Source organism: Rhincodon typus, chromosome 1, assembly GCF_021869965.1.
Source record: "Rhincodon typus isolate 14 chromosome 1, sRhiTyp1.1, whole genome shotgun sequence".
NCBI classification, from domain to species: Eukaryota; Metazoa; Chordata; class Chondrichthyes; order Orectolobiformes; family Rhincodontidae; genus Rhincodon; species Rhincodon typus.
The window spans coordinates 106,054,589-106,119,281 of NC_063332.1; the positions used below are offsets into that span (position 1 = coordinate 106,054,589).

The 64,693-nt window shown below is 40.6% G+C and overlaps 1 protein-coding gene across 2 annotated transcripts; it reads left to right on the forward strand.

Moving 5' to 3' along the window:
* Positions 1-8,347: 8,347 nt before the first annotated feature.
* Positions 8,348-57,197, forward strand: sdad1 (SDA1 domain containing 1). 2 transcript variants are annotated; one of them, XM_048601723.1, is made up of 21 exons: positions 8,348-8,528; positions 14,095-14,199; positions 15,334-15,432; positions 18,717-18,899; positions 21,095-21,195; positions 23,508-23,565; positions 28,722-28,796; positions 29,736-29,837; positions 30,633-30,702; positions 31,667-31,770; positions 37,632-37,689; positions 37,772-37,830; positions 41,386-41,462; positions 42,149-42,246; positions 43,496-43,572; positions 45,531-45,645; positions 47,819-47,934; positions 51,778-51,965; positions 53,598-53,688; positions 56,266-56,427; positions 56,970-57,197. In XM_048601723.1, exons 1-21 carry the CDS (start codon positions 8,439-8,441, stop codon positions 57,015-57,017), a joined length of 2,076 nt encoding a protein of 691 aa, XP_048457680.1. In that variant the 5' UTR covers positions 8,348-8,438; the 3' UTR covers positions 57,018-57,197. The 2 variants fall into 2 exon arrangements, with proteins under 2 accessions (XP_048457680.1, XP_048457686.1); XM_048601729.1 differs by having other exon boundaries at positions 8,350-8,528; positions 47,828-47,934.
* Positions 57,198-64,693: the final 7,496 nt, after the last annotated feature.

Sequence of the window (64,693 nt, forward strand, 5' to 3'; positions counted from 1 at the left end):
GGTCTGGGAGAGGGAGGCTCTGAGCTGGGGTAGGCTTGATTGTAGTGCCTGCAGATGCCGGCGCATTGCCGCAAGTGTGTGTTTCAGGAGTCGCAGGGAGAAACGCTTCTGAAGGATCTCAATGTTCTGAATGTAGATATTGTCACGGTTGGGGCCAAATTGGGAAGACTTGAATGTGGATTGTAGTCCATTGGGGATGATCTGGTTCCGTAGGCAGGTACTAAGAAAGGTGATGTGGCTGTAGTACCTGGTTTGCTTCAGGACACGTTCGAGCAGTTTCAGGGCCGAAGAGATTACGAGAGAGTTGCAGTGGGAGAGAGATCCCCTGAGGTTTGTCCGGAGGGAGGAGGGTAACTTCTTCAGGCTAGGCATCCTTAGAAGAGGCCAAGCAGTGGGGTTAAAATTGAATCAGAGGTCGCAGTGGGGTTAAAACCGTCCCCGCCTCCCTAACCTGTTCTTCCTCCCACCTATCCCCTCCTCCCACCTCAAGCCGCACCCCCATCTCCTACCAGTAACCTCATCCCGCCCCCTTGACCTGTCCATCCTGCCTGGACTGACCTATCCCCTCCCTAACTCCCCACCTACACTCACCTTTACTGGCTCCATCCCCGCCTCTTCGACCTGTCTGTTTCCTCTCCACCTATCCTCTCCTCTATCCATCTTCTATCCGCCTCCCCCTCTCTCCCTATTTATTTCAGAACCCCCTTCCCCTCCCCCATTTCTGATGAAGGGTCTAGGCCCGAAACGTCAGCCTTTCTGTTCCTATGTGCCAGGTATGATTTTAACTGGTGGACAGTTTACTCCCTGATTTCCAGTGATTTCAGTTTTTCTAGGGGTCCTTGATACCATACGCAGTAAAATGCAGCCTTGGTGTCACGTCTGTCACTCTCACAACAGTGTAGGAACTTGGCACTTTTGTTTATGTTTGAACCAGGTTTATAATGAGGTCAGGAACTGAGAGGCCCCGCCAGAACCCAAACTGGGTGACAGTGGGCAGGTTATTGCTAAGCATGTGCTGTTTGAAAGCACAGTCAACAATCTCTTCCATCACTTTACTGAAAATCGAGAGCATACTGATAGGGCAGTAACTGGCCGGGTTGGATTTTGTCTTGCTTTGTCTTGTAATTTTCCACATTGTTGGATAGATGCAGTGTTGTAGCTGTACTGGAACCGTCTGGTTAGGGGAGCAGCATGTCTTCAGTACTATTGGCAGAATGTCACCCCATTTCTTTTGCAGTATCCAATGCCTCCAACTGTTTGTTGACTATTGCATTGATCAGCTAGGCTCCCCCATTATTCAGGATGGAGTTATTTGTGGAGCCTCTTCCACCTCTAGTGTATTGTTTCATTATCCACCAGCATTTAGAACTGGATGTGGCAGTACTTAGTTCTGATCCTTTGGTTGTGGAATTATTTAGTTTTGTCTACCACTTGCTGCTTATGCTGTTTGACATGCAAGTTGTCCTGTTTTGTAGCTTTGCCATGCTGACACCTCATTTTTATATATAACTAATGTTGTTTTTGGCATGCCTTCCTGCATTCTTTGTTGAACCAGGGCTGGTCCCTAGGCATGATGATAATGGTAGTGTGGGGGATATTCTGGACCATGAAGTTACCAGTTGTGTTGGATTACGATTCCGCTGCTGTTAATGACCCACACATCTCATGCTCAGTCTTGAGTTGCTAGATCTGTTCAAAGTCTATCCCATTTAGCACAGTAATAATGTGACACAACACGATTTAAGGTATTCTCAATGCGAAGATGGACTGTGACTCCACAAGGAATATGCACTGATTACTCTCACCAATACTGTCATGAACAGATGCAGGCAGATGAATGGGAACGAAGTCAACCAATTTTTTTTCCAGACAACAAGGTGCAGGGCTGGATGAATACAGCAGGCCAAGCAGCATCATAGGAGCAGAGAGGCTGACGTTTCGGGCCTAGACCCTTCATCAGAATTTTCCATCTTGTTTGTTCCATTGCCACCTACTACAGACCCAGAAGAGTAGGTCTGTCCTTTAGGATTCAATGAGCTTGATCAGTAATAGTGCTGCCTAGGCCACTCCTGCTTTTGCACTTTGATGTCCCCCACCCAGAGTATGTTCTGCACCCTTGCCACCCTCAGTGCTACCTCCAAGTCTTGTTCAATATGGAGGGGTACTGATTCATCTGACAAGGGAGGACAGTATGTGCTAAATAAAAAAAATCAGCAGGAAGTTTCCTTTCCCATTTTTGACCTGACAATGAAACTTCAGGGTATCCAATGTCAATTTTGAGGACCCCCGGGGAGCCCCTTCATGGCTGTTTATCATAGTGCCACCTCCTCTGCTGGGTCTCTGCTGCCAGTGGGATAGGATATATCCTGAGGATGGTGGTGATGTTGTATGAGACATTGTTTGTAAATTATGATTCCATGAGTATGACTATTGTTTCACTGGTCTCGTGAATCACTTTGAATACTAGCCCCCAGATGTTAGTAAGGAGGGCTGTGTTTACCGTTGTCATTTCTGGTGCTTTATTCATGCTAGATGGTCTGTCCAATTTCACTTTTTTTGAGACTTCATAGCAAATTTTTACAACTGAGTAGCTTGTGAGACCATTTCAGAGGGCAGTTAAGAGAAAATCACATAGCTGTGGGTCCAGAGTCACATGTAGGCCAGATCAGATAAGGATGCTGATTTAGAGATAGTAGGAACTGCAGATGCTGGAGAATCCGAGACAACAAGGTGCAGGGCTGGATGAACACAGCAGGCCAAGCAGCATCCTTTCCCCTAAGGGCTTGGTTAACCAGATTTTCTTTTTCCCTGACAATTGACACTGGTTTCAAGGCTGTGGTTAGACTTTTAATTTCAGATTTTTGTTGAATTCAAGTTCCATTATCTGCCATGGTGGGATTCAAACCTGGGTCCCCAGAACATTACCTTAGTCTCTGGATTACTAATTCACCGATGATAATATTGCCTCTTTGTCTTCTGTCAAAGACTTTTTGTCGGTATCTTTGTTCACATAGAATTAGTACTTTAGACTAATACCAACATGAAGAATTGGTGGCAGTGATCCACCCAAAGTATCCCATATGGTTTGGGTGTGCACAGCCATAACAGTATAAGATGTTGAATGATGGTGCAGGTTTTGACCAGATTCTGAAGAAATCAATCATACACATTTGTAAACCTGACAAAGGGACAGGAAGAGTCATCCTTATTAAGTGTAACTACATTAACAAAACACAGATTATTTTTAGTGACAGGTCCAAAGTAGTATCCATTGGACCTGCTGAACAGCATACCCAGAAATCAAGCCAAGAAACTGCTTACTGGATTTGTTTAAAAGCAATGAACTGTCGAATGACATAGTGCACTTCCTTGTTGGCATACTGTCATCATCATCCCTTCTCTAAAACTCAGACTTGACCCCTCTCTCCTTGACACATACTGTCTCAATTCTCTATTTCCTCAGCTGTTACAACCAGATGAGGTGTGATTGATTCCTCTCACCTCACCACAAATATTTTATCTTTTTAGCATACAGCTGTGAAAATTCAAGTAAAACTTGGTTAACTAGAACAAAATGAAAGAGCTAATTAATTTCAAGGATTTCTTGAGTGAAACAGCGTAGAGTTTTTCTTACTTATTAAACCAAGGGAAAATTAAGGAAACACGACATCAAACACATACACATAAATACAGATAATGAAGTTTACAAAGGGAGGAAGGGCACCTAGTACAGACAGTAAAGTGTAGGTAACTGCAATATAAATTTTATCGAATCCTTCAGTTGTGACAGTGAAACCTGAGTTTTAAGTTTTTAAAATTCATTCACAGGAGGTAAGCATTGCTGGCTAGGCTGGCATTTATTGTCCATCCTTGATTGCAAAGAGGACAGTTAAGAATCAACCACATTGGATGTGGTTGAATGTGGAGTCATGTGTCACCCAGATCATCTAAGAATAGCATGTTCCTTCTCTGAATGAACCAGGTGTTTTTTTTTCTCCCTGACAAAAGCGATGATTTCAAGGTCTTTATTAAACTTTTAATTCCAAATTTTCATTGAATTCAATTTCTACCATCTGCCATGGTGTGATTTGAACCAAGGTTTGCATAATATTACCTGAGTCTCTGGATTAATAGGTTAGTGATAATAGCACTAAGCAACCCCCTCTCAAAGCTATTATGGTTGCCATGTCTCCTCAGAGTTGCAATGCTTGCAGATAATCTATTTCTCAGTGAATGATGATTATTCCGAAATTGATTTTTACCATTCCTTTCTGGGCTTGAGAGAGATTACAAGAGATAGGGAGAGATGAAATTTTAACATTCTTTCTGTTATTAGCCACATTGCTTTCTCCCTTTTTTGATGTTTGGAGACTTGTAAATAAACTGCTCCTTTGTGGATTCTGGTATCTGTCATTGTTTTGTTTCAAGCTGATTAGTTGCAGACATCTTTCAATGTGTCCATTTACCATGCAATTTTCTCATTCAAGTGGTGTGGCTTTTATGATGCCTCACTAAATTTCAGTGCATTTTTATTAAAATGCAGTGTCCTATTTGTACCCATTTTAGTCCATGTTAAAGTCAAATTATGAAAGTTGGATAATGATAGTTCAATTTTACGATAATAGTAACACTGCAAAGACCTTATGCATGGTCTCACTTTCCCAATTGATATCTGTCTGTTCTGAAGCAATATGTTTGAATGACTCCAAGTAGGTTTCTGCCTGCCTACAGCATTGAAACAACCCTGACCAAAGTTATAAATGATGTGGAGGTGCTGGTGTTGGACTGGGTTGGACAAAGTCAAAAGTCACACGACACCAGGTTATAGTCCAACAGTTTATTTGAAAACACGAGCTTTCGGACCATTGCCCCTTTGTCAGGTGAAGTGAAGAGAGCACCTAGGCACGGAATTTATAATCAGTGAGATCAAAAGATCATACAAATGGTGTGAGTGGAGTGTTGACAGTCTGAATAATAAGTCTCTGCAGGTGATCAAAAGTGTCAGAGGGTGTGAGTGAAGTGTCAACAGCTGAACAACAAGCGCAGGATGATCTATAATTTGATCAATTAAGACAGAGAAATAATTACAAAAAAAGAAAAGTAAGTGGTGCTGGAAACAAACCAAATGACTACAATAACATGCAAGGAATCTACCCAGCCTTCAGGACAACGTCAACCACAACACCACACAACTCTGCCACAGAAACCTTGGTGAAACATGCCAGATCATCGACACGGATACTACCATCACATGTGGGAACACCAGACACCGCTTACCGGCAGATACTCATGTGACTTGGCCAATTTTATCTACCTCATACGCTGCAGGCAAGGATGCCCCGAGGCATGGTATATCAGCGGGATCACGCAGATGCTAAGACAACGGATGAATGGACACCGCTCAACAATCACCAGATGGAAATGTTTCCTCCCAGTCAGGGAACACTTCAGCAGTCAAGGACATTCAGCCTCTGATCTTTGGGTAAGCATCTTCCAAGGTGGTTTTCAAGATACACAACAACGCAGAATCGCCGAGCAGAAACTGATAGCCAAGTCCCGTACCCGTGAAGACGGCCTCAACCATGATCTTGGGTTCATGCCACGCTACATGCAATCCCACCATCCTGTTCGGTATCTATAAAATCTTCCTTACTGTCCTGTTTTGCCACCATTACCTTGCTATCTCGTTATGATCTCTCTATCTTAATTAGTTTGTACAGTTTTGGATTACTTGTTACTTTGGTTAGCCCCTCGGCATGAAAGTCTTACACTTAGCTGTTATTTCAGCCATTTAGTTCTTCTCCAGTGCCGCCTTATTTTTAATTTTTTGTAATTATCTCTCTGTCTCAATCAATCAGATTGTAGGGCATCCTTTCACTTGTGAGTCAGCTGTTGACACTTCACTCACACCATCTGACACTCTTGATCATCTGCAGAGACCTATTATTGGTCTATGGTCACTCCACTCACACCATTTGTATGATCTTTTGATCTCACTGATTATAAAGTCAGTGCCTGGGTGCTTTCTTCACTTCACCTGATGAAGAGGCAGCGCTGCAAAAGCTTGTGATTTCAAATAAACCTGGTGTAATGTGACTTTTAACAAAATTACACACAATCCTCTGAGGCAGCTAATTCACACTGTATAATGCTCTTTGCTTTCCTCAAACTTGATGTAACTTTAACACCTAAACTCCTTCAATGGCTCTTCACTGTTCTTTTCAGTAGGATTGACCTGGTGTGCTGCTCCTCTCACCTCCTTTGATTGGAACTACAGTATCTCCAGTAATGATGTTTATTCCCATCATCACACAGTTAACTCTGGAGTCCCAAATCTATCTTCTATCGCCTGGCTTTCCTCACACGTGCTATTCCTTAGCCACGTTGCTTGTCGACATGGATCAGTTTCCACATACACAGTGAAAATCACATGACACCAGGTTATACCTTCTCTCTCATACAATGCCTGAGGAAGGAGCTGAGGTCTGAAAGTTTGCATTCTCAAATAAACCTACTGGACTATAATCTGGTGTTGTGTGATTTTTGACCTTGTCCACCCAGTCCAACACCGGCATCTCCACATCATATACATTGAAAGCACTTATGTCTGTCTAGTACATCTCTCCATCATTTACCCCCTCCCCACCCACCACCATCCACATTATACTTACCTAGCATTTACCCACACCCTGCTGATCTGACACACTGGACCCCCTAGGGGTGCTGGACTAACTACCACCCCACACTCCAGCTTCTTCAGATTTGATAACCTTGTCAGATCCAATACTCCTGGCCTGATTCTCGTGACCTGACACAGAACTGCCTCCCCGTGGGCCAGATTCCACCCCACACACCATTTGAAGCACTCCACAAATTACCAAGCACTCTAACATCCTACCATCCTAACCCTGCATCACCTCACATACTTAACTGTTCACAGGAGCTGTTAAAGTGTTCAGCTGGGCTGCTGGACGTTTAAATTTCACAACAAGATACATGGGACTTGCGAAAAGAAAGGATCCTGGTTTCTTTGGGGATCCTCTGGGCTGCTGGATCCATGGATACCTGGACAGGTTCGTAATGGGAAGTCCCTGTCCAGGAATCATCAGTACTGTGGACAGCTGAGTGAGTAAAGTTTAAATTCAACCAAGGATGGAATTAGGGTTTCTGACCTGAATGGATTATTTGGCATCGTGTTCTAGTGTGGTGCAAAGTCAAATTGACTCATCAACTACAGCTCCACCTTCAACACTATAATCCCGACCAATCTCAAAACTCTGAGACCTAGGTCTCAGCTCCACCCTCTGCAACTGGATCCTAAGCTTCCTGACCCACAGCTGCAATCAGTGAAGATAGACTACAGCACCTCCTCCATGATAATCTTCAACACAAGGATGCGTACTCAGTGCTCTGTTGTTCTTCTTTTACACCCACAACTGTGCCAAATTTTGAACATCATCCACAAGTTTGCTGATGATATCACCATTGTAAGCCGGATATCAAACAAGGATGAGTCAGAATACAGGAAGAAGATAGAGTGCTTGGTGTCGTGGTGCAATGATAATAATCTCTCTCTCTCAATGTCAGCAAAACAAAAGAACTGCCCAGCGACTTCAGGAAGAAAGGAGCAGGACACATCCCTATATACATCAACAAAGCTGAGGTTGAGAGGGTTGAGAGCGTCAAGTTCCCAGGAGTGATAATAACCGACAACCTGTCCTGGACTTCCTACATAGATGTGATGGCCAAGAAGGCACAACAATGCGTTTTTTCCAACAGGAGGCTTAAGAAATTTGGCATGTCCATAAAGACCATCATCAACTTTTACAGTTGCACCATAGAAAGCATTCTATCTGGGTGCATAACAGACTGGTATGGCAACTGCTCTGCCCAGATCTGTAAGAAAGTAGTGTGCACAGCCCAGACCATCACGGAAGCTAACCTCCCATCCACTGACTCCACTTACACTTCTCATTGCCGCTGAAAGGCTGCGAACATCATCAAAGACCCCTCCCAACCCAGTAATGCTCTCTTCCAACCTCTTCTCTCAGGCAGAAGATACAGAAGCTTAAATACACTGGCCGACAGGTTCAAGAACAGAGATAGTAGGAACTGCAGATGCTGGAGAATCCGAGACAACAAGGTGCAGGGCTGGATGAACACAGCAGGCCAAGCAGCATCATAGGAGCAGAGAGGCTGACGTTTCGGGCACCTGAAATAAGACAAAATGCAGGAGGGACTCAGCGGGTCTGTTCGAAGAGAGAACCGAGTGAACATTTCGAGCTCCTCTGAACTCATTTCGAAATGTTCGCTTTCGGAACGGTAGTTTCTGATCTTCGGCGGTGCCCGTGGCTGGGGTTTGGAACGCTGGGAAGGTTAGGGTTCCGGGGAGAAGCCACGTGGGTTAAAAATCGAACGTCCCGGTTGCCGGTGGAATCATGTCCGCAAGGAACAACAATAGGTTGCCTAGTAACTTACCGCAGCTACAGAACCTGATTAAGAGGGACCCGAGTTCGTACACAGAGGAGGTGAGTGAGTGATTTCCTCTCGCTAGGGCTCCTCTCCATCAGAACACAAGTGCATTGCAAAATCTGCCCTTTCCACACATCCAGATAACAGACCCCTTCTCAATCCACAACTGAACAAATTTACAGACGCTTGGCCCTCCGTCCACGTCGATCAAACCGCTCTTCAAAGTTACTTTTTTTTGTCAGAGCATGTTAGCACTCAATGTTATAATTTCCCAAGAAGTTACATTCTCTCTTTCCCTCTCCCCGATGCAGACCGATCTCACTCGGTGTCACCCGAGGCTGCGTTAGCAGCAGCTTCGTGCAACAAGGGCTCGGAATTGAAGCCCCACTTCAGCATTTGAGCGCGCATCAAATAAGTACAAGGCTGATGCTGCCAGTGGGGGATGTGTTTCACAGTCCCCGCAGCCCAGATGTTAAGCTGACTTAGAGATAGTAGGAACTGCAGATGCTGGAGAATCCGAGACAACCAAGGTGCAGGGCTGGATGAACACAACAGGCCAAGCAGCATCATAGGAGCAGAAAGGCTGACGTTTCGGGCCCAGACCCTATGATGCTGCTGGGCCTGCTGTGTTCATCCAGCCCTGCATCTTGTTAAGCTGACTTCCCGTCTGCCTGCTAGGCCGTATGTGATAGATCCTGTGGCACTATTTTGAGTAAAAGTAGCGAAAATCTTGCCGGTGTCCTGGACAGTATGTACCTCTCAGTGGGCATCATAAAATAGATTATCTAGCATACTGTTTGTGGGAGTTCACTGCGTGCTGATAGCTGCTGTATTTATCCTCTCGTGGGACATGGGCATTGCAGGCTGGTCAGCGTTTATTGCCCATCCCTAGTTGCCCCTGAGAATGTGGTGATAAGCTGCCGACTACATGTTGTAGGTGACCCACAATGTCATTAGGGAGGTAATTCCAACAATTTTGAGCGAGTGAAAGAATTTCGAAGTCAGGATGCTGAGTGACTTGGACGGTAATTTGCAGCTGGTAATGGCACCATGTATCTGGTGCCCCTGTCCTTCTAGATGAAAGTGGTTGTGGACTTGGAGGTTGCTGCGTAAGGATTTTTGGTGAATTTCAACAGTTATAGATGGAGGAGGCCAAGATGGACAGTCCACTTGGAACCTTTGAAGATTGCTGTGAATGCTTCAGCCTTAAGTTTTACATTGATATGTTGGGCTCTTCCAACATTAAGGGTGGGAATGTTTGTGGATCCGCCTCCTCCAGTGAGTTATTTAATTGTCCACTATTCATGACTGGATGTGGTAGAAATGTAGAGCTTAGATTTTATCCATTGGTTGTGGGATTATTTAGTTCTGTCTATCACTTGCTGCATATGATGTTTTGGCATGCAAGTGGTCCTGTTTGGTAGCTTCACCACGTTGACACGTCATTTTTAGGTATGGCTGGTGTTGCTGCTGGGAAGCAGTCCAGAACTCTCCACTAAACCAGGGTTGATCCCCTGATTTGATGGTGGTGGTTGAGTAGGGGATATACATGCGTGGGTTTCCGCTGGATGCTTCGGTTTTCTCCCACAGTCCAAAGATGTGCAAGTTAGGTTGTTTGCCATGCTAACTTGCCCATAGTGTTCAGGGATATGTAGGTTAGATGCATTAGCCATGGGAAATGCAGGGTTACAGGGAAAGGATAGGTTGATAGGTCTGAGTGGGATGCTCTCCGGAGGGTCGGTGTAGACTTGTTGGGCCGAATGGCCTGTTTCCACACTGTATGGATTCTATTCTATTCCGTACTTTACAACAGTGACTACCCTTCAACAAGTAATTGATTGGCTGTAAATCACTTTCAGATATTCGACAATCATGGGTAATGCAATGGAATAAATAGAAGTTTTTGTGTCCACCTCTGAGCCAAAAGGACTGTATTCAAGATCCACCTGTGCCATCTTTGAGCAGATTGTTTAGAAAATATGTAAAGAGAAGCTTGTTTTCTCCTTTTTCCGTGAATTGCAAACTGCTGCTAAGATGCCAGGTGTTGCATTTTGGTAAGACAGGCCATATACACTTAATGATAGGGTCCCGGGGAGTGTTGTCGAACAAATAGGGATCAGTGCTGGGTCCACTTTTGTTTGTCATTTATGTAAATGATTGAGATGACAATGTAGAAAGCCTGGTTAGTAGGTTAGTGGATGACACCAAGATTAGTGCTATAGTGGACAGTGGAGAAGGTTATCTAAAATTACAAAGAGATATTGATCAATTGGGTCAAGGGGCTGAAGAATGGCAAATGGAGGCTAATTTGGATAAATGCGAGATATTGCATTTTGGTAAACCAAACAACGACAAGACTTGGACAATTAAAAGTAGGGCCTTGGGCAGTGTTATAGAACAGAGAGCTAAAGGGGTTCAGGTGCATAATTCTTTGAACAAAACAGGGTTAATGTTTTGGGACCGGTGACCCTTCCTCAGTACCGAGGTGGTTAAGAAGGCATTTGGCATGCTTGCCTTCATTGCTCAGACCTTTGAATATAAGAGTTGGGACATTATGTTAAGGTTGTACAGGATGTTGGTGAAACCTCTTCTGGAGCACAGTGTCCAATTCTTGTTTCCTTATTATAGGAAGGATATTATTAAGCTGGAGAGGGTTCGGAAGAGATTTACCAAGATGTTGCCGGGAATGAAGGGTTTGAATTATAAAGAGAAGCTGGATAGGCTGGGACTTTTTTCATTGTAACATAGAAGGTTGAGAGGTGACCTTAGAGAGTTTTATAAAATAATGAGGGGTATAGATGAGGTGAATGGCAGGTGTCTTTTCCCTAGGGTGGGGATTTCAAGACCAGGAGGCATATTTTTGAGGTGAGAGGAGAATGATTTAAAAAAATCATTTTGTGTGGTTTGTGTGTGGAATGAATGAATGAACTTCCCTAGGAAGTAGTGAATGTGGTACAGTTACAACTTTTAAAAGATATTTAGATAAGTACATGAAACACTTGGCGGGATATGGACCAAGCGCAGGCAGGAGGGAGTAGTTTAGACAACAAGGTGCAGGGCTGGATGAACACAGCAGGCCAAGCAGCATCATAGGAGCAGAAGTTTAGTTTGGGATTGTGGTCGGCATGGACGGGTTGGACTGAAGGGTCTGTTCCCGTGCTGTATGAATTTATGGCTGTATGACTATGACTCTAAAGAGACCTTGGGGTACAGATTTATAGTTCATTGAAAGTGGAATAGCAGGCAGACAGAGTAGTGAAGAAGGTGTTTGGTACATTTGCCTTTGTTGGTCAGTGTATTGACTATAGGAGTTGGGATTTCATATTCCGGCTGTACAGGACATTGGTTAGTCCACTTTTGGAATTCTGCATTCAATTCTGGTCTCCCTGCTTTGGGAAGGATGTCGTGAAACTTGAAAGGGCGCAAAAATGAATGTTGCCAGCACTGGAGGGTTTGAGCCAAGGGAGTGGCTGAATAGGCTTGGGGCTTTTATCCCTGGAGCGTTGGAGGCTGAGGCTGACCTTGTAGAAGTTTATAAAATCATGAGAGGCATGGATTGGGTAATAGCCAAGGTCGTTTTATTCTTAAGGTAGGGGTGTCCAAAACTAGAGGGCATAGATTTAAGGTGAGGGAGAAAGGTTTAAAAGGGATCTAAAGGGCAATTTATTCATGTGGAGGATGGTGCATGTATGGAATGATCTGGCAGAGCAAGTGGTGGAATCTGGTACAATTACGACATTTAAAAGGCAATCTGGATGGGCATATGAACAGGAGGGGCTTAGAGAGATATGGGCCAAATGCTGGCAAATGGGATTAAATTAATTTAGGTTATCTGGTCGGCATGGACGATTTGGACAGAAGGGTCTCTCTCCATGCTGTACAACTCTGACTCTATGCTGGGAGATGGGGGTGGAGTGGGGGTAGATGAGCAACATTTCCTGATCTTTTGGTTATTGTGAACTCTTGTTTCAACCCTTCTCAATCCTCTTTGGTCCAAGTAGCTACAAGAACAGACATTTGAGGAACCTGGCTGAGAAGGTGATAGGAATATAGCAACAGCTGTAAGACACTCAGCCCCTTGTTTCATCTGCCCAACATGTGAACATGGCATTGTTGAAGGGAGACTTTAGTCATGTATGTATGGGAATATACAGGTGTTGAGAGATTGTTTTGCAAAGCTGCTTGCTGCAATTCTCTCCGAATAACTTCCCCACTACTGAATGAATCTGAGTTTGATACAGAAATTGGCCTTGAAGTTTCTTTACCAGGGAGAGGCTGCTCTAAGTGGTTATGATGCCTCCAGTAACTCCAGGTGATGTCCCTGTCTGTTTCTGGCTGTAAGTGAATGTCTTCAATGGTTCTGTATGTGTGGTCCTTTTTAGATCTTAAGATCAGAGTGTACAGTTCAAGAGCCAAGAACTGGCTAATGCAGAGCCTTTTCTACTTATGGTTATATTCCACTTCCATCTCTTGATTACTCCAGCATCCTCATGTCTTGTACATCACCCGTTGTAAACCCTCATTGGAACTGTCTGCAGTATTTGCTTGTGGAATTATTAGGGCAGTTGACCAGAAAAGGATGCATGATGTGGTTGCTCAATCAGTTTGGATGTCTACTTCTCTCTTCCTTGTCCTCAGTGACATTGTTTTTATGTGATAGCGAAGAAACATTAAGTGGCCATGACAACTATTTTTCCTTTCTTTAAAAAGATTACGTTGTATGCTGGTTATGTTTTAAGCTATCATACATTAAAACTGCAGTTAATCCAGACAAATGTGTAGCTGTCACTGGCCTACCAGCAGATTTAGTCCTCAGAGTTTTCAAAACCTGTACTCTATGAGATGTAAGGGATATATGTTGCAAAAGAGAGAATGGAATCTATGTTGCGGTGTTTAAGTGGGAGGAGCGCAGGTTGGGGGTGGGGTGGGGAGCAGTTAAAGACCGCTACTTCTAATCAGAGCTTTCTGAATGTTATGGGTTATTTGTTCCTGTCTGCTGTCTCTGATTCACAAAGGTGCAGTTATGAGCAGTAATATAGATTGACAACTCAGAAAATAGTTGTGGACAATTCAGTGCATAAATTCAATCACATAGTTGTGAAATATGTAATTCTATAGAGTCATAGAGATGTAAAGCACGGTAACAGACCCTTTGGTCCAAGTCGTCCATGCCAAACAGATATCCTAAACAAATCTAGTCCCATTTGCCAGCATTTGGCCCATATCCCTCTTAATCCTTTCTGTTTCTATCCAGATGGGTATTTGTTGTACTAGCCTCCATGAATTGTTTTATTTTGTATAAACCCTATTTTAGATTTCAAAATTTCAGTTACTGAAAGAAATGGTGGTTTAAAAAAAGTCAAAGCATTTGAATGATTTATGGGAACCTGATATCTAGACAGTACTGCAATCTGTGGTTACATACACTAGCTATAAAATAGCATTGGTTGTATTTCACAGTATGAATTTTAATATTGAAAATATCTATCACAGCACCACCTATGGGAGGAATGAGTACTGCAGTTACTGATAAAACTTCATCTTTTGTGATGAATATGATACAAAATTTGTTTGTTAATGATTTCTGTTATCGTTACTGCTTTATTTTCTTTCTCCCTACAGTTCACACAGCAGTACCATCACTACCAGTCTAATGTGCGGATTTTCAGACTGCAGCCAGACAAACCAAGTAAAGAACTTTCTGAACTGGTGATGTTTCTGGCACAAGTAAGTTTATCTGTGTTGCTGGTAGTAAAATTCATGTGGGACTAAGAACAGTACGAGGACATTCTTCTGAAGGATGAATAGAAGCCTTGTGCAATGTTGTACAGGGATAACATATATTGCAAACTTTGCCAGCATTCCTTCAGGCTGTGACATTTGTAAATGACTTTTCTAGGCCTGGAAAAGGCCAGGAATTTCCCAAAAAAAAAGCCCTTCACCATTGGAAAATCTTGGGATTTGAATCTTTGCAGAACATTGAGGAGCAGAAGGTAGAAAACCCTAAGCAGCAGTGAGCATGTAAAATGCAAGAAAACATCCATGTGCATGAATCTGATGTGTTACCATGGCAGAACTGTTTTGTTTTGATTTTGCTTTTTATTTTTCTTCTTTCAACAACTAAATAGTTTGGTGACCATGTAAGCACTTTTCATGGAGCACTTAAATTTTCACAAACCAGTATTTTGTGAATGTGAGATTATTGGATAACTGAGATGGAATGCAAGGCTGCAAAGCTTGTTATAAGAATTAAAAAATAACCCATTTCTGGAAAAAATGGTAGTGAAATATTTTAATTTTGTCATGGAATGAACAGTCATGCAATTTTGTTTCATGAAATGTGCAGGATCCCTGCTTTATTGCGGCACTATGGTACCTGTAACTTTAAAGATTTGCAACAAATTTTATATGCATCGCAAATGTCTATTTTTGTCATGAATTTGTATTTAATTTCCATTTCTGGTTCATTGAAAACACTGAGCTTGATTTTCCTAGAGGTTTTGTTTTCTTGACCATTTTCGCAGCCTACTGCAGCCAATGACTTCTTGTAAGGCACAGCTTAATAGGTGCCAATGCCTCATGCAACAGCTCAGTAGTCATACTGGAGTTTAATCTTGAGTATTGATAAACTGTTTGCCGGGGAAGTAATGCTTAATCCTGTCCGTAGACAAAATCTTCCTGCCCTTTGCTGCAGTCAGGATTCCTGGATAGTAAATTGAAGTAAGAATTTATGTTCTAACCAATGTGTGTTAAGTTTATAATAGCAGCCTTGCTGCCACCTTCTGAAATTGTAAAATACTTAATTTTACTCATTTTTCCTTTAAAAGCGATCGAGTGACTTCCTTTCATTTGTTTCTACAGGTTGCTCACTGTTACCCAACAGAGCTCGCTGACTTTGCCCAGGAATTGAAAGACCTCCTTTTCTCACATCACACAATTCTGGACCCAGACTTGCGAATGGTAAACTACTTTTGGTTTCTCTTTGGTGGATAGTTGGCCCCCTCTTGGTCCATGACATCAAATTTCACTTTGTAAGAAGTTTTGTAACAATTCGGGTGGCTAAAAGAATTGCAGCATTTGTATCATAATGCAGGAAATGTGTAACATAAAGGATAAGCAAACAATGCATATTTATTTAATTTGGTTCTGGATTTTAATTATTTACTATTGGTGTAATTTTCCCAGTTTTAGTTAGTGTTTTGAAAGTGAAATTCGTATTGCCTATTTCATCATGGCTCAGGGCAACTTTTCCCACACAGTCCTCTGTTCTTCACTTAATGATTATGCAACTGGGCTCTTGAGTGCCTTTTCCTGGGAATTGGATGGCCAGAGAGGCGGATGTACTCACCACTGTTGGGATGTTACGGTAGTGCCATATTCAGATGCTGCAAGCCAGGAACTGCCTTTTGCACTCTGGTACTTGACTGTTATCACCAGATAGTGGCCCAAAGGGGTAAAAAGCTCGCTTCCCCTATTGTGGATAGGAACATGGACATCTTGGTGGATGGGGTAATGAAGAGGAGAGCAGTCCTTATTCCTGCGGACTGATGTGGGAGGCTTGCCACAGCTGGGACTTCCTGGTGTTTATGCTGCTGATGCCACATTTAAAGCCAGGCTGCAAACTATACAAGAGGCTGCAAGCCAGGAATGACCCTTTACATTGTGCTACTTGAGCCGCTGCGTTCGGTAAATGGCCCAGATATAAGGAAAACTTGTTCCTAATCTGGTGGTTAGAGTGCCGGTGGATGAGGTAGTGCAAAAGACGGCAGTCTTTCATCCTGCTGACCACAAGCCAGCCTGGGCACACATTGCAACTGGATTAGTGGTGTCCGGAATGAAGTGACACCCAGCAGTACAGTAAGAAGACCAATGATTTGTACAGCGTAGGAGTAAGTGCTGCTGTTTTTCTATATTACCTCATACTCACAGAGCTACCAATCACTCTGTCACTGCACACACCCCTCACAAAGTCTTATTGAATTGACTGACTGTTGCATGTATCATGCCCACTCAATGACTGTCAATAATGAATGAAATACGTTAGTGAAATGAAAACCTCAATTGCCAATTGCTCTGTTCTGTTTACATTCACTTATATCTCATGATGAGGTAATTAATGCTCATAATGTAATTTATGGCCATGATTACATGAGACAATAATTTTTACTGTTCATTTTGGACAATTAATGACTTGCCAATTAAGTTCATATGGAAGACATATGGATTACTGAATCAGTGGAAGGATGTCTACCTCTGAATTACCTCTGAAATTCCAAAAGTTTTGCTCTGCTGTGAAAGGATAAAAACAGTAATTTAATTTTGTCATCACTTTGCATTATCAACTATTTTGGGTAGTTATTGCATGGTTGACTTTCGATATGATATGGCAGTTTCCACAGGGTTCACTGTGAGTGACTTGTAGTCTCCAAATGTGACTTGTTAATTTCCCCTCATTCTTCAAGTTTCCTTTTTTGTATTGCTATTCCTGTGGCCCCTATGGTCTTTCAGTCACCTCGTCCTTTTCCATTGAGCTACTTTCTGTAACCATTAATTTCTCCACCTTACCCCACAGCCCAGACTATGTACACCTACACCCTGTAGAAGCTAATCCTCTTATTCACTGAGGTTCCACCCTACCACCTTGCTGACCAGTGAGTATAAAGAGTTGAGGAGGATTGTGGCCATAGACAATGTAGGGATATTGTGAAGAAACATTTGCGTGGTGGCTGGCTCAAGCACTTGGGGATTTGCAACCATCAGGTTCCAGCTATGATATACCTTGCGAGAATTTATGGCATCCAATATCTTGGTGAAGGAGAGGAGAGTTGGAAGTGACACGTAATGTGGAGCTTTAGTGAGATGCAAATATGTGAGGTAAGGTGGTTGCTACTCTTTTGTGAGATTCAGAAAATCTTTAAAAAAAATTCTTGACATCAATACTCTGAAGTTTTTTTTAATTCCCTCCACATTTTTCAACCATTGCTCACACCAGAACAGTGAATAGAAAATTCTGACCTGTGATTTTGTTTAAAACTCTGGATAGCTTGGGAAAATAGATTGCTTTCAGTGTTGATTGAATGGTATAATTTGAGAAAAATTGTCAAGTACTACATAATATATTGTAATTACAATATTATTAAAGAACTTTAACATTTCAAATATTTGCTTTTACAGCAAACTTTGTTTTAACCGGCATTTTTGATAAACTGGTGAAAATTATATACCTTGAATACCATGATCTATTGTGATGGCCAAGTATTTATGCTGTAAATAAAGTATAACAGTGATGTGTATACCCCTGGATTATGTTTCTGTTACTTATTGTGTGTTTTTACATTGATTTTATAAAGTGTGTTGATGGTTTTACATAGATTTTTTTTGAGTGTTGTTGATGTCTTGAAACTTTGCTTGGTCAGGGTTGATGCAGTCATGCGTACCTCTTGATTATCCTGAATATTTGATCATCTGGCACACTCCTGATCCCACAGTGTCTGGTTAATAAAAAGTTTACTGTATGTGCAGGTTAAATATTCCAAATACTTGATTTATACTTTAAATTCCAGGTTTGAGTATTTATTTAGAGCTGTACTGTTTAAATCATGCTGCTAGTATTGAGATCAGATAGTTTTTCTTATTAGCTGTTGTTGGCTGTGATGATGTGGTTATTGGTCTGATGTACTGCAGAATGACCAGGGATGGAGTGGATTTTATGATCACTTTAACTTGAGTACAATGGGAAGCAGGTAGTAGTGAACAGGCAGCCTGTTTTAAACTGCTTGATCAGTGCTGAAGTTGAATTTTGCCTGCAAGAAATTTTATACACCTGGGTTGGAGAAATACACAGTATCCTATTGCTTGCTTCGACAGCACACCAGGCTGGCTATCACCTAGAATAACCGCCTACTTTTTTGTGATCAAAAACAAAGTTGCTGGAAAAGCCCAGCAGTCTGGCAGCATCTGTGAAGGAAAAAACAGAAGCTTGGGTTCTGAGGAAGGATCACCGGACCCGAAACGTTCACTCTGTTTTTTCCTTCACAGATGCTGCCAGACCTGCTGAGTTTTTCCAGCAACTTTGTTTTTGTTCCCGATTTGCAGCATCTGCAGTTCTTTCGGTTTTTATTTCACTTTTTTGTGATGTTGATGTGAAATAAAAACCTGTGAAAAGGGATCAAAGCTCCTTAGTCACTTTCTTAATGTTGTGCTAATGGTTTTATCCTAATTTTGTTTTGTTTCAATCTTTTTAGACATTCTGTAAAGCTTTGATTTTGTTGAGAAATAAGAACCTCCTGAATCCCACAAGTTTGCTAGAATTGTTCTTTGAGCTCCTGAGGTGCCATGACAAACTCCTACGAAAGACCCTCTACATGCATATTGTGACTGACATTAAGAATATCAATGCCAAACACAAAAACAACAAAGTAAACACCGTGAGTAACACAAAGCAATTTTATGAACTAGAAACAGTATCATGGCTCAATTTTCATTTTATTTAGAACAAGAGAAAATGTTTGCAGTGATGAATTTAATACTTTATAAGGGTTCCTCGTCCATTGGTTATATATTAGTTGTCTTCTTAAATGGTAGTTTTTTTTAATTAAGCTCTTGGGAATAATCTTAAAAGATTACTGTTAATTGAATAGGAATTTGGGAATACTGCTTAAATTGTTAGTCTCACTTGAGAGGTAATCTTACAATGGGATTTTATGTGAATATTTGGGATTTTATGCGAATATTTCACTTAACTGCATGTCACCCTCCTGCACCTCCATGGATAAAATGTGCCATATAAGTATATATGTTTGAGTGCCTGTAATTTTTCAGGCATGGCTCTGCAATAACATATATCAAACTGATTCATCAGCATTCATTACGGTCCTTGAATATTGCTAAACATCAGACATACTGCTGAGCATTTTGTTTTGTTCTCATCAGCACAAAGCATAAAAATGTAAATTTCAAACAATCACAGCAGTTTATACCATTAGAGAAAAAGGTGTTGATTCATTGGCTAGTCAATCCTGATTGGCCAAGGTGTTGCCATGGAGAAAGTAGCAGGGATTTGTATGCCCCTCATGTTCCTGGGGAGTTCAAAAAGGGCACAGATTTGAACGTTGTCCTTTTTCACATGGAATGGGTCCTAGTGTGTGTATATATGTCTCATCTACCAAGTGTAGAAGAACCATTTTATAGCCTGAACTATGCATCTTAAAGTGGTTGTTGGAGTAGCTATTTGTGCAGTGAGGTATTCAGCAAGTGCCCAATTGCAGAGGTTTTGCAATGCGAAGGATCATATTCAACTCTGGACATATTGAGTAACCCAGATGCTCAAATCCACGTACCAGTGCCCCTTACTGAAATCCATTAAGTTGGATCTCTGCCCCCGGCATATAGCATGATCTCTGCATTCCTGCTGATCTTAGCCCCAAGTGTAGTGGCCGCTGATGCTGCTGCTTTGTTTCCAATAATAGTTGTTGAGACAAACAGGAGAGAGAAAACTAAAATTTGAAAATGACAGAAGAAAATAAGTAATGGAAAGATAGAATGGAAGGAGGAGAGATTGAGACGCTAAATAATGCAGAAAAGGCAACAGGCAAAACTCAAAGGGAGGAAAGTGAGAAATAATCAGACATAAATTAGGTTGAAGTGGTACAAGGACTCCAATAAGTGTAACTTAGATTGGGGTGGATATTCAGTGAGGCTATTATTCAAAAGTAATTAGATCAGGATTAGCCCCCTCATTAATTGTGTCACAAAGATTGACACACTGCTGTTAAGATGTGTCTTCAGTTACAAGAATGACGTTTGTGGGAGTTAGCAACAAGTTTCTGGAGTGTTCATTTTCATTTTCATTTGTTGCATCCAACCCAAACTGGAAGTAAGATGCAAACATTTCGTAGTCCATGATAGCTTGGATTTGCATGAGAACTAAGCATTACTAGGATATGTAGACCTTCTACCAAAGAGGAGTTTTCCAGCAACTTTGAACTAGATGTACAAGCACAAAAGTTAAGTGCACATAGTAAAGTTAATTACAATTATGACAAAGGAGAAATAAGGAGTGAACCTTGTGTGACCTTTACATAGAGACATGGAGTTTCAGATTTCAAGATTGCACAACCATATTAAAATGGATCATACCATAGAAACAGTTTTTAATTCACATCTTTCCCATGATTCTTGCTGTTTACGTGCAGTAATACAAGGCTCAATCCAGCAGTCTGCCCATCCATTCTTCATATCATTTGTGTTCGAAGAAGTATTTTGGAATCTAATTAGCAATATATTGCTAGTGTCATGTCTAGGCGGTAGAATAATTTTCTGGGATTTCATGACTCCAGGTTGACTCTTGTGCTGGACAGAAGTCGCGATGATTACAGTTTAATGCTGATACCCTGGCGGCCCCAAAATACACTCATTAATAACACCAAGAACTAGTGCAGATCAATCATGCCTCCCAGCTAATAGGAAAATTGTTCTTTCTTTTATTTAAAAAAAAGTTACTGATTTTGATTGTTTTTCCCCAGCATAAAATGTATTTTGAATTGCATATACTTAATTGTAGAAATTTTAAATAATTTGAATATACTGGGATTAAATGGACCTTGTATCTGTACCATCTCAGATTTTGCAAAATTTTATGTACACCATGTTGAGGGACAGCAACCCTACAGCAGCCAAGATGTCCTTGGATGTAATGATAGAACTGTACAAAAGAAACATCTGGTAAGTTTTTGGGTGTTTTAGTTCATGGATAGTTAATTATCAATTGTTTATCTTCTAGCTAAATACTTAACACTCAAACTTAATTATCAGTTTTGCTTCTCAAATAATTAATATTAGAGCAGCAACCTTATGTGTGTTTATGGTTCAATGATGGTTGATGTTTTGGCAATAAATGCTCTTGGAAAGGTGTAGGATCTGATTCGAATGAATTTGACCCCAAGGTTAATTGTCATTAGAAACTGCTTGCTTTTTGATCTGCTTGCTAATTGAGGATGCTGTATTGTGTTTCAACATGGATCAGTGTGTAGAAAAAGATTTAAAATATGTTAAAAATGTGAGAATTGGTCTTATAGAAAGTGAGTCTAGAGAATTAGTAATTGAAAATACGGAGATGGCGGTTGAATTGAAAAGGTATTTTGCATCAGTTGCCACGACAGGGGTTACAAGTAATATCATAGAAAGCTGTAAATCAGGAGGTGATAGCAAAGACTTCATGAAAACTCCAGTCACCAAGGAAGTGAAGCTGAACAAATTATTGAAGCTGTGGGCTGATAAGTCGTTGTGCCCTGATGGACTTCGTCCTCATGTCTTAAAAGTCTTAGATAGTTGATGCATTAGTTTGATATCCCACAATTTCCTAGATTTGGGTAAGATTTCTATTGGATTGGAAAATTGTGAATGTAACCCCTTTATTCAAAAAGGGAGGGAGATACAGCAGAAAAGTACAGGCCAGTTAGCTTAACATTTGACCTAGTGAAGATATTAGAAGCTCATATTAAATACATTATAGGAGTGCACATAGAAAAATTTGAAGGTATTTGGGCAACATTATCATGGTTTGGTACAATGGAAGTCCCATTTAACCAAGTTATTAGCATTCAATGAAGAAATAAAGTAGAAAAAAGGGAATAGGTCGTATCTACTACACTTAGGTTTCTAGAAGACTTTTGATATGCTGACACACAAAAAATTATTACGGAAAACGAAGTCCATGGGTTTAGGGGATAGCCTATTAGCAAGGATAGATGATTAATAAGCTAACAAGGAACATTGTGGGATAAATGGGTCATTTTCTGGTTGGCAAAATGTAATGTGTGCCACAGCGATCAGTGCTAGGGCCTGACTGTTAAAATTTATACAAACGTTATATATATAGTAAAGGTAGATTATCAGGATTATTTGAATGTAATAGATTGGGGAAAAGGAGAAAATGCAATGAGACCTGAGTGTCCTGGTACACCACTTGCTGAAAGTCAACATGCAGATGCAACGCAAATGATATACTGGTCTTCATTGTGAAGGGATTCGAATAAAGGAGCAGGGATGTCTTGCTGCAATTGTACAGGGCTTGGTGAGACCACACCTGGAGTATTGCCTACAGTTTTGGTCTCCTTTTTAAAGGAAGGATGTTCTGTTATGGAGGGAGTGCAACAAAGTTTTAGCAGAATGACTCCTGGGATTGAGGACTGATGTATGCAGAGGGGCTGGATTGGTTAGGTTTACCGGAGTTTGGAAGAATGACAGGGGCTGTCATAGAAACCAATAAAATTCTAAAAGAACTATACAAGGTAAACGCAGGAAGGATGTTCTCAACGACCAGGGAACCCAAAACACGTCACAGTTTCAGAGTATAGGGTGGGCTGTTTAGGACTGAGATGAGGCAAAATTCTTTCATCCAAAGAGTTGTAAGCCTGTTGAATTCTCTGCTGTAGAAACTGGTCGAGACCAAAAACATTGTATACTTTCAAGAAGGCATTAGATATAGTTCTTAGGGTGAAAGGGAACAAAAGGTATTGGGAGAAAGCAGAATCGAGTACTGAATTGGATGATGTGCTATGATTATAATGAATTGATGGGCCGTATGGTCTACTCCTATTTTATGATCTATGCTTTTGTGTTTGTAAAAACAGATCTTGTTTTCCTCAACATAGGCTGATGAGAGACAAGATGAAGGGAACACCCGTTGTGTGTTTTTAATGAATGAATTCCTAGTTTTAGTCTCTGTTCAGTGTTGAATTAGTCAATCTCATTCAGACAGGTGGGATCCTACAGTTGCCTTTAGTGTCATTCTGTTGGGTGGGGAACAGAAAGGGTAGGCTTCCTGTAACTGTGCATTTTCCTGGTTGGATGATCGGTTAAAAAAAATAAGAACCAGTTCAGATGTAGTAAATTCCTGTGGTAAAATAACTTGATGATACTCATTGCCCAGACTCAAATGTGAATCTGTGCCTTGATAATGTCAAGTAAAGTATCTAGCATGAGAAGAATCTTCTGCTGAATATTACAGAAGCAAACATATGATTTATTTGCAGGAATGATGCAAAAACTGTGAACGTCATTACGACAGCTTGCTTCTCCAAAGTGACCAAGGTAAGAAGGAATTAATAATTGTGAACTGCCATGTGGCAGGACAGTTTGCAGCTGGGTATTCAGAAGAATTGAGCTATATGCTTGATTTAGTAATTAAATGAAAGCAATAGTTGTTTACTGAAAATGTTTTTTCCAAAATGGTTATAAATCGCGCAGAAGGAGTAGCAATTTAACGTAACACTACTGCACTGAACTTTGTCCATGAGATGACGCAGGAAGGATGTTCTCGATGACCAGGGAGAACGGACATTTGATTTGATTTACTGTCATGTATACCTAAGTACAGTGAGCAGTACAGGCTGATCATAGTAATCAAGGACATACAGATCATAGAGTGAAAAAAGCTAGAACAGAGTAAGGTATACAGGTTACGCTGCACAGGACGTACGTGAGGCAAGATCAACATTAACAAGATCAGCATTATTTGAAGTTAGAGAGTCCATTCATCAGTCTAACAACAGCAAGGGAGAAGCTGTTCTTGAACCTGCTCATGCGTATGTTCAAGCTTCTGTATCTTCTCCCGAATGGAAGAGGTTGTAGGAGTGCATTGCTGTGGTGGGATGGGTCTTTGATGATATTGGCAGCCTTTCCATGGCAATAGGTGTGTAAATGGAGTTCATGATCGTCTGGGCTGTGCACACCACTTTGTGTAGTTTTTTACGGTCGTGGGAAGAACAGTTGCCATACCAGCCCATTATGCACCCAGACTGTATGCTTTCTATGGTTATCCATATGGTTAATCATATTATGATTATCCAGAGTCTATTAATAACCATTGTCAACAGTGACATGAAGAGCCAAGACAGTTTTTTTAAACATTTGTGTGGATTTTGCAAATAGCAGCAAATTGGTTGTGCTCACCAATAATCTCGCAGAGGTCTGCCCATAGAAATCTGGCAATCTCTCTGATATGGTGCAAGTCAGACACCAGAGTTGTGAGGATAATTTATTTGTACTGGGGATTGTTAATTCTAGATTTTTCTTGTGCTGACTTCCTATTTTGTGAACTCGCTGAGAATAGATTTTGAGCCCTGAGTTGAACTGCAGTGTCACCATCTAGGGTGCAGTAATAGTGTGATGCAGGATCTGAATGAGACTTTACCAGCAATATAGGAACTTGCATTTTTAGATGTTGAAGTAAAAGTCCCAATATTGATGAGAGTCAGTTTTCCAAGGTGAGGAAGAATGTTTCAGACAGGAAAGGTGAGAAAGCCAGGATGTCCAGGTTTCCCTAAAGTCTGTGGAGTTTTGTCTCTTCAAAACAAAAATGAAGTCCCTATCCAGACGTCACCCTGATTGGCAGGCTTCACTCTTTCAAGTGGGGAACAGGCCACAGATAAGGAGCCTGCAGCTACAAGTAAGGATCCCTGGGCTGGCAAAGGCAGAGTAAATGATCAGGTCCTATCATAGGGACTGGAGACTGAAGCCAGCGGGGATAGGTAGGTTTGTAGTCAAGGGATGGGAAGGTGGATTGTTGAGGTGGGATAGTATGCCTCCACTTTCTGGTGCACAAACAATGTTACAAATATACCTGGCTTTTCTCTGAAACTGTCCTTGTATCCCTTGAGCTGTTGAGTTTAGAGACCTGGAGAACAAGCACTGTCACTTTTGAATCAGAATGTCATGGGTTTAAGTCTCATTCCACCACCTGAGCGCAGAAGTTTAGGCTATAATTCCAGTGCAGTATGGGGAAAGTGCTGCACAGTCCGAGGTGTTGTATTTCAGATGCATCATTAAATTGAAATAACACACCCACCTCAGGTGGATGTAAAAGGTCCTTTGGCACTATTTTGAAGAGGACTGGAATCGTCTCCAGTGTCCAGATCAGTACAAATAGGATAAGATCATTATCATGTTGCTGTATATGCAGGTTTGCTGTGCACTAATTGACTACTGCATTTCCAACATTGCAACAGTGACTACATGTCAGAAGCACTTTATAATCTATAAAGCACATTATAATCTATAAAGCACATTTTGATGACCAAGGTTCTGAAGGACGGTATATGAATAGAGTGCTTATCCATAATGGTCTCTGAACATGTGCAGACACAGTCACTGGTGGGGTGGGGTGGGGTGGGTTGGGGTAGGGAGGAGGGCTGGGCTTGGGGTCAAGGTGAGGTGGCGAGGAGCTGTAAAGGAGGTTGAAGGGTTGCCAAGTGTTGGGTGGGGGGGTAGGTGATGGGGAAGTGTGGTGGAAGAACAACAAAGTTTGGGGAGGGTGTGAGGGCCTGAAGAGGATGAATAGGGTCTACAAATGGGACAAGGGCTACAAAAGGGAGAGAAGAGTTTCAACGCTCTTTAACAATGGAATATACAACTTACTGGGAGCAAGTTAAAACTGGAGTCACTGGGGTAATAAATTCCTTTTTTATGAATATGAAGTCTCTGGGTTAGGCTGCAGAACTTCAAGTATAGCCAAATGGGGGAATGATATCGTGGATGTTGTAATGAACACTGTTACAAGTGGATAATAATACTCAAATGGTTATACCTGGTAGAGATTGGCATTTCTGTGTTACTGCATCTCAGTGTCTTGCATACTGTCTTGCATACTTAAGTGCAGTGCCTGTGTTAGGGAGAAACAGATAACCATTTAGAAGTGACCTCACTACTTTACAGAAAAATGTTTTTAAGCAGATGGCTTGTTATGTATCAGTTCCTATTTTAAAAAATAAACAGATGCTAATTTACGTCTTTGTTTTTAAATTCGGTGGTGTCTAGGAAATTACAGAATCACAAAATTGTTACATTGCAAAAAGAGGCTATCTGGCCCAACATGTCTGCACTGGTTCTCTAATGAGCATTATGAATTAGTGCCATTCATCCACCTTTTCTCCAGACCCTTGCATGTTGTTTCCATTCAAGTAGTCATCTAAGGCCCTCTTGAAAACCTGAATTGAGCCTGCTTCAACTACAGTTACACATTTTTCCAAAAAAAAAATTCCTTGTATCACTTTTGCTACATTTGCAAATCATTTTACATTTTTGACCTCTCATTTTCTATCTTATAAGCAAGATCTGTTTCTTCTTATCTACCGTATCCAGGCCTCTCGTGATTTTGGAAACTTCTATAAGGTCTCTTCTTAGTTGTCCCCTCCACAAGGAAAACAGTCTGAATCCCTCCAACTAGCCCTCACAAGTTAAGTCTCTCAACCCTTGAGCCATTTTTGTAAACCTCTTCTGCATTCTGTCTAGTGCTTTCACACCTTTTCCTACAGCACCCAAAACGGCACACAATGCTCCAGTTGAGATTTAACAAATGTCTTGTTTAAGTTCAGCATCCTTGCTATCATACGCATGCCCCTATTAATAAAGTCCAAGCTACTAAATGTTTTATTAACTGTTCACTCCATCTGACCTGCGACGTTTATTGATTTATGCACACATACATCCAGGGCCCTCTGCTTCTGCACTTCCTTAAGTAGTATACCCCGTATTGTATTTCCATATTATTCCTGTCAAAATGTATCAGATCACACCTCTTTGCATTGAATGCCATCTCCCACTACGTCCTTCTGGAGTCCTCTGCCATTGCCTCACAGCGCCAGGGACCCGAGTTTGATTCCATCCTTGGGCGACTGTCTGTGTGGAGTTTGCACGTTCTCCCCATGTCTGCGTGGATTTCCTCCGGGTGCTCCAGTTTCCTCCCACAGTCCAAAAATGTGCAGGCTAGGTGGATTGGCCATAGTGTTCAGGGATGTGTAGAGTAGGTGGGTTATAGGGGAATGGGTTGGTGTGGATTTGTTGGGCCAAAGGGCCTGTTTCCACACTGTAGGGATTCTATGGTAACTAACTTAAAAAAAATCTTCATCCCAGTTCACAATGCTTCCAAGTTTTGTATAATCTTTGAACTGAAATTGCCAAAACCTAGATCATTGACTATTACTTTCTGTTCCGCATACTTAGCCAAATTTGTATAGACAATGCTATCCCCATATCTTTTACTCTACAAGCTATAATCTTTCTCACAAGTCTGTTGTGTGGCTACAACATTGGCATCTACTTGACCAAGCAAAAATTGCTCAAATACAGCTTGTATACAAAAAGCAGTACAAATCAAACCCAAACAATTATTGCTGTACATCAATCTATTGTCAATTATCAAAGTGATGGAAAAAATCATCAACAGTGCTATCAAGCACTGTTTACTGAGTAGTAGCCTGCTCCATAACACTGCTTGGATCCCATCAAGGCCACTCAACTCCTGACCTCATTACAGCTGTGGACCAAACATGGACAAAGCCGAATTTCAGAGGTGAAGTGAGAGTGACTGCCCTTGACATCAAGGCCACATTTGACCAAATGTGGCAAATGTGAGCCCTAGCAAAACTGGAATGAATGGAAATTAGGGGGAAAAAACTCTGCTGGTTGGAGTCATACCTAGCACAAAGGAAGATAGTTGTCGCTGTCAGAGGTCAATTATCTTGACTCTAGGACATCTCTGCAGCAGTCCCTCAGTGTGGTGCTCTTGGTACAACCATCTTCAGCTTCTTCAACAATAACCTTCCATCCATAAGCTCAGCGGATATTCGTGAATGCTTCTAATTCTGCTTATGTGTAAGTTCAAGTAGCCTGTATGCAAACACAGACGACGTTCTTAGGAGTTAAAATCAATCTTTTAAAAAAGTGCACAGGTCTTAAATGTAGCAATACTTTTTCAACCACATTCAACTTCATTGCCGATAATGAAGTCATTTATCTTGCTGTGTGCTGGAATCCCAATTCCTGTCAACTGTTTATTTGTTTCAGTTATATTAGATTCTTGCTAGTTGGCTAATGCTTTTCCTTTTCTCCACAATGTAACTACGTGAACACCTCGTACAAGTATTGCAGTTGTTTAATGGTTCTTAATTCTTTTTATTTTTCTTAATCTTAAGTTAACTACTTTCTATTTTTCCCCAAATCTTGTGTTTGATTTGTTTTCCAGTTACATCCTTTCAGCTTCTCTTCCTTACTTACTTAGACTTCTCACTCAAACACTTGTTCATCTCACGTGTCCATGTTCCAATCTTAAGCACTATTTTGAGCAGTGACCATTTTCATAAGAGACAAATTGCTGTTCAATGAATATAAGTTGTAAACCTCTCAGTTTTATATTTCATGTTGCTGCCTTAGCTTTGTTATACAAAAGACTTTTATTTCTAAACATTCAGATTTTAGTTGGAGGTTTGAAATTCTTTCTGGGTAAAGATGAAGATGAGAAGAATGACAGTGATTCAGAATCGGAGGTAAGTTTGAAAAGATTATTTTTGAAGTAGAGATAAATTGAGCACAGTTTTTTGGAATGGTAGGATTCCAGTCTGGAGCTGCTTCTGCTCAATATGTACGCAAGGTTTGAATACAGAATGAGAAAGACTGGTGACCTAATGTGCAAACAATACTAAAATAAAAGGCAGAGCTAATAATTCTGAAAAGAACGATAATTGGAAGAGCAAAAAAAGTTTGGAGGTCCAAAAGACACTGGAAGCAATATATTTAAAAAATGTGCATTGGGTCTTATGCCAAAAGGTTTTGAATATGCAAATTGTGAAATTATGATTAATCTGTATAAGACCTTGATGTGACATTTACTGTGGTGTGTGCAAGTGGTGACTCCACATTGTCAGGATAGTAGAGAATACAGAACAGATTTATGAAAACACTGCTTGGCATGATGAATTAAGAGTATGAGGAAAGACTTGAACAACTGGGGTTCTTTGCCTTAGAGCAAATAAACTGAAGGAATGGATGCAAGAGCAAAACACTGGATTCTGGAAATCCTAAAATAAAAATGAAACAGAAAATGCTGGACATAGATTTTGTAGCATCTCCGGAGAGAGAAACCAAGTTAAGGGCACATAAAGATGTTAGATGGAAGAGACTTGGGTCAGAGAGCAGGGAAACATTTTTATAGCAAGGAGAATGAGACATTGGTAGAGTTGAGGATACTAGCAGAGGCTACGGCAATGTTTATAAATAAGCTGAATACATGGTTGAGGAAAAGGGGAGTAACTGGATAAGAGAATAGGACAGGCATGTGGGATTAGCACTATTGCACAAATGGATAATAAACACCAACATGCTCTGATTTGGCTGAGCAACTGCCTGTCATATATTAGATATTATTTTTGTATAAATCCATATAAAACTAAGAAGTATCTGTTATCCTGTCTTCAACTTCTTGGAAGGATGAAGGTCCAACAACACGAGATATAACCATGAGATATTCAACAGCAAAGAAAACTACAAAAAACAAGAAAAAACTAGAAAAGGCTTTGAAAGTCCTAAAGGTAAGCAATTTATTTCATCAGTGAAGTTGTGTTGCTGAGTAATAATTGAAATGGAGATTAGTAATTTAATCAGTTAAAATTAGTGTGTCGCATGAAGTAGGAGGAAGTTGGTAATTTAGTGAACAAGTGAGAGATTCCTACATCAGTAACACTGAAGTGTTCCAAGTGAAATCAGCAGTCTGTCTAATAACTTATGCCCCCCAATGTGTGACAATTCTAAGTTTTTGCTGAAGAAAGCAATGACTTGAACTAAGATTAATCACGTTAAGATAAGATGTGCTGTGATCTAGACACAGGCTTTCACTTGTGGAAATTGTGTTTAGTTCCCATGTTTTGTGTTTTCTGGCATTAAAGGTGGCTTGCGTGATATGAGTTCAGCTATTTCTGGATGGCATTTTATCATGGAACTATTCATAATTCAGTGCAATTTGACATTAACTTGCTAGCCATATTCAAATATGTCAGACATATGGATAATAAAGGATGTCTAAGTGCTGTAATACTCCCTTGAGTTTGGTAATGGAGAATTAACTGCTTAATACAACCGTAGGCTATCACATGTGGGCATGTTACGTTTACTAATACTAGAGTCTTGTATCTGAATAAGTACAAAAACCTTGTAAATTCGAAGGAAAGGAACATTGTAGAAAAGAGCAATAAGCTCCAAAAATGACTTTTGTCTTCTTATCTAGGTTTTTTTTAAGGCTAACTGTTTTGATTTTAGGCTTGCTATTGGCAACATTTCTGTTTCTAGCCATAACGATTTAAAAGCAATTTTAAATTATTTAATTGCAGAAACATAAAAGGAAGAAAAAGGCAGAAGTATTTAATTTTTCAGCTATTCATCTGATTCACGATTCACAAGGTGAGAAATAAGCTTGACTTTGATTTAATGTGAACATTTCTGAAAAGCTTAACCATTTCCCAATGAAGATTCTGTCTTACTGTTTGTACTTTTGTCACTTTTGAAGTAATTGCCTCTGTAACTATGATGCAGTCCAAATGGCCAGTGATTGTTGTCTAGTGTATTGTCTCAGTAATCATTATTATACTTGCCTCATAATTATAATTAGTAAATATTGAGAGGCCTATTTGACTATGTGGAGCACTGTTCATTATTCTCGATGGTGCGCATGCTGATGACATTGTGGTCAGAGTCATCAGGTAACAACTATGAGTGATAACAACAGCTGGCTTGATCTTCCCAAATCCAGGAGCTGTGTGGGCAACTATAGTGTCCTACTGTTGCCTTAACAGAGATCTGGCATTTTCTGGGTTTATTCAATGCGTAAAAGAGACATTACCTCATATCCATCCAGCTTCTGTAATTTCATTAATTTCCTGGGATTTTAACAGATTACTGACACATAGAGGCTTAATAGTTTTTCATGTGCAGGGGTAAGGTCTTAGTGCCAACAAGATTTTCCCCCTTTCCATTCCATAGGCAATAATTTTCCCAAAATACCTATTCCACTAATTTTCAATTTTAATTGTCAGATCATAGATGACTTGAATATTTACCGCATAACTTTGTTAAGTTTGGCACTTGTTAGATGTTAATGTCATTGATTATCGATTGCCCATTAGAAAACTTGAGACCATTCAAGCTGATGGCAGTAATGTTACTTATACAGAGAAAGACTTCAGATTCTACAGTAGAATTAATATTCTTTGTATTAATATTCTGACTTAATAGCATTCTCTTGAGTGAAATTAATGAATGTGAAAACTTGGTCCATGATATCGGGACTATTCTATAGCTGTTCTTTGGTCAAAATTTACTTTACCCTGTGTCACTGTTGAAAGTGTAATGACTTACTTTACCACAGGTTTTGCAGAAAAACTTTTCAAGCAGTTAGAAGATTCTAAGGAAAGATTTGAAGTTAAGATGATGTTGATGGATCTAATATCAAGATTAATTGGGATTCATGAGGTGATTTTTTAAAATTCCATATTAAACAGTGTTACTTAAATGTTTGGTGCTGCAGTTCACATTATATATGCGTTATGAAGGAAATCGAGATTCAGTAATGTGAACTAATGAAATATGCAGCATGAGCTTCGTATCCAACCCTTTTAAGCTCCTGAATAATCTTGAGTTTCAATACGCTGTCCTTTTGTTCTTTTAATCTTCAGTGAGTGCAGGCCTTACCTACTCAACTTCTCCTCGTAAGACAATCATTCTATAACCGGGGTCAATCTAGTGAACGTCAGTATATTTGACCAAAACTAAATGGGGTCTAACTAGTGCCTTGCATAGTTTTAGCAAAACTTCCAATTTTTATACTCTGTTCCCTTTGAAATAAAGGCCAACATTCTATTTGTCTTCCCTATTACCCGCTGAACTTGTATGCTAGTTTTTTTTATGATTTATCCACCTGGACTCCCAACTCTCTGTGCTGAAGCTGTTTTTTTCCTCCATTTAAATAATATGTATTTCCCGTAACCTTCCCGACAAAGAACATAACCTTACAATATTCCACATTCTATTCCGTCTGCCAAGTTTTTGCCCAATCACTCATTCATCCAGTGTATATCCCTCAGCAGACTCTTTGAGTTACTGCCCCCACCCCCCAACTCCCCAACACCACCACCACTTTCCTTCCCACCTATTTTTATGTCGTCCACAAGCTTGACTATGGAACATTCACTACCCTCGTCCAAGTCATTAATATATGTTGTAAATAATTGTGGCCCCAGCACTGACCCCTGTGGTACTCCAAGTTACAGAGCTCCTCCCGCCCTTGTCAGCTGTTTGCCTTCCATTAGTTAGCAATCCTCTATCCATACTAATATACTACCTCCAACTCTTAAGTAGGCTAACGTGTGGTACATTATCAAACATCTTCTAAAATCCAAATATATTACATCCACTGCTTTCCTTTTATTTATCCTGCTTGTTACCTCCTCAAAGAATTCTGGTAAATTTGCCAAGCATGTTTTCCCTTATGTGAGGTAAGCTAGCTCTGCCTAATTATATTATGTATTTTCAAATTCTGTACTTTTATGTTCTTTATTATAGACTTTAATCGTTTCCTAATAACTGACCTATAGTTACCTATTTTCCTTTTGTCTCCTTCCATTCTCAAATAAAGGTATTTACCTTGTCAGTTTTCCAATCCTCCGTGACTTCTCCAGAATCTAACAATTCTTGGAAGATTACTACCAGTGCACCCACTGTCTCTGTAGCTGCTTATTTTAATATCTTAGGATACTTCTGAAAGTCCTGGAGACTTGTCAGCCTTTAACCTTGTTAATTTCCCTAACACTGTTTCTCTAGTGATAGTTTTGGTAGTTATTGCCTCTCCTCATTTAGCCCCTGTGTTATTAGTGTCTTTTATAGTGAAGACTGATGCAGAGTATTACTGAACTCCTCTGCCGGTTCTTGGTTCCCTATTATTATTTCCCTGGGTTTGTTCTTGAAGGGGCGTGCGTTAACTTTGGCATCTCTCTTCCTTTTTATGTATTTTAAGAAGCTGTTGCTGCATCGATATTACTTGCAAGTTTACCCTCAAAGTTTATTTTCTCACTCTTTAATTTGTTTTTGGTTGTCTTTTGTTGATTTTAAACTTTGCCAACGTCTAGTTTACCACAAATCTTTGCCACGTTGTATATTTTATTAATTTGATGCCATTTGACTTACCTGATTAATCATGGTTATCTTATTCACTTGCTAGAATTCTTCTTTCTTATTGGCAGGTATCTTTGCTGTGAATCATGAACTATTTCTTAAATGTCTGTTGTTTTCTCCTCAACTGACTTTGCTGTTAAACTCCTTTCCCAGTCCAATGTATTCAATGCTAAAATGTCTTGCTAAACTGTACAAGCCATGAGCCAGTCTCTATAGCTCTCCTCGGTAAATAATTCCATAGATGCTTTCCGCTCTGAGAACCAAAATTCCTCTTCATCTGTGTCTTAAACGATTAACCCGTTATTCTGAGTTCTGGAGGAATTTTATCTCTCAGAGAATAGTGAATCTGGAATTGTTTACCGTGGAGAGCTGTCAAGGCTGGTTCGATAAGTATGTTAAAAGCTGAGATAAACAGATTTTTAATGGTAGGGGAATCCAGGGTTATGGACCAAAGGCTGGATGATGGAGTTGAGGATTATCAGATTGACCATGATCTCACTGAATAATAGAGAAGACTGAATGGCCTACTTCTACTCCAACATCTTATGATCTTATGGCATGCACAGTGCCAGTTTATGAGGCATAAAGAAGATTGAACTTTAATTAGACACGTCCTGTAGGCCCTCCATACTTGTCTTGCACAAAATGTAAGATAATATTTTAGATTATGTTGGATGGTGTAACAGATTGTTTTCAAAATGAGTTGCATTTATGGTCAAGAAAGCACCACCAAAGCTTGTGGTGCCATACATTGCTGTTCCTATTTTCAAAGTAATATTCTGATACCATATGCGAAGTCAGTACTTCAAAAGTACTTTGCAATATTGATGTGGGATACCATATGATAGCTTGTGAGATTTAAGTTAGAGGAGCTGAAAGTTTTCTGAAATATGAGTCATAAAATCATAAGACAGTTCTTTTTATTTCTGTGCTTTACCATTTTAAAAATGTTATGTAGAATCTTGATGATTGCTCTGGACTAGTTTATTTTCCTCCTGATTTCTACAGTCCTTCCTGAAGGCAGTAAATTCAAGAATATTATTCAACATTTAAGACTGTTTTCTTGATATAAATTCATTGCTACAAAGCAAGAAGATGGATTGTTCGCTACTTTGCTTAGTTGTGAATATTGGCAGACTATCAATTGTGAGAAGCATGGTTGAACCTTAGTCTTTTATCAACCAGTGATCACACAAGTACTAAGCAATGCAGTTACAAAGGTATTTTATATTTAACATTGCTTAGAGGATAAGTTTTGAAGAATTATCCAAAAGGGACTAGTTTTGGTTTTTTTTTGATATTCATGGAATAGGTTTTTTTAAAGCGGTCACTGAAAGTTCACTGTGGACATTGGTTGTCCACAAGGCTTCTTGGTAATCATAAGACTGGTTATGACTACTTGATTTATTGCAGTCCCTGTTGGGGCTGGTTTTTGAACAGTTGCAGGCTTGGAGAACTTCTTATCTGGTTGAGTTGGAGGACAGCCTGTGAAGAACAAGCTGAGTTGGAGCAAAACTCAGGGTGGCACGGTGGCTCAGTGATTATGACTGCCTCCTCACAACGCCAGGGACCAGGGTTCGATTCCACCCTTGGGTGACTCTCTGTGTGGAGTTTGCACATTCTCCCTGTGTCTGCGTGGGTTTCCTCTGGGTGCTCCAATTTTCTCCCACTATCCAAAGATGTGCAGGCTAGGTGGATTGGCCGTGCTAAATTCCCATAGTGTGCACGGGTGTATAGATTAGGGGGATGAGTCTGGGTGGGATGCTCTGAGTGTCAGTGTGGACTTGTTGGGCCAAAGTGCCTGTTTCCACACTGTAGGGATTCTATTGAAAAAAAACTTAGTGTGAACAAGCTGCCCAACTGATCTCTCTCCTTTCTCAGAAGAAAGCCCTCCACAAGAGTTCAAAGTGAAATCTTTTTCTTTTCTTCAGAAAAAGTGATTGAAAGAACATCTTAAAATTGTTTTTCCTATGCAAGATGATCTGACCACATGTGCAAGAACACCAAAGCAACAGACTCCAGGACTTGCTACATGTTATCCTTCTACTTTCAAGAGTGACCCGTTGGTCGAAGTGTTTTCTCTTTTCAGAATAAGGATTTTTCTCGGAAAACTGGTCATTGCAGGGAAATCTGGGTTTTTTTTATGTCTTTTACTGGAGAGATTATTTTTCTTCTTTATTCACTCATGGGGCATGGATACGATGGCTGGCCAGGATTTTTATTGCTTGTCCCCCGTTGCCCTTGAAGGTGGTGGTGTGCTGCATTCTTAAATCACTGCAGTCCATGTGCTACAGTAGACCCACAATGCCTTTAGGGAGGGAATTCCAGGCCTTTGACCCAGAAACAATGAAGGAATGGTGATATATTTCCAAGTGAGGATAGTGAGTGGCTTGGAGGGGAACTTGCAGATGGTGTTGTTCCCCTGTATCTGCTGCCCTTGTCCTTCTATATAGAAATAGTCGTGGATTTGGAAGATGCTGCCTGAGGATCTTTGGTGAAATTCTGCAGTGTATCTTGTAGATATCACTCTCTACTGCTGCTGAGCATCAGTGATGAAGAGAGTGGATGTTTGTGGATATGGTGCCAATCAAGTGGGCTGCTATGTCCTAGATGGTGTCAAGCTTCTTGAGTGTTGTTGGAGCTGCACTCATCCAGGCAAGTGGGGAGTATTCCATCACACTCCTGACCTGTACCTTGTGGATGGTGGACAGGCTTTGAGGAGTCAGGAGGTGAGTTACTTGCCACATTATTCTTAGTCCCTGACGTACTGTTGTGGCCACTTGTGTTTATGTGGCAAGTCCAGTTGAGTTTCTGGTTAGTGCTAACTCCCAGGATGTTGAAAGTGGGAGATTGAGTGATGGCAACCCTATTTGAATGTCAAGCAGTGGTGGTTAGATTGTCTCTTATTGGAGATGGTCATTGCCTGGCACTTGTGTGGTGTGAATGTTACTTACCACATGTTGGCCCAAGCCTGGATGTTATCCAGATCTTGTTGTATTTGAATATGGACTGCTTCAGTATCTAAGGGATTGCAAATGGTGCTGAACATTATGCAATCATTGACGAACATCCCCACTTTTGACCTTATGACGTAGGGTAGGCCATTGATAAGTAGCTGAAGATGGTTGGGCCTAGGCCCACTACCCTGAGGAACTTTTAAAGAGATGTCTTGGACCTGAGATGATTGACCTCCAACCTGTGGGTTAGGAGACTTTTCCCCCATTTCTCATTGATTCCAGTTTTGCTAGACTCCTTGATGCCGCACTCAGCCAAATGAAACCTTGATTCATGGGTTATCACTCTCACCTTGCCTCTGGAATTCAGCTAATTTGTCCATGTTTGAACCAGCACTGTAATATATGGCCTTGGTAGAACCCAAACTGGGCATCACGGAGCAGGTTGATACTGACCAGGTGCTGCTTGGTAGTACTGTTGATGACACCTTTCATCACTTTACTGATAATCAAGAGCACACTCATTGGGCAGTAATTGGCTGTGTTGAATTTGTCTAAGGTTTTGTATGTAGGACAGAACTGGACAATTTCCACATTGTCGGGTAGGTGCATTGTTGTGGTTGTACTGGAACAGTTTGTCTAGGGGGGCAGCATGTTCTGGAACACTTTTGCCAGAATTTTGTTAGGGCCCATAGCCTTTTCAGTATCCAACGCCACCGTTCCTTGATATCGCATGGAGTGAATCGAACTGGTTGAAGACTAGTATCTGTGATGCTGCGAATGCTTGAGCCTCATCTTTCACATTGATGCGTTGGACTCTTACAAAGATGGGAATATTTGTGTTCTATAGTGAATTGTTTAATTATCCTCCAGCATTCACGACCAAACGTAGCAGGACTATAGAGCTTAGATCTGATCTGTTGGTTGCGGGATTGCTTTGCTGTATCTGTTGTTTGCTGCTTTTGCTATTTGGCACTTAAACATTTTATTTGGTACCTTTGCCACCTTGATGCCTCATTTTTAGTATGCATGGTGCTGCTCTTGGCATGCTCTTTTGTACAATCCATTGAACCACAGTTGATCCCTTGGCTTGATGGTAATGGTATGTATTTACACTGTTTCCTTTAGTTGAAAGCAGCTTTTTGTCCATGTAGTCAGGAATGAATAACCTTGTGCACTGTTAATTTTTTGGGTTTTTTCCCTTGCCAGTTATTCCTGTTTAACTTCTACCCATTCGTACAACGTTTCCTTCAACCACATCAAAGAGGTGAGTCTATCTACAGTATTACTTACTTGTAACAGTGCCATTTAATATATTTATATTTGATCCTTCCATATCCCCTTTTTAGATGTGACCAAGATCCTTCTCTATGCAGCACAGGCCACTCATCAACTTGTTCCACCAGAGGTAATGGTCAGAAATCTAAAATATTTCCGCTTTAGAATAACAGATGTTAGTCACAGAGTGTGTTGATCTCCTTAAAGTTGTGAATATATCATTCTGCTTTTTAGCCAAAGTTTTAGGGAACTCTTCCCTGGGTCTTCCTCCTCATCTTCCATCTCCAGTCTCCATCTGAAGAAGGCAGCCGCCTAGTGATCTGTACCAGTAACCAGGACCGTCTTCTGACTCCAAGCATTTGTTGATATACCCTCTTTTTCAGTGCTAGTGGTTTTTATTATGTCAATGACCCCTTTGCATCCTTCTAAAGTGAACACAGGACAAGTACCCACATGTCAGGATAGTTACCTCCCACATTGCCCACCTCTGAGCTTGATGCCAGTTTATATTATGCCAGGAACATCCTTTGCTCTTACTAAATATTTGCATTAGATAATCTGCTGCACCAGGTTCCACTCTTCCAACTTGGAATGCCAACATGGAAACCTGAACGAAATCTCAGCTTTTAGGGATTGTTTATGTATATTTTTAGAGAGAAAGAAAACAATTTCCCTGAAGCAACCTTATGCTAAGCATGACAATTATTAGTAAGTATTTCTATACCTATGCTAAAAAAAAATCCAATAAAAATCTAATTTCTTTCTTAAGTATAGATGGTGGCACAGTAGTAGTGTCACTGGGACTAGAGATCCACGATCCTAGGCTAAATTTCTGGGCATGTGGGTTTGAATCCCACCATGGCAGACGGTGAAATTTGAGTTCAGTAAAAATCTGAACTTTAATGCCAGCCTAATGAATAGCATGTAACCACTTTTATTATGATTGTCATTATTTTAAAAGAGCAGCTGGTTCACAAATGTTTTGTTAGTTTCTTATCATTACAGTGGTTAGTATACCCTCCTGTCATGTGGGAAACTAGGGTTGAGTTCACCGATGGAGAGGTTATTTGGATGACACAAAAATAGGTGGGGATGCAAGTGGTGAGGATAACAGAGTCTGTTAGGTCTGATATAGTCAGGTTAAGTAAGTGGGCGAAAACCTGGCAGATTGATTGTAATGTGGGAAAATGTGAGGTTATGCACTTTGGCAGAATCAAGAGATCGGCTGAATATTATTTAAATGAGAAAAGACCATAGAAAGCTACAGAACAGATTTAGAAGTCTTTGTCCAGGAATCACAAAAGGCTAGCATCCAAGTTCAGCAGGTAATAGGGAAAACAAATGAAATATTGTTTCATGGGAATTAAATATAAAAGTAGGGAGGTTTTGCTGAAAAACTATTCAAGGCTGAATTTAGACCACAGCTAGAATACTTTAAATGGTTTTAGAACCCTTTATCTAAGAAAAGATATACTGGCACTGGAGGCTAGGAATGGTTCACAATGCTGACACCAGGTATGGAGGGACTGCCTTATGAAGAGAGGTTAAGTATATTGGGCTTGTGCTCGTTGAAATTTAGAAGAATGAGGGCCAACCTTATTGAAACATGCAAGATTCTTAGGAATCTTTACAGGGTAGATGCTAGAAGGTTGTTTTCCTCTTGTGCTAAGTCTAGGACCAGAGACATAATATCAGAATAAGATGTCACACATTTAAGATATATATGAGGAGCAGTTTCTTCTCTGGATAGTGAATCTGTAGAATTCTTTAGTGAGCTGTGAAGGCTGGATCATTTAGTATGATCAAAGCTGAGATAGACAGATTTTTAGTCAGTAAGTGAATCAAGAATTGTGGGACAATTCAGGCAAGCGGAGTTGAGGGTAATCAGATCAGCTGCAGTCTCATTGAATGACAGCAGACTTGATGGGCTGAATGGCCTACATCTATTCCTATGTCTTCAGTCTTACAATGCATTTGTCCTCTTCGTCAGTCTGTCAATACCCTTCTAAAATCTGCTATGATCCTCTTCACTACTTACTGTTCCCTATTTCCTGTGCGACGTGGTGGCTTAGTGGTTAGAGCCGCTGCCTCAAAGTGCCAGGAATGCAGGTTTGATTCCAGCGTTGGGTGACTGTGTGGAATTTGCGTACACTCCCCGTGTCTACGTGGCTTTGCACTGGATGTTCCGGCTTCCTCCCACAGTCCAAAGATGTACGGGTTAGGTGGATTGGCCATGCTAAATTGCCCCTCAGTGTTCAGGAATGTACAGGCTAGGTGGCTTAGCTCTGGTAAATATGGAGATTGGGTGGGATCCTCTTTGGAGGGTTAGTGCAGACTCGATGTGCTGATTGGCCTCCTTCCGCACTCTAGGTATTCTATGATTCTACAAATGTGTCAAGACTCAGTTGTTAATTTAAAATGTGAGATAAATTTTTGATGTTATTACTGGATATGGGCCAAAAGCATGTGGATGCTCACTGCCACCTTCTCAAGGGCAAGTGCGACAATGGTGTGTCCTGGTTTCTTTCAAGAGAGAGATTGAAAGCAAAGCGCGAAACAGTCTGTGGTAACATAAACGTTTCATGAGGGCCTGGTGATTTTTTTTAAAAATTGGAGCAATAGAACCAGCTTGGCTGGGTGCGGTCCGCTCTCACAGACCAAGATTTCAAGTTTTATTTAGCTTTCAGATTTAGAAGAAGTGGAAGCTATTTTTTCCCCCTCTCTTGGTTACAGCTAGAAGCTGGAGTTTCTCTTCCTACTGTGGATGTTGCATGTGAGAAAATCTGATCTCTAAATTTGCTTTTTTGCCAAGAGATGTGTTTAGGGAATGTTACTATCTTGGAACAGTTAATTAATAATAGTTACTGTATCCGTTATTCTGTTAAGTTTTACATTAGAGCTAAGTCATTCCAAGTTCTTCTTGCTTTTGTTGTAGTTTCCCAATAGTGTTTGAATAATGTGTGTTCTGTTTAATGCTGAGTAGTTTGACCAGTCGAATTGCATCTGGAACATAGCATTTTACCTTTGCCTTTAAAATAAGAAAAATTTAGAGCCCAGGCTACCTTCTTAAAATATTTTGAGGCGGTCTAGTCTGGCCCATAACACTAAGGATAGGCCATAAATGCTGGCCAGCCAGTGACACCCATGTCCTACGAATGAATAAAAAGAATGTAGTTAAGCCACAGATCCGGCAGGATTTCTCTGAATGGTGAAACAGGCTCAAAGGACTGAATGGTTTATTCCTTTTCCTATAACATTTGTTTTGTCCATAAGAATTCAAATTTGTATTCTCCCACAGCTAATTCCAGAACCTTTCTAAGAAAAGTTTAATCACAGATCCTTCTACATACCTCTGTTCAGTCAGTTCAACATTCATTTGCTACTACTCACAGCATCCTAACCCTTTGCTCATTACCACTGTCTCTTTGTTGTCATACATTTAAATTCTTGTGACAAGTCTGTTAAGTGATATTTCCTGCACTCTCCCTCTCTGCTGCATAAATAAAACCCAATTAAAATTGTCCTTAAGAAATGTGTCTTGCTTGTCCCTTCATAACTCCTACTACTCTAAGGGAGAATTAAATTCATCCTTAATAATGGTCCCAATTAGTTGAAGAATGCACCAATATTGTGAGCATTACTATGATTAAACGTGCTTTCATATTTGTATTATTTGGTTTTCTAGATTATCCAAACAATGGTAATGACTGTAGCAAACAACTTTGTCACAGACCGAAATTCTGGTGAAGTTATGACGGTTGGGTGTGTATAACAAGCATTAATTTTCGATATTTTTTGTCAGATATGTATATGTATTTAATATAAAGGAACCCCCTTTTTTTTCTAGCGAGCTACTAAATGCTAAAACAATTGTTTGTTCCATTTATAAATAAGCTAATGACTTAGTGGACAAATGTCTTTCGTATTGTGATACTGAGTGGAACAGATCAAAAAGTACCAACCAAACTTTAATCCCTGTTTGCTGAACTTATTTGAAAGAAGGGTTGGAGTATCATTAGCTCAGTTAATCTGAGTTTGGGGCAGGTTGAATTTATTCAGCGTCTCTGTTTCTGATCCCTGCTGACATTGTTAATGTGGGTGAGGTCACATTATGATATCATAATTATGATATCTTCCAAAATCAAGTAGACTGCCCATGTTTGTTGTTTCAGCTTGCTGACTTAGTGGATGTCCCATTTTAACTTCCATAAGACTTTGTTGCTACCAAAGGGGAAATAGTGATTTCTTTGTTGGAAAGAAAACCAAATCATTTATGTACAGCAACAGAAATAATGGTGACTCAATCAGTAAAACACAGAAGTGATCAGGATTCTCAAGATTGACAAATGCTCTAATGCCTTTGGAGCCCCACTATGCTCCAGGAAACCTAGTCTGAAAGTTTACAGATTAGTGAACTAACATCTCAAAACAAATCTATTCATCAACAGGATTAACACCATCAAAGAAATAAGTGCGCGATGTCCACTTGCCATCACAGAAGATCTGCTCCAGGACCTTGCTCAGTACAAGACCCACAAAGATAAAAGTGAGTGGGCAGATTCAAGCATTTGATTTTGCTGCAGTAGTGTACTCCTAAGATGTTAGTCAGCAATGGCTTTGGAGGAGGAGCAGCAATAGCATTTTAAAATAATTTTGTATCTATAACAATTTGTGACTTCAATGTGTTCTAACATTATCACGTTTAATACTCGGTAAATCTTCACTGGCACAGCTGACAGATGAGAGAATATAAGACTTGTGTGTCACATCATATAAGTTAACAATTTATTGTTCTGCCAATGTGGTCACCTAAGAGATTTCTGCTGAGTAAATATTTGGATGGGTTCATGGAAATGTCACATGTGAGACTGCAGATATTCTGGGCTTGGTTTTTCTGTTGGGCACATTCTAGCTCCACTCAATATCATAAGTCATCACCCCTAACATTTTAGTCAAAGGAACTGCCCATTAGTAGCCAAAGGCCATTCTGACTGTCTAGTTAAGAATGCGAGATTAAAGCAGGGCTAATAAAAGCTGAAGGAGCTGCAACCTGCTGACACACACAGTGGAAAGAAAGGTTACATAGAGATGGGGGTGGCTTCACAGTGTTTTTTAAATAAACTCCTGAAAAAATGATTACAGCTGCCAGACTACTATTATGGAGGGGTTATGCTTTGATAGGGCACAGGGGACCTTCTCCATGCCCAAGCTGCCACCTTTAAAAATGGCCTAGAAGTGGGAAGACACTGGTAAACTGGCATGCACATTCGTGCTGGAACATTCTAGGCTCACCTGCTTTCGTTCACACCTCATGAGCGCTTCCAAAATCCAGTCAGTGGCTCTGATGTTTCTTGTTTCTGGAAAGTCCCTTTTTTGTATATTTGGTGACAGAAATTGAGCTCACTGAGGCGAGGGATATAAATCCTGGAGAAGGAAGCATTTATTTCAGATGCTAAGTCATCGGATGCTACTGGATCTTGTACAACTTGTACTGAATTCACAATATGACAATCTGTATCTGCCCCAGTTCAAATGGCAATTTTTTTCTTTTGTTTTCATTTCCCCAGTTAATTGCCAAAAGATACAGGTTGGGAGTAACTCCCTTTTTGAATATCAGTCATCCAGGATTAGATAGCAAAGGTGCATTCTCTGAAGTTTTTTGTTTGCCAACGTTTGGAAATTTGCAGTTGTGATTAAGTGAGTGTGTTAGCGTCCATAACTGAGTAAGTTGGGGATTTGTTGTGATAGTGTCTTTTTCTGAAGCCTGCATTCTTAAGTTATATTCTTTCCCCTAGACGTAATGATGTCTGCCAGATCCTTGATTCAGCTTTTCAGAACAATGAACCCTCAGATGTTGCACAAGAAAGACAGGGTAAGTTGTTTTGACATAAAGACTTTGGCGACGGTACAGAAAAGATTTAATGGAATCATTCCAGCGATGAGGGATTACAATTACATAGGAATGAATGGAGAAACTCCCTAGAATAGAGAGGACTGCGAGGAGATTTGATGGAGGTGTTTAAAATTCTGAAGGGTTTGGATAATATATAAAGAGGAACTGTTTCCAATAGCTGAAGGGCCAATGAACAAAGACCGTAGCTTTAAGTTATTGGTGAAAGAAGGAGATGTGAAATCAGGAAAAGTTCTACTTTGCGTGTTTTTTGATTTGGAACGTACTGCCAGATTCAATAGTAGGTTTATAAACGAAATTAGATAAATACTTGAAGTAGAAGAAAATCAAACATGCAGCAATGTCAACAACAATTTCTATTTGTCTGCTACCTTTAATGTAATAAAAGTATCCCAAGATGCTCTACAGAGACATTGAAAACAGCTAGCCACTTAGAGAGGTTACAGCTGGTGACCAAAACCCTGATCAAGAAGATATATTTTAATAAGTGTCTTTATAGAGGAAAAGTAAAAATGTGAGGAGTTTTGGGGAGGAATTTGAGAGATCAGGACGCAGACAACTGAAGACACTGCCACTAAAGATGGAACTAGTGAAATAAGGGCTGCTTAAGATGCTCAAATTAGAGGACTGCTGTTATCCGGAAGGATTGTGGAGTTGTAGATTATAGTGATGGGGAGGACAAAAACAAGAGAGACTTGTAAGCAAGGATGGGAATTTTAAAATCAAGGCATGGTTAACTGAGGAGCGACATATGTCAGCGCATGGCATTTGGTGTGATTTAGGATGTAGGCAGAAGAGTTCTAGATGACCTCAACTATTCAAAACAATGTCTGGGAGGTTGTCCACTCATGCATTGCAGTAGCTGGGGCTGGAGCTAACAAAGGCACGAATGAGGGTTTGAGAACTAGTTGAGTCGAGGCAGCAGTGGAGATAACTGATAATATGGAGCTAGAAATAGTTTGTCGAAAACATGTCATGGATTGGTGGTTGAAATATCATCCTGGGGGAACAAATATGACCAAAGGCTTTGAACAGTCTAGTTAAGCTTCCCAGTTACCAGGGAGAGAGGTGGATTTGGTGATGTGGCATGGAATTTATGACACAGACCAAAGACTTCAGTTTTTATCAAAATTTAATTGTAGAAAATTTCTCATCCAGTACTGAATACCAGATGATCAGTCTGGTATCTTAAAGGTATTGGAGGGTTTGGGTAGTTGGTGGGATAAAACAGAACTTGGTAAGTTGCTCTTCGAAAGAGCTGGCAAATTTCCAATAGGCCATATAGCCTGCTGTGTGCTGATGTATGATTGCAGTGTGTGGAAACAATCTTTTGGTCATAATTTACTTTTATGGTTGTGAACTTAACTTTTTATAGCTGCAACCTGGCTTTAAAACCCACTGACCTTTGTATTGCCAATTTCTTCAGTTCCCAAGCAGATAATTAGTGTTAGCTTCCTGGCAAATCCAGAAACTAATCTAAGCACCGGAGTTCTGGGACAGGAGACTGCCCCGCTTAAAGCAAGCTCCTGGGTGAAAGTAAGGTGATCTAATGAGGAACTTTGGTCCTAAAGCAATTAAATCAACTGCGAAGACTCTGACATAATACCCATACCATGATTTAAGGTGCTGTGAACATTCGCAAGATGCAATAATGTCTTTTATACAGAAAACTTTGCATGGTCCATTCCATGTGTTGCCTCTGATCTTTGTTGAGCACAATGTCTGAACTGCACAAAGGAAAGAAACCTGTGGAGCAGAGAGTCAGGCTGTTCTAAAGCATAAAAATGGCATCTAGGCAAAGAGCAAAGACAGACCAAAACACCAAAATTTGCAAAAATGCAATGTTATTAAATGCTACTGTGGCATAAAGAAGACTTGCTTGACATTGTTTTCAAACTGGAAATGTACATTTGTGATAGGGCAAACCTACAGAAGCCTCAAAGGAAGCCAAATGTCATGAATATGGTGAACTGGATTCTAAAGACTACATTCCAGGTGCAGAAGTGCTAGAAGAGGAGGGTGAAGAGGATGATGGTAAGTCTTTTCTATCTCATCCAGCATTTATCTGACGATACTAATTGCCATCAGATGCCTGCCACTATCTCCAACTAATTCAGGATGTGAATCCGTCTGGCCATAAATATCTCAGTGCCTTTCTATTTTGTTTGATGAATTTCAATGCACATGTACAACTGAAGAAAAGCTACCTCCGTCTTTTCCAGTTTGCCTAGGAAAACACATGATGCAGTGGTGGAGATCAGGTTTTTAGATGGTATTATCAACAACTTTCCATTAAGTGGCCCTTTTAATGTAGAAAAATGTCCCACGGCATTTCACAGAGGAATGTTTGGACAGAAATTGCATGCCAAACCATAGAAGGAGACTTGGAGGAAGTGGGTATTGTTGACCAAATGTTTGGACAAAGAGGTGACATTTGAGAGAAGGTGGTAAATGAGATGAAGATGGACAGTCAGAAAGTTGAAGAAGAGGTAAGTACCCCAAGAAGACATCACTGGGGGTAAAGACACCATTGCTGGAGATATTCTAGCTGTATGTGATTGAATGGATAAGTGTGACATCAAATGGGAGGAATTCTCCTGAGGTGGACCATAGGAGGAGGAGGAGGAGGAGGTCAGTATCACCAGTTGTGTCAAAGGCTGTACAAAGATTGAAAAGAGACGGTACACTACAGCAAAGAATGTAATAATTGCCCAAAACGGATAGTCTGGGAGATAGACCAGGTGTGATGGGCAGATAGCTTTAAACTTGCAGGTTGAGGAGAGATGTGCCAATATGTGGGGCATGAAATTCTAAGTAGTCGAATGAGAAGATTGAGGGAAAGAATGGGTAGTCATAACATTGCAAAGGAGCGGAATTCAACAGGAAGGTGCAGCTCAATGGGGAGGTGATGGCCTAGTGATTTTATCTGTTAATCCAGAGACCCAGTTAATGTTCTGGGGACCCAGATTCCAATCCTGCCACAGCAGGAAGAAAAATCTTGAATTAAGACTCTAATGTTGACCATAGACTATTGACAATTGTTAGAAAAACCCATCTGGTTCAGTAATGTCTTTTAGGGAAGGAAACTGCCATTCTTACCTGGTTTGGCTTAATTGTGACTCCAGACCCACAGCAATGTGGTTGACCCTCTGGGCAATCAGGGATGGGCAATAAATGCTGACCTAGCCAGCAACGCCCTCATCCCATGAATGAATAATAAAAAAAGATTCTGCTTCCATTGCCTTTTGAGGAAGAGAGTTCCAAAGACTCATGACCCACTGTGGCAAGTTCAGCAAGTGGTGGGCATGTGGAATGCGCTGCCGGCAGTGGTAGTGGAGTCAGATACTTGGATAGGCACATGGAGGATAGTAAAATGTAGTGTAAGCAGGGTAGATTGATCTTAGTAGGATAATAGGTCGGCACAACATAGTGGGCTGAAGGGCCTAAACTGTGCTGTACTGTTCTATGTTCTATGTTCTATACCTTGGGTCCCTTCATCCAAGTTATTTACATAAATTGTAAAATCAGCACTTATACTATGGCACATCGCTGGACGTGCCCCATCCTGCTGACCAGAAAATGACTCTCATATGTCTATTCTGTGCTTCGTGTTAGCCAGTCAATCTTCTATCCATGCCAGCATACTTCTCTCTGTACTATGAGGTTTTGTTTTCCATACTGACTTTATCACCTTATCAAGATGGTTCTTTATTGTGAAGAAAGATGCAAAATAGTTCATAGAATCCCTACAGTGTAGAAACAGGCCCTTCAGCCCAACGAGTCCACACCGACCCTCAGAGCATCTCACCCAGACCCATCTCCCTTTAACCCACCTAATCTAGGAGTCCCTGAACATTATGGACAATTTAGCATGGCCAATCCACCTAGCCTGCTCATCTTTGGACTTTGGGAGGAAACTGGAGTGCCCGGAGGAAACCCATGCAGACACGGGGAGAATGTGCAAACTCCACACAGGCAGTCACCTGAGGGTGGAATCGAACCCAGGTCCCTGGCGCTGTGAGGCAGCAGTGCTAACCACTGCGCTGACGTGCCACATCTTTTGGCCCTTCTTTGATTCCTATTATAATTTCTCCTGTCCCAGTCTACTTCCTTTTCTTTTTACTGGTGGAAGCGTTTGCAATCTGCTTTTTCTTCTTTGGTAGCTTACTGTTGTATTTTATTTTCTCCTTTTTTGTTAAACATTTTGGTGTTGCAGATGGATGGGAGAGTGCAAGTTCAGTTGAGGAGGAGGATGATGATGAAGATGACGAAGGGTGGATTGATGTTCATCATTCTTCAGATGAAGAGCAGCAGAGAGAGATGGTAAGAAAGAAACTTACCTCACAAACCTAACATGATTTGATTTATTGTCACGTGTACCTAAGTACAGTGAAAAGCTTTGTTTGCAAGCAGTACAGGCCGATCATGATAAGCAGGGACATACAGATCTTAGGATGCTTGGACAGAGTGAGGCATACTCGTTACGTTGCACAGGAGGTGCACAAAGCAAGATGAACATGAAAAATATCAACATTTATTGAAGTTAGACAGTTGATTCATCAGTCTAATAACAGCAGGGAAGAAGCTGTTCTTGAATCTGTTGGTGCATGTGTTCGAGCTTCTGTATCTTCTGCCTGACGGAAGAGATTGTAGGCGAGCATTACTGGGGTGGGAGGTGTCTTTGATGTTGGCAGCCTTTCCGAGGCATTGAGAAAAGCAAATGGAGTCCATGGAGGGAAGGTTGGCTTCCATGATGGTCTGGGCTGTGCACACAACGTTTTGTAGTTTCTCATGGTCCTGGGCAGAGAAATTGCTGGTCCAGACCATTATACACCTGGATGGTATGCTTTCTGTGGTGCATCTGTAAAAGTTGGTTTGGGTCCTTATGGACGTGCTGTATTTCCTAAGCCACCTGAGGAAGAAGAGGTGTTGTGCCTTTTTGACTGTCGCATCTACGTGGGAAGTCCAGAACAGGTTGTCGGTTATCGTCACTCCGAGGAACTTGATGCTGTCAACCCTCTCAATCACAGCTCTGTTGATGTAGACGGGGGGTGTTCTCCTCTTTCCTTTCTGAAGACAATGATCATTTTTTTTGTTTTGCTGGCATTGAGAGAGAGGTTGTGATCATTGAACCATGACACCAAGCCCTCTATCTCCTTTCTGTATTTTGACTCATTGTTGTTTGATATCTGTCTGACTATGGTGGTGTCATCAGCAAACTTGTAGATGGCGTTCATTTGGAATTTGGCTACACAGTTGTAGGTGTACAGGGGGTACAGTAGGGGGCTGAGAACGCAACCCTGGAGTCTCCAGTGTTGTGGGTTATTGTGGAGGAGGTGCATTTGTCTGGTCTTCACTGATTGCGGTCTATGGGTGAGGAAGCTGAGAATCCAGTTGCAGAGGGCAGAGCTGAGACCTAGGTCTTGGAGCTTTGAGATCAGTCTGGAGGGGATAATGGTGTTGAAGGCAGATCTGTAGTCGATGAGCGGGAGTCTGACGTAGGTGTACTTGTTGTCCAGATGTTCCAGGGATGACTGCAGGGCTGGGGAAATGGTGTCCACTGTGGACCTGTTACGTTGGTAGGTCAATTGCAGGGGGTCAAGGTAGGCTGAGAGGCTAGAGTTGATGTGGGCCATGACCAGCCTGTTGAAGTACTTCATGATTATGGAGGTCAGAGCCACTGGGCAGTAATTACCAAGTCACATTGCGAGTGCTTTCTTAAGTACTGGGATGATGGTGATCTGCTTGAAGCAGGTGGGAACTTCGGTTTGTAGGAGGGCGAGATTGAAGGTGTCGGTGAATATCTCCGCCAGGTCATCCGCACAGGATCTAAGTGCACGGCCGGGGATTCTGTCCGGCCTGTCGCTTCCCTTACGTCGACTCTCAGTAAGACCAATCTGACATTTGATGGAGAAAACAGGTGCGCTCGGGGCTGTTGGAGCAAGTGACACTGTGGCGCTGGCATTCTGCTCGAACTGAGCATAGAAAGCATTGAGTGCATCAGGGAAAAATGTGTCTTTTTCTGCTGTCTTGCTCTGCTTCATTTTGTATCCTGTTATGTTGTTTAGGCCTTGTCACAGGCGGCAGGTGTCCATGTGGTTGGTTTGGGCCTCAACTTGATCCAATACTGCTTCTTGGCATCTCTGATGGCTTTGCAGAGGTCGCATCTGGATTTTCTGTATATTTCTGGGTCGTCCGACTGGAATGCAGCACGCCTGGTCTTCAGTAGGCAGTGAATTTCCCAGTTTATCCAAGGTTCCAGTTGGAGAACATCCTTCTTTGCAGGCGGTCCTCCACACATTTTGCTCATGAAGTCCATGACGGTGGTTTAGGTTTTCCACTGAGTACTGGAATACAGTCCAGTCCACCGATTCCATGCAGTCCTGGAGACGCTGTTCTGCCTCAGACCAGCATTGTATTTCTTTCTGTGAAGGAACCTCCCGTTTCAGCTTCTGCTTGTAAGCTGAGTGGAGGAACATAGCATAACGTAACCCAATAGATATTTTATATTAAATCAGTTAAGCTTTTATATTAAATCAGTTAAGCTTAAAGATGCAGTACAGGATGGATTTTTAATTGCTTTTTGACTTTTTTTTTCCATTGATGTGTTGTTGTGGTGCTTATAGGGCAGTGGTCTCCACTGCAAACTGCTCATTCTTTCCTTACTTGCATTTGTTTTTGTGATGGAAACCCTGCATCAAAAGTCTAACAATCTCGGAGCTCTGCAAGTTTATTGCACCTTTAGTTTTGACCTGTTTTATTTCTTCTACTAGGTTCTTTGAGTCTGCTCTGCTTTACCAGTGTTCTCATGTTTTCGAGTCTACCTGCTTTATCCCTACTACTTTAAGTCAGTTACCTGCTCTATTTTTCTTGTTTTGTCTTTCAGTGTTTTCAATATTTTCTATTGATATAAGTCATTTTGAATTTGAAATGCATTTGTGGTTACATAAATGTATTTAATTGTTGACCAGAGTTGATAGCATTTTAAAGAAAATCCAAGCTGTTTAAGCCTTTACGTTTTGTTAGTACCTAGTTATCCGAAATGAACAACATAAATTGAGAGAAGCCATCGCTAAAAGGTTTTGGAGTAGATCTGTAGCTCGGGCTGTGGGTGTTGAGGTTGGTTGGCTCGCCAAGCTGGTTTGTTGTTTGGTAGACGTTTCGTTACCGTGCTTGGTAATATCCTCAGTGCAGCCTCCGATGAAGCGTCAGTGTGTTTTCCCGCCTGGTTTTTAAACTCTGGGGTCCGTTAACCGTTATCTGTTGAGGCAATCCATCTCAACGGACCCCAGAGTTTAAAAACCAGGCGGGAAAACACACTGATGCTTCATCGGAGGCTGCACTGAGGATGTTACCAAGCATGGTAACGAAACATCTGCAAAACAACAAACCAGCTCAGCGAGCCAACCAACCTCAACAAGCCATCACTAAGCTAAGATATAGTGCTGGTAATGAGGTCAGCCAGGTGGACATCATAGAATGAGTTCCCTGATTGGGGTTGCCAATCTGGTCTAATCAGGGAGCCCTGGCTAACATAAGAACAGGAGTGTTGGACATTCTGACACTCTGAGACCTGACTCTGAGGGAGCTGAACCAGTGTCAAGGACTTTCCCTGTGTAAATAAAGGGTGACTTGGTGATGAGATACTAGCTTCTGTAGAGTTATTTCATAAGAAAATTGATTTCCACGTGCAAAAGAAATAAAAGCCTGTCTTTAAACCTTCCCAGAGAATTATAATGTTCCAAGAAACAGTCTAAAACGTTGCAGAATTGTGAAATGTCAACGTAAATATGTATGTTCGTTTTCACTAAATATATATAATTTTTAAAAATATGTGTATGAACTCTAAAAAAGATTATATTTAGTGTCAGTTGCAGCTCATGCAGCCATTGAGTAAAAGGACTGAAAATACTTATGCCAGCTAGAAAGCACAGCAAGTTGGGAGGTAAAAAGAGGGAACAAAAGGTAAATGTTGGAAATACACTTATGGCCCTTGAACATCTGAAAGACGTGAACATCGAAAAGTACTGACTCTGGTCAGGGCACATTCCATTGAGATTGAATAATGGTCACATTGCTTGACATTTACAAGGTTTTGAAATAGACTTCAGGCTGGATGAAATGTTTATATTGGATTATTTTCAACACAGTTTTGTGTTTCAAAAGGTAGAGAAGATGAGTTGTATACCTCCAGAAGCACGGAAAGCCAAAGCTGCAATCGTCAGTGCTAGCCGGGTACTAACACAGGAAGATTTCAAGAAAATCCGTCTTGCCCAAATGGCTAAAGAAATTGATGCTGCCCCCGGCAAAAGTCAAAAAAGGAAAATTGTTGAGGATGACTGTGATGAAAGCAGGTGAGTACGTTTTCTGTTACAGAACTACTGAGAAAAATCTTTGTTCTATGGCAATCAGGTGAGCTCTAGGAGATTCAGGGTTAAATGTGTGATTATACTATATATACTTAAACGTCTTATTGTTAATATATCTCTGCTTTTAAGATACCGTAAAGCCATTTTTTCACACATCAGGTTTGCATTATGTAATTTCTTGGGTTGAGTGTAGTCTTTGCCACAAGAAATTCCCACATTCTCTACGATTTGGAGGACTGCATCTTTATTTGAAAATGTTTAATTATCTGAACACATTATGCCATAAACACGCTTCAGTTAGAATGTCACCTTGTCCCGATTCGTGTATTAAGGAAATATTGCTGCTAATCTGGCCTCTTACCTACCTCATCCCTTAACCACCTCCAGGTTTGTTGCTTTACCGATTTCCAGTACAGGAGGCACATTCATCATTATTGTAGTGAGCATTTTAAACAGCCAAGGAAACACTGCAGCAGAAAGCAATGAATTAAACTCCGTGCTGTCAGCTGCGAGTTGTATTTAAGACAGCAGCTGCAATTTGTGCCAAGGCCAAGGTGTGCATGATCTGGTGAGAATTTGTGAATGAACACACAGCAGCATCAGGTAGTGCAAGAGCACTGGACCAGGTTTATCAAGCAGTATAATACCACCAAGCTCATTGAGAACTGAAAGTTTAGTGTACATGCCTGACAAATTAAAACCTGCTTTCAATATGAAGGAAATAGCATGACATGGCCTCCATGTAACCATAGTGTGGTTGATTTGTGTAGTCTGATCTATGGTATTTTACAAATAGCACACAAGCTGGTTTCAAGTTAAAAGTTGTTACATTTGCTAATTTGTTGAATATCTATGCTACATTGAGAGAATTTGCTGCCGGGATTGCAGTGAAAAATTGGTAGAAGAATGGAATTTGAAGGAATCTGCTCAAAAGAAGATCCCCAAGATCAATACAACATGAAAACAGGATGATGTCACTGAAGTAGCATATGCTGGAATTGGTCCATGTAACCATAGTGTGGTTGACTTGTACACTCTCTGATCTATGGTGTTGTACAAATAGCACACAAGCTGGTTTCAAATTAGCAAATTTAATAACTTTTAACTTGAAGCCATTGTGTTCTGTTTATAAAATACCATAGATCCGAGTGTACAAGTCAATCCTTGAAGCCTCTAAATCCTTACAAATGTGGGAATTGACATTTACGGCAAGTATGTAACATGTTTTTTAAAAAAGCCTTCAAGTAAAATCAATGTCACATGTTTTATTCAATTCATTAATTCTACAAGTATTCCTTTAACTACAAAACTGTCAAATACATTATCTTTGATACCTGACACAGAGCTATTTGTATTCGCTCTAAGTCTCATTGGTCATGTCTGTTCAAATGCTCCTGAGTTGAAATTGGATGAGGCCAATCTTTGTTGTAGCAAGTTAGCTACGGAGCCTTGATGGTATCTCGTTCACTGCTAGATCTGTTCTCCCAGCCGTTTGTTATAGACAGCTATTTTGATGCCCGCTGAAAACATCGAATGCCACGTGTTTGATTGCAGCCTTTCTTCTTCCAAGGAACCTGTCTTTTCAATTTTCAACATTTAATTGTAAAACTCTTGCAGTTTCAGAGGGGAGCAGCTTTCACTGCGAAATATAGAACGTCTCCATAAAAAACCTAAATCAGACAAAGAAACTCGATTAGCAACAGCAATGGTAAGAAATTGTTGAATATTCTGTGACACAATTTTGTTGTATTCTAATATTTTTGTCTTTTAAAAATAATATGATGACTTTGTTCCTTTGATAATATTTTGTTACTTACCCCCTGGATCATACATCTCCTGGAGATTGCACTTGACTTTTAGTTGAATATCTGCATCGTAACAAATTCAAAGGAGCACAAAGTTGGAGTAACATATAGTCTTTGACAATTTTAAAAAGACACATTCAGCAAATTGGTAAATTTTTGTTTCCTTTAACAGGGCAGTCAAGACATTAGAAAATGTGCGTTTTTGAGGAATTAGTTTCCTTTCAGTTCTGCCAAAACTTAATCCGTGACAAATCCTTGTGTATCGAAACTGATCTGGTGTACATATGCAGAAGTATCATTTTTGTCATTTTGTCCCATTTCTGTTTTTATGTAAGCTTTTAACATATTTAACAAATAAAGTAAGAATATTATTCAACCTTCAACCTCTACGGCAGTATATGTTTTGGAGGTCAACTGAGACTGACCATTAATCTTTCTTTACCCACCCTGCTAAACTGTTCACTTCCAACCAGCACCTAAACAGGCTGACTAAGAAGTTGTATTGATGAAAGAAAAAACAGAGTTAATGTTTCGGGTCCAGTGACCCTTCCTCAGAACTTTGTTTTTGTTCCTGATTTATAGCATCTGCAGTTCTTTCCGTTTTTATTTAAGTTACATTGTATAATTTGCTATATAGATACTATTCTCTAAATCATTTAATAGTGAACAGAGTTAATTTTATGCAGTTTTGATTCCCTGTCTGCTTTCCCACCATGTTTTATTTGCTCTTCTTTCCTAACAATGGGAGCCTGTGTCTATGCAACTCCACAGGTAATGATAACTCTCTGCTACTTTGAGGTAGGCATTCTTATGTAAGCCTATACTGTATGTATTGACAGCTCTTTGACTGTCCAACTATCTCAGTTGCACACAATTATGTTCTTGCCTAAGTGTATGTTTTCTTCTGCCCCAAGTTAAAGAAAAATAGTTTATTGAATTGATATGATAAGAGAGAACATGCATTTATATGATACATTTCGAACCATCAGGATGTCTTGGAGCATTTTGCAGCAGAAATCATTTTAGAGGTCATGTCCATAAAATGAGGTAATGTTACAGCACAGAAAGAGACCGCTAAATTAATCACGTCTACACCGTTCATATTATTACACGAGCCACTCATCCTCATTCACTTTCCTTGTTGCTTCCTATGTCATTTAAGTTTAAAAAAAACTATCTAATTCTGTTTTTAGAAAACGTATGGACTTTGCTTCGACAGTAGTTTACCAAAGAATTCTACATTCTAAGCAATTCCTGTGATAAACAATGTTTCTGACTTGTTGTTCATTCTTATGATTATTGTAAATTTGTGCCCCTTTGATTCTTTAGACTACCCTCCATCTTGAACTTAGATGTTGCAGCACAGAAGGAGGGCCTTTCATCCCATTCTGTCTGCTGGTTCTAGTGATACGTCCCACAATCTCAATTATAAATCCATCAGTTGGCAATAGTCTCTATTTTGAGACACAAGATTCTGGATTCAAGCCCATTCCGAGATTTATGTACAAAAATCTACAGTAGCAGTCCAGTGCAGTACTGAGAGAATGCTACACGTTTGGAAATGCTGTCTTTCAGATGAAATGTTATATTAAGGCCTCGTGTCCTTTCAGGCAAACGTAAGAGATTCAGCAAATTGGTTAATTTCTGTTTCATTTAACTGGGCAGAAAAGACATTGGAAGAATTGCATTTTTGAGGAATTCTAATATTTCAAAGAAGAGCAGAAAACTGATCCACTGCGCCCTGGGCAATATATAGATTCCAAACAACATCACCAAAATGTTTTTTTCTGGTTATCATCTTACTGCTGTTTGTGGGAGGTTGTGCAGAAGTTGGCTGTTGCCTTTTCTCTTCAGAAACACTTCATTGGCTATATATGACAGGAGCTTTGAGCTGTGCTTTACAAATACTTTGGACTACTTTTGCTGCTATAATGATCTACTTTTGCTCTCAGACAGTGATTACAACACTAGTAATAGCAGTTAACTAAAGAGTGCATTGGTCCTTGATTAGATATTAGTCAATTAGTGGATTAATTACACTTCTTAGTAACTGATTAAAATGTACTTCTATAGCTACTCCTTTAACAACCCTGCAAGCTATAGTAATAGGTGCCAGGCTGGAAACTGTGGAACCTAACTTTATGAAAAATTGTCCCCTTTAATTTTGGTGGGAAGCCTCTTATAGCCAAACAGATAAGCATGCAAGTTGGGAATAGGACCCTCAAGGCTGCTCTGCCATTTAATAAAGTCATGGCTGAATTAATTGTAACCTCACCCCCACATTCACAACAACCCACCCCCCAATAACCTTTAACCCTCTTGTTTACAAAGAATTCAGTCACCTGTGCCTTACCATAACTTTGATAGCATATCGTCGAAATTTTACCCCTATGATTTGTGTAGTGTGGTGGCTTTTCACCAGTGATTTGGATGTACTGTTTCCCGTCTGCTTCACCTCTCTTTCTTTCTAAATCTGCCAGGCGGGAAGATCTGCGAGAAATGAATATGTGAAAAAGAGAAACAAGCTGAATCCATATGCTAGCACAACCAACCAGGATAAGAAAAAGAAGAAGAACTTTATGATGATGAGATACAGTTGTAATGTGAGATCAAAAGGCAAACGGTCATTCAGAGAAAAGCAGGTAATTGATTATTCTGAGGTCACAATTGGAATATGCCAAAAACTCTCAGGAGGCCATCACTGGAAAATGTGGAGGCACGTGGATTGCTCATCAGAATGGGTATTTAATGGCGATGAATAGCATTTAAAAAGGGATCACAGCATGGAAAGGCAAAGTGAAAAGAGTATCACAAAATGCTTATATAGAGGACAGGTGATGATTAAATAGCTTAAGTGATATCAGATTAATTCTTCAATGTTAACTGTTTTATTACTTGAATATTCTAATATGAACTGCAATAAAATTGACCCAACATGAGACAGGACAATTCCAATATTTGTTTTAAGGAATGAAGCTGAACAGAAGGAAGCGGTATCAGTTGGAGATGTTATGAAGATTATTATTCAATTAGATTTTGAGCATCCATAAAAAATGAGAAAGGTAGACCAAGAGTAAATTTTAGAAAGGCCTCTCTATAAAGCTGAAATGTACTGTGTTAATAGTAAACTGTAAATAGCTACTTACATAAGTGTCTATGTACTTAAGTTAATTTCTTTCGACAGATCGCTCTGCGGGATGCACTCTTGAAGAGAAAAAAACACTCGAAATGAATCCAGACAATTTAGGACACTTCCAGAATTGTATTATTTAAGATCAAAATATGGATGTTACAACAAAAACAAAAGTTCTCACTTTGGAGGATAATTCTGAAGCCTTGAATATATTCTCTTTCTTAATATAATTGTTGTACAGTAACTGATCTATAAAATAAAATAACTTTCAAATAACAACAATGAGCATTATAAATACAAAACCATTTTTACTTATCAGCAAAGAAATGCAATATCTACCAAAGTGAATCCATTCACCTTTGTACTAACTTCAACCCAGGTTGCTCACTTTAAATTCTATATTGGTCACGACCATCCAAATGTAAAATGAGCTAGTGCTAACTTTCCAGCAGGTTTCTAGTGATCACTTAAATGTTGCGGTCAATCTTAATAAGTGAGCCTTCTCACTTTGAGAGACTGTAGGGCACCAGATGTGGTGGGAAGAGTCATATTGGTGTAGCTTTGTACCCTTCTGAGGTTATGATGGAGGCAGATTAGGCCAACTAGAGGAAGCTCACCCTTCATATCTGAGCTTGATTGATCACCAATTGCCTAAAAAGTGAAAGTGTTACATTTTCCAAAACTAACACTACATCTTGATGAAGACAAAATTCACCACAGATTGGGATTTGTGTGGAGTACACAAGGTAGTCAGCCCAGGATACAGATTTTGGAAGTCAGCCATGCCCCATTTTCACAGCAGTCAGTTGCCGTATTCTGAAATTTAAAGGTCTTGATAACAACTTTGACAGTTGCTGTCAAGTTATAGGCACATAAGTTAAGTGTGATGTTTGGGTGCCCAGTAAGTAGGATGCCAGCTGGGAAAGATGCTAGCTGGAGAGAAGGTAGGGTGCCAGGATGCCAGATTGGTAGGGAGTAGATGCCCATGTAGAATTCCAGATGAGTAGGTGGTTGGATGCAAAGTACATGGGTTGTCAGGTGAGAAGATGGTGGATTGCCAGCTGTGAAGGGATATGGTGCAAGATGCATAGAGTGAAAAGTGGTAAGGTAAGTATTGTACTATTTAGGGTATGTCGGGATGGATGAGAAAAGTTGGGTCCAGTGAAGCATGGGCAGGATGGATGCTGGATTTGAGGAGTTCACGTCTGGCAGTGGGATAGCGTTGGTGGTCCGGTCTGACCTGGTGGGGGACTGCTTGGGGAGGGACAGTTCAGGGTCTGGAGGAGATATGGCTGGGGATATGTGAGGTAAGTGTGGGGCCTTTTGTATTGTTGCTCAGGAGTTAGACTATGTGTTTAATAGTCTTAACTTTTGCTGAGTAAATATTTTTCTTTCTTTAATTGGAGTCTGCTGACGTCTCCACTTTAAATGGAGATTTTGTTTTGGACTGCTTCTGGTAGTATTTGATGGGCATTAAGGAGTGGATGAGCCGGTGGTCTGTCCTGCAGTCGTCTGCACTGGTCATTGCTTTGGTAATGAGGAAAAACTTTTGGTCTCAGGATCGAACAATGATGTAGTGAGTCATGTGCCAGAGTTTTGATTGTGGATACCTCCAAGAACTCATGAACTTGTCTTTTCGGTGGAACAATGTATTGGTGATGATGAGTTGGTGTTCCCCACATTTGGTGAGAATCCCATTGGTATCGTCATTCCCAACTCCTTCCTTTCCGATCGTTCCTTTCCAGAGTTGGGCATCCTTTCCAACCTTGGCTGTGAAGTTTCCAAGGAGCATCATCCTTCGGCCTGTTGGTGAGTATGGTGTCCAGAAATCCTCTATAACGACAGCCATGTCAGCTGAGGCAAACATCCATGTCTTACTCCCTAGGCCCTAGGAGTTAACACTTCATTCTATGAACAAATGGAACATCCTTGTAGGGGTTGGTTTAGCTCAGTTGGCTGGACAGCTGGTTTACAATGCTGAGTGAAACCAACGGTGTAGGTTCAATTCTTGCACTGACTGAGGTTACCATGAAGTATTCTCCCTCCCAGCCTTTCCCTTCACCTGAGGCATAGTGACCCTCAGGCTAAAGCACCACCAGTCATCTCTCTCTAATGAAAGAGCACCCCTACAATCTAGTAAGATTAAGGTGACTTTACCTTTGCCTTGTACAAGTAATGTCACACTGTCTTATCAATAATGCCAACTATCATTTAAAAAAAAAGTTCTCAAAATACTAAAACAATTATATGGGAAAAGTTTTTTTTTAATTTAGGTATGCTGCAATTATAGTTAACTGATCATGTCAGTTAGCAAACATTAATATTGTTGAATTGCTCGCTGAGCTGGCTTGTTCTTATTCCAATGTTTCATCACCATACTAGATGACATCGTCAGTGGAGCCTCCGATGAAACGATGTTATTCTACTTCACTTGGAATTTATACTGTCCGGTCCGTTATGGTCTTAGGAGTCTTTTTGTCAATTCCGATATGTTCTTGATGTAGGGCAGTGTGGCCAGTGTGTTAGGGTGTGCTGTGTCCTCCTGTTGTTGTCTGTTTAGTAGGCAACTGCAGAAGAAGTTGCGGGGATATCCATTTATAGCAAGGATTTAATGTAGATGCTCTTCCTCTTTCCTGCGTAGTTCCGGAGTGTTGCAGTGTGTCCTGGTCTATACAGAAAAGCAACCCATACTGATCAAATCCTGAACTTCCACAGCAACCACCCCAACGTCTGCAAACAAAACTGCATTAGGACACTATTTAAACAGACCAGGACACACTGCAACACTCCGGAACTATGCAGGAAAGAGGAGGAGCACCAACATAAAATCCTCACTATAAACGGATATCCCCGCAACTTCATCTGCAGATGCCTACTAAACAGACAACAACAGGAGGGTACAGCACGGCCCAACACATTGGCCACCATGCCCTACATTAAGAATATATTGGAATTGACAACAAGACTCCTAAGATCGCTAGGGATTGTGGTAGCCCACAGGCCCACAGCCACTCTACGACAAACACTCACAAGGATTAAAGACCCCATACCCATGACATGCAGAACCAACGTGGTTTACAAAATACCATGCAATGACTGCCACAAACATTACATCAGACAGACAGGAATAAACTAGCCATCAGAATACCTGAACATCAACTGGCAACAAAGCGGCATGACAAACTCTCCTTAATATCGGTACACTCAGACAATAAAGCCCATCAGTTTAACGGGAACAAGGTAACCATAGTAGCCCAAGCCAAACATAGACATGCATGGGAATTTCTAGAGGCACGGTTCTCCATCCATAATGCAATCAACAAACATATAGAATTAGACCTCATATACAAACCCACACAGATCAAAACCAGAAATGACACTACTCAACATAACGGACCGGACAGTATAAATTCCAAGCGGAGTAGAATAACATTGCTTCATTGGAGGCTCCACTGTCGATGTCATCTAGCATGGTGACAAAATGTCTGAACGAGAACAAGTCAGCTCAGCGAGCAAGTCAACAACCCCAAATATTAATATACATAATTCTTGTTTAAAGACAGATGTCATACTCAATTCAAACTGCTCCCTTCAAACATGTTTATTTTTCTAAAGCTGACAAATAGACCTTGATTAGCATCTAGTTTAATAAAAAAAATCCCAGTTGCTTTAAGTTAGACTGTTTGGTACCTTTTTAAAGTAATCTTAATTAACTCATTGACAGCTACCCTAACTGTTAATTGTTTCACTAACAGAAATTTAAACTAAACTTTTAAAATGAAATCTAAGGGAAAATCCTAAAATGTTATATCAAACCAACATAAAATCCTAAAAATTAGTGCTATTGTCAAAATTTTACTGTTATGCAGAATTTAAAGAGCCACTGTCAGACTTCACAGTGATTGCACAGAGATTTCTGCTAGGGTAACTTGAAGGGAGATGTTCTAAAGAAAATAAAAATGTAAGTTTTGTAACCTTTTTGGGTTGTGAAAATCTTCTGCAAAACTGCAAATTACTTCCTTACCAGATCATTATCTTTTAATCTCAGTCAAAATACCTTGTTTCTGATATCACCAGCCTCTGCTTATGGTTGACCTCAGACTTCCTAATTTCTCTCTTCAGACTTTTGAGTGCATGTCAAATACTGGTCTCAATGAACTTCTACTGAGAACTCATCTTCGGGCAGCACCAGCAAGGTAGGTAGTGTTTGGGCTCCTGAGTCCGTCCACTCCAGATCGGCCTTATCCTTCTTTCTCTTTCTGTTTCATTGTCTTTTCCTTTTTCTTCACCTTTGTTGGCTGCAAAGGAGGTGTCATTGTGGAGGAAGCTGGAGCAGGACTCATGGTGAAGATGGTGAGGTGGCAGCTGCAGGTTTGGCTGCATTGTGGACCGAGATTGGGATACCAAGTAATGTCAGCGAGGTGGCGGCAGCAGAGTTGGGGACTCCTGGGGCATTGGCTGGACCCAGAACGGGGACTCATTGTGGCCTGGAGAACAGAACACCTAAGAGAAACCCCAGAGACCTTAAGAAAACTCGGAGCTGTGCTTGACAAGAGGGACTGTAAAGTTGAAATTATTTCTTATTTTTCTTCCTTTATATTTTAGGACAGAAAATGAAGCTCTATTTAAGTAATTTCTTTTTAGTCATTTTGTAATCTAAAATGGCACTGGATTGTGGTGACAAAACACTTCACTATTTTTCCAAATAAATGTTACAATAAAATTATCCATTCATTCATCTTCCTATTTACTATTGGCAGGGAGCCATTGCAGATACACAATTCCTCCCAATTGCTCCCTGTAATACTGAATTGTGTTCCTGCTGCTGTCAAGTGAATTGCTTAGAAGACTTCCAACCTGTACCTTGAGATGGGTGGAGGGAAGCAAAAGGACATCAGGATACCAACCTAATGGCTTCTACCTGATTTTCCAAACTCCACCTCCAAAGGCCTAGGAAAACTCCCCTAGAGGTCTGCAAGACTAGCTGAAGTCGTCTTGTCTCCACTGGGAATTGAGTTTAAGGGCGAATTGACATTGAATTAAAAAAGCAAAATCAGAAATTGTTGGAAAAACTCAGAACTGAAGTAGGGTCACTGGACCAGACATGTTAACTTTGCTTTCTTTCCACAATTGCTGCCAGACCAGCTGAGTTTTTCCAGCCATTTCTGATTTTGTTTCTGATTTTCAGCATCCGCAGTTCTTTGGTTTTTTGACATTGTATTCAAATTTAATTCCCCATAAAGAAATTGGCTTATATGGCAAGAAGCAACTTGCTGGCCTTTAAAATGTATAATAATCTGATTGGATTGTTCAACTGAGCTTTGAAGTTGTGGTGAGGACATTGGTCACTCCTCCAGTGTGAGCATGCTTATTTTATATGCTTTCTTGGACCTCTTGCAGCTCCATCCACAAATGTACTCAAATCAATATTTCCCAAATAGTGACCTCTTCCTGTCTTTTGAAATATCTTTCATTTCTTTTTCCATGAAGAAGCGAAACACTGTTAATTTTTTGCTGAAGAAGTTAATTTTTTAAAAAGCTACTTTTTAAAAAAAACATGGTTCATTTCAAAGGATACAGTTTCACCTCAGTTCCACCCCTTAACTGAGTTGATGGTCCAAAGATTGTGCTATAAAGCTGCAATTTATTAATTTGCACTTCTAGCAACTGGCACTGCTAAGATTTCTCAAGCTCAAGGGTGAAAAATACTGTAATGAGCAGTGCCTCAATGCCCCGTCAGAAAATTTCTTGTCATTATGTCACAAGTTTCCCCTTGTGGATCCTTTCAGTCATTTGTAGCATCAGAGTTCACATGCTTCTTTGAAAATATCTGGTAATAGTGATGTGCTTAAGGGCAGGTCCTCTGCTTCTTTTTCTACACCTCATGATTTTACACTTTGTGCTTCAGTTGCTTGTCAGTGCCTCATATTTCCAATTTCAAGTTCTGTTTCTCCCTCTTGATTTGCATCCTTCTAATCTTCCTTCAGTTGCCTCCAGCAAGTTGTCAAGCCTTTGAATATGGCCAATCCAACCTATAACCTTTAATTAATGATATTCACTACTACTTTTCTCTTCAGAGGCAAGAGAAATATGTAAATCAACATGCTTCTCCTCCACCCATACCAGTTTATAACAGGGTCAATTTCTGCTACATGCAGTAAGAACTGCTTTTATGTTCTGTGATGCCTTTGGATTTTTATTTCACCAGAGAAGTCAACTCAATTGAGGAATGTAATCTACTACAAAATTTAAAGACTCTGAAACTCCAGAGATTGGATTTTAACTAAGCAGTTAGAAGCAGGGAGGATGTGAGGTGCTCACACGCTGTAGATTTAAAAGGGACCTAAGGGGCATCTTTTTCACACACAGGTTGGTGCGTGTCTGGAATGAGCTGCCAGAGGAGGTGGAGGCTGGTACAATTACAACGTTTAAAAGGCATCTGGACATGTATATGAATAGGAAAGGTTCAGACGGATGTGGGTCAAAAGCTGGCAAATGGGACTAGATTAATTTAGGATATCTGGTCATCATGGATGAGTTGGACTGAAAGGTCTGTTTCCATGCTGTACACCTCTGTGACTCAACACAGCCACACCATCAACAGTTCTGTCATAGATTCATATTGAATTCAAGAGGTTGACTCCACTTCTGTCTTCACAGATGCTGAGTATTTATTTCTGTTTTGATACCAGACATTTCCAAGATGGCAGCAGCGTAGCAACACTACGCCAAGATCCTGGAACAGTGTTCGTCCACTTCCATCTACATTCTTTGTTTCTTTTCTTTCGATATTTTCTTTTGCTTTTTTTTCTCTTTTAAAAGCCTTCTGGTGTCTTTGGCGGGGCAAGAGCAGTCTAGGCCTCCTGAGCACGGGCAGCAGTGATGGTAAGAGTCGGCTCCTCCAAGAGTCTGAGCTCAGTGTGGAGGAGAGCTAGCCCTTAGAGAGCTCACGACAGCAGCGAGTGTTAGCCCAGCAACAAGAGATGGTGACAAAGAATGGCGACTGCATCAGTAGGCCCACCAAGCACTCGAGGTGATGACAACGGCACCAGCTTTCAAGATGGCAGCAGCAAGATGGCCTCTGTGGTGAGCAAAGACAGCATCAATTGGCCCAACTCGCTACTTCTGGTGGATCGATGGGAGTGGCAGCTGCATCAGTGGCAGCAGGGTAGGTCTGGTGTGGTATACCTGGAGTGCCATAGTGGCACTGGTGGCTCCAGAGCGAGACTCCTGGAATAGACTGTGATACAAGGTCATTGTTGGAGGTCCCAGAGCCCCTTGTGGGGACCTCCCACCCCCACCCCCAATATTGAGCAGAGCACAAAAATTGAGGAAGAATTCTGTTTTTAGTTACATTCTAGTTATGTCTTAATATCTTCTGAACTCAAAATGGCATTGGAACATGGCGACATATCACACTTTTCGCTATTTATTTGTTAAATACAAGTAACAATATATCATTCAATACAATTCAATGTTCCCTACTTGATTGACAGGTTAAACAGTCCAGAAAAAGCCACAAAGGTGGTAGGGACAGGTTATGTGAACTCTCTGGCAGCCACACCTCAGTCCCTGTCCCTCTTCATGAAACCAGAGTAGGTGGATAGGTGGATTCAGATATTTTAACTTGTCACTTGATCCAAATCCACCGATTTTGGATGCTTAAAATTCCTCCTGACATACTAAATTTGACACTTAACGGTACACTCTTGACCGTGTCTGAGTCTTTATTTTAGTTAATACCGTGTGGAGCTGGAGGAACACAGCAGGTCAGG

What these genes read in the sequence shown, in the direction of transcription:
- sdad1 (XM_048601723.1), top strand. Translation starts at nt 8,439, where the DNA reads ATGTCCGCAAGGAACAACAATAGGTTGCCTAGTAACTTACCGCAGCTA. An exon ending in GGTGAAGTTATGACGGTTGG is followed by an intron (nt 41,463 to 42,148) that starts GTGTGTATAACA and finishes ATTCATCAACAG; the next exon opens with GATTAACACCATCAAAGAAA. An exon ending in GGTCATTCAGAGAAAAGCAG is followed by an intron (nt 56,428 to 56,969) that starts GTAATTGATTAT and finishes TTCTTTCGACAG; the next exon opens with ATCGCTCTGCGGGATGCACT.